A 72,089-nucleotide genomic window follows, 5' to 3' on the forward strand; every position below is an offset into this window, starting at 1 on the left:
TGACTTGAGGGTGTATCGTCACGATAGCTCAGAAGTCTCCTGTATTCTCGCTGTTCGTAATCTAATTTTTTATCTTAACCTTCTTTACATAAAATGTATGTAAATTTATGTACTTTACTTAAAAGTATACAATGGAAATGTATGCTTACATCTGTGTATCAACTACCGAGTGACTTCTCTTCTCCGGACTAAACAAGACATTATATTTCACCAAATTTACTTTTTGTAGTTACTTCTACTGTAAACGCCCAAAAAAAGGGAGAAACAATTGGTATCATAGACTTAACCGTGCCAGTTATAAATATACTAATATACAAAAGTGACATACAAACTCACCAATTAAGATTGAATAATGAAAAATATCAAACCAGCGAAACTAGCAGCTTTCCAGCACCAAAAACTAGATTATTGGAAACCGTCAAACCAAAGGTTTATCTGTGTGCAGACTTGAAAGAGAAATATTATCATTTTTATTTTTATTGCCAATCACACTTCCAGATACTCAATAAACCGTCAATCACATCGGTTTGACATTCTTCAATTTTATAAACGTGCTGACGTCGCCAATGTATTGGATAAGAATCTTTGAAGTTGTGTCCCCAGGCAAGTCTTACATTTTCAGATTAAGTACACGTACCGCAGTACCCCAGTTAAGTACATTTAACACGTTTTTCTTGATCTAACTTATTACATGGCGCTGTGTGCATGGTAGAATAATTTATGAAAGTTGTTAGTAGATAGATAGAAAGATAGGTAACATGCTTTATTTACACTAAAGAGAAGCATTACATAATATACGATATTTAAAGCATTTTACAGCATGGATGGTTATCCGTCTGCCGGAAATTGGCTGTTCTTTTTCAGGCGGGCAAAATATAAAAACGAAAAATAAACTATATAATAATAGTAATAATAGAAAACTATAAATAAAAACTAAATTATAAAAACTAGCGGATTTTAGGTACAATAAGTAAAACAATTATAACTCGGTATTGTATTCGTACCTATATTGCCAGGCATGACGTGCATAGTGTGCTAGACCTTTCGACTTCTCAATATCCACGATATTTAGCAGATGAAGCAACTGAGACCTGGAAAGCGATTTACACCCTAGATACAGGATACGGAGCTCTGACAGGGGCACTGGGCAACAATATGAAAGATATCTTCCTTAACTCTTAGGTTACAGCGCACAATTTCCGTCGTCTTCCTTTTTTGGCACATCTGAGTTTAAGTAGCCATAGAAGAGTCGGAAGTTTTATAGAACAACTAGCTTGAACGTTTAGGTTTAAAGTTGCCTTAGAATGGTCTAGGGCCTTAAAAAGAAGATAAGCTCGATGCTCGCAACTCTCACGATGTTGATCACATAGCCTGCACAAAGGTTCCACGGTATAATTGGTCCAACTCAAGAGGTTTTCTAAACAAAAAGAAAAACTGCAACCATATTGAAAAGCTAATGTATTCCATTGCCGAAACCAAGAACCGTTAGATTTAATAACCTCGAGAGCAGTAATTTTGGGGATTCGGGCAACAGGGGGAAAGTTGTTAGTAGCGTAACAATGTACGACAATTACGTATTTAGTTCCTAATCAGCAAAGTTACGAGCCTTTTAAAATTTGTCATTATTGTATTAACGAAAAATTAAACAATTTCAATCCAGTGATAAAAGAAATCTACATGTTTTTGGTGTTTCGACGACGAAATTATACGTTCTGCGATTGCTTTCCATACACCCGAGGCGGAGTCGTTGAGGGGTGACTAAAAATAAACTTTTGCAAATAGGGTGATCCAATTGGCAATGGCAATCCCTAAAAGCGAAATAGTGGAGAAAGTTAGCCCGGACTGTCGGATCAACAAGTGGTCCGCACTCAAGAGTTATTGAGTTATCTCTCTTTTCTTTCGCTGTCCCTCCCCGCTGGGAGAATCCTTAATGCACAACTTCCTCTTATACGTGACCCGATTTTTAAATAGGCCGGTTTTTTTTCCTACCGTACAAACTTCACGTCGTAACTTTATTTTTCGTCTTTTATGCAAAGCCCGGGCGAAATGGACTTGGGGTACCGCAGGTGTTCCAGCTCTAATTATAAACACGGTCATGGGACCCTCAGATATTTCTTTCAGATTTTCCCCGTTTAAAATTCCTGGTTTTAATGTGCTATAAAATCCAGTTAGTTTAGTTTAAACAAACAAAAAAAAAGAACTTTTAAGTCATACTTAGTAAACTAAGATGTATATTCCAATTATATGGTCAATTAGACCACTAAACATAAATGGATTAATATATACTAAGACATATAGTCATATTTTATTACCAATCCCATGAAATAAACAGCAGCTGAGTGATCTAAACTTAAAAGAAATCTGCTCTTTCCGATAATTTTCATATGTCAATCGACGAACTTAATTTTAGTCTGAAACGACGGATTTCTGGGTACGGTGGGTATACACGCACGTCTCCCTGCTTATAACCTTAAACACGAACACTCTGGAACAAGGTTTCGTCTTGAAGAAGAAAGTAAATTCAGTTGTTACTGCCAAGCTTTCGACCTATTTTAAGGTCATCGTCAAGGTTTATATTTCACATTATAAAAAACTCACTAGTTTTCGTGGTCTCTTGACCAATTAATATCTTTCAATTAATTAAGGTTTTTAGTTGAGATTAAAAAAGTCAGTGTCACGAGCGGGATTCGAACCCTGGATTACACGACATATGAAAAATGGCAAAAAAGGAGGGAAAATAAAAAATAAGTGGGGTTGAGATGGGAAGTTAGTGTCCGAGTGGCTCGAAGTCACGATAGCTCAAGTGGTAGAGCTGCGGCGTTTTGAGCCAAAGGTTGTGGGTTCGAATCCCGCTCGTGTCACTGGCTTTTTATCTCAACTAAAAACCTTAATTAATTGAATTATAAAAAACATATTTCTACAATTGATTTAATAATCAATATAACTATATAGAACTTACAAAACAATCTTAAATATGTCTATAAATTTGACATATTTAAGGTTTTACGAGTATCTCCAATTTGCTTAAAGACCGACTCAGTCCCAACTTTGCGAATGACTGTAAGAAACAAACAAAGAAAAGTAGATTAGATGTATTGGTCGGGGTGTAATATACCGCGCCTTTAAGAGCTATTGCATCCCCCGTTCTCTGCCGCAAAGCACACCGGTGAGCCCCATTTCATCAAGGAACTTTATTAGTAGGCCCGGTTTCAGTGGTTGAATCTCTTTTATGGTCACATCATACATCCCAAAGCATTTCTTCCTGCGGGCAAATGTAGCACCCCAGTTTGTAGTAGGTGTGTTGGTGTCTCCTCTGCCTCTTTGGAGAATCTGCATGTGCCGTCTTGGATTATTCCAATTTCTTTAAGGTCCATTTAGCTTGGAGTGTCCTGTTAAGAATCCTGTTAGGATTCGCAGTTTTTTTCCTGCTTCCTTTGACACATTCTGTAACTTCTTTCCTTCCGAAATTTGTAAGGAGATTCTTGGATTGTTTGTGTCCAATGAGGGAATTCCATTCTTCCTTCATTTTCTTTTTGTCCTTCTGAATTTGGTTCTCATTGATACGGGTTCCAAAGCCACAGAATGGCTCGGGTCTTATCAGCGGTATAGCAGCTCCTTTCCTTGCAAGGGTGTCCGCTTTCTCGTTGCCTTCTACTCCTGCGTGTGCTGGGACCCAGCAGAGGCTGATTTTGTTCTGCGTACTTAATACGTTTAATTTGGTTTTAACTATGATATTTGAATATAGTTTAACTAATGATATCTTTGAACTAATGATATTTGAGCTTAGTGCTTTGATGGCTGCTTGGCTATATGACATGATAGCTATATTCTTGTTTCAATTGGATTTTGTAAATAATTCATTGAATAGACATTTGTTGGTTTTTCTGTATAGCTTATTTCTAACGTTCCGGTAGTTTCATTTTTTAAGTTGTACCACTTTTAAGTTCAAATTTGTTTGAGTGATGGTTTTAAGTGATATAGATTCGGCTAGAATCATAGCATTGTTGGAAAATGGAAAAGTCATGCGTATGTGGCCAGGGTGCTTAAAATTCCCAGAACAACTGTCCGAAGGGTCTTTCATCTTCACCGAGATACTGGACGTTACTCAAGAAGGCATCAGGTCGCCATCGTGTCACATCTCAGAGAGATGATCGTTTTATTGTTTCGTCTGTACTCCGTAATCGACTGTTGAGATTAAGTACGACTTCAAAAAGCTAGAAATGTTAATGTCAGTTTACTTTCGGGCGAAGACTTTCAGAAGATGGATTACGTGCGAGAAGGCCTGCCACTGATCGAGAGAACTTCTGACAAAACACAGAACAGTTCAACATCAATTGGTCTGAGGAAGATTCGGTTAAAATCTTGTTTTCGGATGAGTTAAGGTTTTGTTTGAGGTCTTGGCGGCCGAGATGGGTACCTCTATGAAGTTAGACAACTTCCTTGCCCAACAACCAATTCGGTGCGGGCGTCCAAGGAAATGCCACCCCAAAACATAAATGACACACCGTAGAATGTCCCCTGAGGAACCATACAGCATGGGGCGTACCTTTCTCCTGAGCGTCTCCATATGAAATTACACTCATCTGAAGATTTGAGACCAACTCGCACCTCATCTGTGAAGAGAACACGTTACCATGTTTATGTTTCAATGTCCAGTTAACATGCTCCCGTGCGAATTGAAGCCTGGAAATTTTCTGACCTTTCGTAAAAAGAGATCCACTAGCTGGTTGCCGTGCCCTAAGGTAATTTTTATTCTTACTGTCCTGGAGGAAATCGCAATATTTCGGACTTGTATTATCAGATTTCTTATCGCGCTGTCCTGGCTTTCTAGTGTGAAGCCTTATTTCTTTGAAGCGCCGAAGAAACTTTCTTATTGTAGAGTGATTTACACTCAGTCTTCTGGCGACTTCGCGCTCGCTGTATTCTTACTGTAATAATGTTATCAACCACCGTCCTACTCACTCAAATGCCTGTCTAGAGCCATTAAAAAAGGTTTAATAATAATATCAAATGAAATCAACGAAGGAAAAGATTATCTGAAAGTGATCTTTCGGCGTAGCAGAGGGAGTGGAGGGCACAATGCCATTTTTGTGCAAATTTGATTATTCAGTGCAAAAGTAAACAAAGTAAGTAAACAAGGCATTATTTACTGTTCATTTTGGCTACGATAGCTTTCAATTGCCTGTAATTAATGTGAAAAGATAATGGATTTAATTGGAAACTAAATAAATTGAGTGGTGCGTTAAATTTATCCTTCAGTGTATTTTATAATTCATATCTCATACAAAAAAGATTTCATTAACTGTTTACCTTCCCGCATCGAGTTTACCAGAGATAAGACAATCAGTATAAAATCCGAGGTGCGAAATGTGGAGTTCGAGTTTAGCAAAATGCAGCGAGTTGCTATGAGCGTCTCTATCGGCCTCTTCTTGGCCATCCTCCTTAACGTCCTCGCCCCGCAGTCGGCGTTGGCAGCCTCCTGTGGACACAACAAGAGTCACAACGCTTTCTTCGGTACAAGACTTCCTCACCAGGACCAGTAAGTCCAGTATTATCAGCAGTACCAAACCCATTTCGTTAGTACTCACTTATGTTTGTTCGGTCAACAGGCTATTGTACATGGAACATGCTAGGGCAGGTGGGAGATGGTTGAGAGTGGTCACTTATCCCATGTCTTATCCGAATCCAGGCGACGTCCGAGGGATTATCAGTTACATAGAGGTATTAGATCAGTTCACCGACGGTACAGGCGGCTGCCCCTTTCTCAAATCCGGCGGAATTGGAAAGGATCACGTCTCCCTAGCACTCAAGTCTCAGAGAAGCTCAGGGCTCGACTTCGTCGTCAGGATTTTCGGTCATCCAATATGAAATCATCAATTTGCTTTTTTTGTTAACGTAAACCTTGAACGATTTCACGGAAGATCCTTGCTTTAAAATATCTCTAAATCTGTTTATATGAGAAAACGAATTTGATAATGTATGCTATGTACACAAGAAAAATAATAAGCTTTATTAATAATGTTATTATTTATATATTGAAAATATGGTCCATTTCAACATACTAAGTTTTTTTTTGTGTGCTTCGCTTTGTAAGTCTTTTCTGTTTCGGTTTTGGCGTTTCTACGAATGATTATAAAGGAAATTTCCTGAACTTCATTTTTTTCGCGTTTTTTATTCCTATTCGCATATCTTTATGTTTGACGAATAAATACAGATAAAATCTCCCACTTGTGTCTATAATTGGATTTTGTAAATAAATCTTTGAACAATCAATCTCTTCTCTGTTGGTTTTTCTGTAAAGTTTCTTTCTAACGTTCCTGTGGTTTTATTTCTTAAATTGTATCATTTTTAAGATTTCAACTTTGTTGTCAATTGAAGATTTAGGAGGTCAAGATAATGTGTCCAGGGTGCTTAACATTCCCAGAACGACTGTCCGGTCTTCCATCGCTGCCAAGATACTGGAAGTCATAGACATTCTACTGCTATTGACATCAAGTAGCCACTTCTTCAAGTCGGAAATGTTAACATCAGTTCACGCACTGTAACGCGAAGACTTTCAGAAGATGGATTAGGTGCGAGAAGGCCTGCCACTGGTCAAGAACTTCTGACAAGTCACAGAAAACCTCGCTGAAGTTTCGCAAGAAATCACCTCAATTGGTCTGAGTAAGATTGGACTAAAATCTTGTTTTTAGGATGAGGCAAGGTTTTGTTTGAGGTCTTCTGAAAAGCCGAGAGAGAGAGAGATAGATAGATAGATAGATAGAGAGATAAATAGAGAGAGAGAGAGAGAGACAGAGAGAGAGAGACAGAGAGAGAGAGAGAGACAGAGAGAGACAGAGAGAGAGAGAGAGAGAGAGAGAGAGAGATTGGAGAAGAACAAGAAACCGGTATATCCTCGAAAAATTTTCACTCCGGAGAAGTTATGGAATTGGTGGTGATATGGTTTGAGTAGACATTTCTAGGGAACGTCTTACAAACATGATCTTCATGTAGAGTTCTCTAACAGCTCCACGTATTGAAGATATGTATCAAAAGAAGTTGTTCCTATACACCACTAATTGGCGATGGGTTTATGTTTATGTTGTTTTGCATGACAATGCGGGACAACTTAAACCCTATCGAACACCTTTGGGACGAGTTGTCAAAACTGGTAAAAAGCCTCCCAGTGACGTCGAGAATGGCCTTGTTGGAGAAACATGAAAATATCCCACATCACAAGAGTCAAAATTTCATAAAATCGATGCCATGTCGAATCTTGTGGCGATCAACGCAAGACGGTAGAGAAATAAAAACAAGAGTAAAAGAACACTTGCCTAAATCGAGCAAATTTTCGGAATTTAAGGACCATCTAAAAAAACAACAACATAATTTCAATTCAAATTTAAATACAAGAGTGTTACATAGTTTCAACAAAGGGAAAGAACTAGATTGGTTTGAGAAATTTGAAATTAAAAAATGTAAATTTGATGGTGATAAATGCATTAATAATATAACAAATTTTGATCTACCTCCCATTTAAATATGTACATAAATAATATCAAACATCCAAATAATTAAACTAATTATTTTAATTGATATTATTTTTATAGTAATTTATAGTAATATTAAGTATTTATTGTTCTAATATTTATTTGTGTTATAATTTCCGTGTTTCGCACGTTCAAATTGAACGTCATTAAAAAAATCAGCTGATAATTGGAACATCCCGTTGGCGGAGATATCAGCGGGTTTATTTTGGCAATTTATGTTGAGAGACGTGGTTGTAGAAGTCCTTCAACCTGATGATGAGCTAAAAGGCTAAACACTTACTGTGAGTAGGAACTATCCTTTTAAAAAGTATTGAACACCACACTCACTCCGTCATTTATCATTTCTATCTTTTTATTTAATGTGTGGTGTTTAGTGACTGTTAGTTAATGATTATTTGGAGATCGTGAGATGCGGTCTGGTGTGACGTAGGTTTTAGAAAAATATTTTCTTTATCGTGCCAACGTTTCAAGCGTTATTAAGATTATCTTCAGGTCCTGGGATTTGTAAACATTGTTTGAATTATAAAAATACAAGTAGGATATGAAAAAAACGAATTTATACAATACTAAAAATTTTACATTCAATCAAAGTATTTGTACTCTCTCAAAGTGTTTGTTTTCTGTGGAGATGTGTCATTATTGTGTGTCGTGTTGAGAGTGCCAGTGAGATATAGATGTTTTATGTCTATATACGTTGGAGTTTGAAGGGTTGGAGAAGGAAGTCGGGATAGAAAGACATGATTATATGAGGAGTCGGCTTCTTGGAGGTGAAAGGAGCCGACAGTGGGAAAAAGTTGGTAATCGCTCGGCCTCATCGCATCACACAAAATATATAACATATAAAACAATCATCACATTCCACACATCAAACATTTCTACATCGTCTAATTCTTCAACAATTTGTCTTTCCTTTCCCTAATTACCCCAGTCTATATAATCCTGAAAGGATAATCAGGCCGAGCCATTACCCATTTCTTCCCATTGTCAGCTCCTTTCACCTCCAAGAAGCCCGACTCCTCAAATAAAAATGTCTTTCTATCCCAACTTCCTTCCCCACACCTTCAAAATCAAAAATATATAAACAAAAAATATTAATATCTCATTAAATTCACTAATTTCGTGGTCCGCTTGACCAGTTAATACATTACAATTAATGAAGGTTTTTAGTTGAGATGAAAAATGGCAAAAAGGAGGGAAAACTCATAAGGTAGGGTTGAGATAGGAAGTTGATGTCCGAGTGGATCGAGGACACGATAGCTCAGGTGGTAGAGCAGCGGCGTATCTAGCCGAAGATCGTGGGTTCGAATCCCGCTGGTGCCATTAACTTTTTTTCATCTCAACTAAAAACCTTAATTAATTGTAATGTATTAATTGGTCAAGCGGACCACGAAATTAGTGAATTTAATGAATTAAAATGAAGTACACTTCACTAAAGCTCTCCGTGGCCATTTCATTTGTCGTCGAGAATCCAAAACGATTACACGACATTTGAAAAATGGCAAAAAGGAGGGAAAACTCATAAGGTGGGGTTGAGGTATTAAGTTGATGTCCGAGTGGATCGAGGTCACGATAGCTCAAGTGGTAGAGCAGTGGCGTATCTAGCCGAACATCGTGGGTTCGAATCCCGCTCGTGCCATTAACTTTTTTCATCTCAACTAAAAACCTTAATTAATTGTAATTAATATCTCACTGGCACTCTCAACACGAGAGACAAGAATGACACATCTCCACAGAAAACAAATACTTTGAGTGAGTACAAATATTTTGAATCAAAAATTTTTAGCAATGTTGAAATTTCTTTTTTTTTCACATCCTGCATGAAGATGATCTCAATAAAGATCGAAACGTTGATACGACAAAGAAAATGTTTTTCTAAACCTACGTCACACCAGACCACATCTCACGATCTACAAATAACCTTTTATTTAATTTGGTAGAAGGTCAAATGATAACTGACTTTTCTTAACTGACTCTACTTTTGATGCGAACTGTTAAAATATAACAGGACACTTCTCAAAAATCGGAAACATTTTCGGGGGCAAAAAATGGATAAATTTAAATTCAAACAAAAATTTGTATTTAGGCGTCTCTAGAAGTGCTAAAACGAAACTTTATATTAATTTCACGAAAAAATTATGACCTAGTTTACTTAAAAAATGTTTAGTTTTTAAAACGTTTTTGGTTATTGATAAACGTTGATAGCTTTTATTATATTTTTATTGCAATTTAGATTTAAAAAATGTAAAATGATATATTCACATAGGTAATTTAATCAAGTAGAGAAAGACGAAATAATAATATTAAAAAACAGAAAATTTCAACTTTCAAATTTTTTTAGCGAAATCACCAAAAAAGTTTGGTCTAAATCCATGGCATTGGTCGTTTCCTTGTAAGACATTTTTTGCTCGAGGGTCGGAATGACCAACATGAAATAAACTCAATACTCACACAAAATAAATAATAAACTAAATATTTAAGTTCCTTAAGTGGTAAGATTACAGCAGGCTTAGGACTTATTTTTTTATTATTTGATGAGAAATCCACCGTTGCAAGGTTTGAGGGAGGGTTGGAATGCGTATTTGTAATCAGGTGCCGTGAGCCGGTCGGGAGGAGGACGGTGGCTAATTGCAAGGTCCGTAGTGCCGATAGCGTTGGGATCGATCTCGCAAACACAAGGGCCGTCGACTAATTCAGGGAGGGCGAGGGTCGTTAGGCGATGTCACAGGACACTGTAAGGGCGTAGGACAACGTTTGATGTATTTTTTTGTCAGGTAGGACGAGGGTGCGTGCGGGCGTGTATGCCAGGGAGTAAAGGGAATATTGAATGGGCTGGATCAAGCCGTCCCTAATCATCTAATCCCGGCTTTCGTTTGCTTTTCCACCGGACCGGCTTCATTAAATACCGGAAGTCACACAGTCCGCTCATAATTTACCCCCCGTCGCTCGTCTTTCCATCCTCGCCATCCTCACTCTCCCTTCAATTAGTCAAATGAGGGTAGTCCCGGAGTTTGGTCCAATAACGCCCTCTCTAATCGCCACGCTTCCTCCCTCGCTAGCCCTAATAAACCATCGCTCTTGTTTATTTCTCGCATTTTCACACGTTCAATGCCATTCCAGCCGGTTCATAGCAAGAATCACAAAAAGTTGAAAATCCGGTTGATACGCAAATTTTATCTTTCTCTCCCCCTCTCGACCCCTCAACATTTCTCTTTGTCTCTTGTTATTATTATTATTTTTTTTTTTTTCGTTTTGCGACATTATTCTACAAATGACGTCCCTTCGACAATCGTGGCGAAAAGTCCCGATCGATCTCTTCATCCCAACTCAAGTCTTCTTTTTCCTACATATTTTGTATATACTACTTCTCGCTGCCAAATTTAAACAATTAACAATTCTTTTATCCAAAATTAACAGGAAAATCAATACTTGTTCTGAGAACGTTTGGAATATAAAAATAAATAATATATGTAATATATATAATAAATAATATAAGGTTTGAAGAGACCTCTACTCATGACTTGATCATTATGAGTTTTTAGACCAAAATTGTTTAATATAAACCAAATTAGCCAGATCAGAATTTTTGAGTTTTAATAAAAACTAGTTCGTTGTGATGAGTTGGAAGAAAATACTCCAAATAACCGGAAAGGCATTTAGCGATATATTACAATTTAATGTGTTTGGGATCTGATTTCTGGGCAATTTCAATCCTTGTCAATTATTGACCCGAAACCAGGTCCCAAACACATTAATCGTCGTGGTCGATTTCTTCTTCATCAACATTAAAATTTAAATAACAATTTATTACCTGGTAGTAGATAAGTTAGGTCACTTTCCACCTTCATGGGGTCGTCGAACCCACCTCCACCATACACCACTGCCATCAATCACACCTCCACCACGCACCACATCCTCCACCACTCCATTTAACAAATAAAATTAGATAGATTAAAATTTAACAAACAATTTATTACCTGGTATTACATAAGAAAGGCCGGTTCTGGGCCCGCTAATGCCTGAAAACTTTCCACCTCCGCCTTACACCTTCTATCTTCATTGGTGAAACAGAACCTACCCTTCACCACAAACCACGTCCCACACGACCCCATTATAATAAAAAAATATTTTACAAAAAACTAGATAGATTCAAATTTAATTAAGAATTTAATATTTTGGTTGTATCGTAGATAAGAAAAACCGTTTGAGAGCCCGCCAACTCCTGACTCCGCCTTACACTTACCACCTCCATGGGTCTGAAATCGAACCCACCTCCACGACACACACCACCGCCGCCAGCACATCACACTTCCACCACATCCCCCACCATTCCATTGTAACAAAATAAAATAATAGAATATATAATTGTCCTGTTAACGAATCTTCTTTCCTTTGCTATGTTACTACTATTATTAACTCCTGCAATTCACTAGTGTTCGTGGNAAAATAAAATAAATAGTTAAAAATCGAATAAATAAATTAATGAATTGATTAATAAAAAATATCAAAAAAATAAAATTAAAATAAAAATAAAATGTTTGCTTTTTACATGTTGAATTTACGGTTTTCTCCTCGGATGCAAGCAGAAACATGTAAGATGTGGAAATTTCCAATAATTTTTCCAATTTTTCTTTCATACATTTGTATAATTTAAACGATGTTTATAAATCCCAGGCCCTGAAGATGATCTCGATAATGATCGAAACGTTGGCATGTTAAAGAAAATCTTTTCTTAACCTACCTCACACCAGACCGCATCTCACGATCTCTAAATAATAATTAATTAATGGTCACTAAATATCCACATCCATTATATTATTAATGCATTTATCTCCATGATCGATTGTACATGTTTTAAATTCAAATTAATCAAACCTATCAAGTTCCCTCCCTTGGCTGAAACTGTGTAAAACTGTTGTATTTAAATTTAAATTGAAATTGTGTTTTGTTTCTTTTAGATTTTTTAGAGGTTCGTACATTTCGAAAAGTGGTTCGATTTAGGCAAGTGTTATTCAACTGTCGTTTTAATTCCTCTATCGCTTTGCCGTATATATTTAATGTCGCAATCATTTAAATTAAGTTAGTAATTAAGTAGTAAATAAAGTATTAGTTTAAATTAAGTTAAAAAAAGTACCACTTTTTACCAGGTTGTCTACCTTGCCTTTAGGTTTTGAGAGGATGTTTCAAAGTGAACACGTACCTCTAAAAGCTACTCTAAAACTTTCTTGTTTAAGAATTTCACCTACTTTTTCGGATACTTCACCAACGTATGGCAAACGACGAAAACCTAATAATTTTTTTTTTTGGTGGGTTGGCTGAGTCCAATTGTTGCTTTTTTAAAGTTAATTTTGTATTCTTTTAACTATCAACCTATCAATAAATATTTCTTGATATCCATTGTTTTTAGCTAAGGTTTTCATAGTTTGTAATTCTTTTTTATAGTTAGCTGGCGTTAAAGGGAGTTTTAACATATGGTCTATGAGCCAAATGAAACCAGCAGTTTTTGTGTCCATGGGGTGAGAAGAATCCGCTGATATCATGGTGTCCGTAGTTATGGGTTTTCTATATACACTCGGCAAAAAAAGTCTGGAACACTTAATTAAGTTTTGCACTTATGCTCCCCTTAAAATAGGTTATTTCCCCATAATGAAACTACTCTTATTTTATACAACAAACATTAAACTTTTATTTTGACAAAATATAACAGTAATGCATGTCAACAATATTTAACTAAAAACGTAGGAAACAAAAAAAAATTTCCTTAATTCAAAAAAAGATTGGAAACACTTGTGTATACAAAGCGTACAACGCATTCCAAGAATAACAACTGATAGGGGAGAAAAAAAAACTGATTATACTCGCAATGGGCACGGGGACGAAGGTTATTGTGTTGCTGTTTGGTCCTTCCCCGAGGGAGAGGATCTTTTCCTTGTTTAGATAAATGAATGAATAATAAACAAAAGAATATTAAAAAAGAAACAATTCTTATATTGAGAAAATTTGGAGTGGCAAGGACTGGTGGCGAAGTTAGGTAGTGTTTTAGTGTGTCAAACGCTTTTTGGCACTCATGATTCCATGTCAAATCTACATCTTTTGTTTTTAATTTATGCAATGGTGAGGCGATTTGTGAATAATTTGGAATAAACTTAGCAAAAAACGCCTAAAAAGGAAAGTGTTTGCTTTAACATTTTTGGAGGGTGTAAGTTTTTTAAAGATTTTACTCTATCAGGATCGATCGTTATACCGCCGTGAGGCCGATAGAGACGCTCATAGCAACTCGCTGCATTTTGCTAAACTCGAACTCCACATTTCGCACCTCGGATTTTATACTGATTGTCTTATCTCTGGTAAACTCGATGCGGGAAGGTAAACAGTTAATGAAATCTTTTTTGTATGAGATATGAATTATAAAATACACTGAAGGATAAATTTAACGCACCACTCAATTTATTTAGTTTCCAATTAAATCCATTATCTTTTCACATTAATTACGGGCAATTGAAAGATTGATTAATTGAAAGTTAGAAAGAAGCTTTACAGAAAAACCTACAGAGATGGGATTGATTGTTCACAGATTGATTTACCAAATCCATTTATAGATACAAGTGGGAGATTATTTCTGTTTTATTTACCAAACAGAAGATAGGATAATAGGAACAAAAATAGGGAAAAAAGGAAGTTTCAGGAAATTTTCGTTATAACAATTCGTAGAAAGGCACGAAATCAAACAGAAAAGACTAAACAAGGCGATCCACAAAAAAAGACAAAATTAGTGTGTTGGGATGGACCATATTTTCAATATATAAATAATAACAGTATTAATGAAGTGTTTTATTTTCTTGTGTACATAGTATTTATTATGAAATTCATTTAAACGGCCATTCCAGCCGGTTCATAGCAAGAATCACAAAAAGTTGAAAATCCGGTTGATACGCAAATTTTATCTTTCTCTCCCCCTCTCGACCCCTCAACATTTCTCTNTTTTCTTGTGTACATAGTATTTATTATGAAATTCATTTAAACGACACAAAGCACGGACTGAAGATCATGTGCTGTCAAGGTATTGTATATTTGGCTCATATACAAATATTTAGAGATAGTTAAAGGAAAGTATCTTCGGTAAAATTCTTTAATATTTATATTAACTAAAAAGCAATTTGATATCTTAGTCATTGATTACCGAAAATCCTGATTACGAAGTCGAGTCCTTTGCCTCTCTGGGACACGAGTTCTAGAGAGACTTCATTGCTTCTAATTCCGCCTGATTTGATCAAAGCGCAGCCGCCTGTACCGTCGGTGAACTGATCTAATACCTCGATGTAACTGATCAACCCTCGGACGTCGCCTGGATTCGGATAAGATATCGGATAAGAGACCTCTCTGAACCATTTCCCACTCACCCTAGGATGTTCCATGTATAATAGCCTGTTGACCGAACAAACACAAGTGAGTACTAACGAAATGGGTTTGGTACTGCTGATAATACTGGACTTACTGGTCCTGGTGAGGAAGTCTTGTACCGAAGAAAGCGTTGTGACTCTTGTTGTGTCCACAGGAGACTGCCAACGCCGGCTGCGGGGCGAGGACGTTGAGGAGGATGGCCAAGAAGAGGCCGATAGAGACGCTCATAGCAACTCGCTGCATTTTGCTAAACTCGAACTCCACATTTCACACCTCGGTTTTTATACTGATTGTCTTATCTCTGATAAACTCGACGCGGGAAGGTGAACAGTTAATTAAAGCTTTTTGTTTGAGAAATGAATTATAAAATATAATAATTGGAGTGTGTTACTCAATGTTTAATTATTCTGAGTTTTTAATCAGCATAAGCAAAGCTTCGATTGTGTGCAGATATTAAAAGTTAATTAAAAACCTAAGACGTTTGTACCACTTTATTTTAAGTGAATAAAGCATAAGTAGATAACACAATGATTCAATGATTTAATTAATAAATGGAAGCTAGCGAGCGGGGAGTCGAATCAGTGTAAATCTGCGGATTGGTAATTTCGTTTCAAATTTTTGAAAGTGATTGTGACTGAAAATTGTGTTTAAAAAAATGGCGTCACGTCCTCATTTCACTCCGGTAAAACAACTACGGTTCACCTGGCACAATTGTAGAAAATGGCGCAATTTTGATGCAGTTTTATGAATTAGTAAAGAAAAAGTGTAAAGTTTTTACAGAAAAACACAGAAAATATTTTTTAATTTAAAATAAATGCTGTCCAATTCAAAGTGAACAAATAAGAGATATCACAAAATTTTATGTGTATCTACCTTTGGTATTCTTCCCATAATCAATTCGTTTTTGTTTCCTAGCAATAACTTCAGGATCAGTTTCTGCCACCTCTCTGCTATTTTAATTATTGTTTGGAGTTCCTCCCAAAGCTTGAAATCCTGATTTCTTTTTGTAAGTAAAAGTGTTGACCTTGGAATCTTACTGGTGCTCAGCATTAACATGTCATCATTGCATTCAGATTTATTATCCAAAATTGTAAAAAAAATAAAAATAAATTATTTGACTCGCCATTTGTTGGAGGTTCACCCTTGGAGTGACTGTTCATCAGGCATTCATTCGGGTCTATGTTGCCCGGGCTAACCAAGTTGAATTTCCCTAAATGGACAGTAAGAATTAAAATTAATTAAGGTTTTTAGTTGAGATAAAAAGTCAATGGCACGAGCGGGATTCGAACCCACGTTCTTCGGCTAGATACGCCGCTGCTCTACCACTTGAGCTATCGTGACCTCCATCCACTCGGACAATAACTTCCCATCTCAACCACACCTTTTGAGTTTTTCCCTCCTTTTTGCCATTTGAATTAATTAATGAATTAAAATGAAGTATACTTCACTAAAGCTCTCTGTGGCCATTTCACTTGTCGCCGAGAACACGACATTTGAAAAATGGCAAAAAGGAGGGAAAATTGAAAAGGTGCGGTTGAGATGGGAAGTTAGTGCCCGAGGGGATCGAAGTCACGATAGCTCAAGTGGTACAGTAGCGGCGTATCAAGCCGAAGATCGTGGGTTCGAATCCCGCTCGTGCCATTGACTTTTTTATCTCAACTGAAAACCTTAATTAATTGTAATATATTAATTGGTGAAGCGGACCACGAAATTAGTGAAAGTAAGAATTAAGTCAACCTGTACAAAATCTTGTCGGTTGTTTTATACTGAGACTTTCCCCGGTGTTGCTTTAAGGTGTTTTCCAAAGTTGGGTAGTTTGTCTGACTTCGGAACTGCGCTGTTTTTAACGTCGATCACTCCACGTTTAGCTGACTCTGCAATAAAGGCTCAGATAAAATTATTAAACTGTGTCTGGTTACACATGCCTCTTTTTGGTTTCTTCAACAATGTTTGCGAAACTTTTACGACACACTCATATAAGAAGTGATCGTAACCATAACACCACCACCGACAAAGTTTCTCTGGAGTGCAAATGTTGCGGGGGTATATCGCTCTCCGGTTCTTCTCCCAGGGTTTGGAGAAATTAATTAAAATTAATTAAAATTAACAAATTTGAGATGGCATAAAATTTTACTATGCTTCGTTTCAATGTAATATATTGTTCAGTCTTAACACCATTTTCGCTAGATATTGCAGTTCTGACCTCAGTATGCTTGTCAGTAAAACGGGCCTTAATCTGTATATCAGTCAGTTCACCTGAATCCTGAAGAACACCGGGGGGAGTGAATGTGACCCGGAATTAATTTATAATATAATAATATATTATAATTATATTTAATTATAATTGTAATATAATAATAAATATCATTATAATTAGGATTGAATATTAGGGGACCCTAGGTGAAGATCAAGTTTGTGCGACCTTCCACAGAAATGCCTGCCCAAACCACCGCCAAAGTTTCTCCGGAGTGAAAATGTTGCAAGGATATATCCCTGCTCTCCGTTTCTTCTCCAAACCCTATCTCGGCCGCCAGAAGACCTCAAAGAAAACCTTGACTCATCCGAAAGCAAGATTTTAACCCAATCTTGCTCAGACCAATTGATGTGATTTCTTGGGAAACTTAACGGAGCTGTTCTGTACCTTGTCAGAAGTTCTGGAAAGTGGTAGGCCTTCTCGCGCGTAATGCATATTGTGAAAATCTGTCTTATTTACCTCTAATCTTTTAAAACGAGCCAAATATTGTTGTAATGTAATCAATGGAGGATTGTCTAAGACAGGGGTGCTCAAACGGTCGATCGCGATCGACCAGTCGATCGCGAGTGCTTTTTGAGTAGATCTCGAGAAGAAAAAAATTTTTAATAAGTAGGTAGGTAACTAAACTACAAAAATGTATTACGTAATAAAATAACACTGCTTGCGGCAAAAGGTGGCTTTATCAAAGGAACGCGCGGCACTTGTCAAAGAAAAGCCGCGTTGTTTCTAGACTAGTAGACAGTACAGTCTAGTCNCTACCTAGGTAGGTAGGGTGTATCGTGTATGTACGACAACCCTGCATCACACACACTTGCAGCCTCTCAGAGTCGATCGTAAGTAGTCTAAAAATATTGAGGTAGATCGCCAGCAGTTCAAGTTTGAGCACCCCTGGTCTAAGAGATAATTAAAAATGTTAAGGTTGGCCACTTGTTTCATTTCAGTGTAGATAATTTTTACAGTTGTATCATGTTTAAACTTTTTTTTTTTTTCTGTTGCACCACGCCGTGCCCGACCTTTGTAATTATACTGATAACAGCTAACTGCTCGAAATATTGAAATGGCTCTTGAGTGCCTATCGCGGCAAGTTTTCTGTGCCGATTGCTCTTGAACGTGCAATGACTTCCCAAATTAGTCTATCTTGTTAAGATGTTCAATTAATTTGAAATGTTTGCGGTGTTGTATAAAACGCGGTGGTTTTGACGTGAATGTGTGTAGAAGCAGTTTTGCGGCTGGGCTACGTGGGGCGCGCTAATAAAATATGCGGAGGAGAATGTGGAAGCGGTGCTGGGAAAAGGGGATGATGATGATAGGTGATGCAGGGGATTGATTGTCGGCCGGCGGGCGATACGTCGTGAGGGCATTAGACGGTCCGGTGGGCCTTTTGTCGCGGGGCATTGTCCCCGGCAACAGTGCACATCTGCCAGTCAATACGTCATAACCTTTCAATTAGGCCCGTGACAACAAACCGGGTCGAGTTTTTTGCTTTGGCCGGCAGGAAAAACCAGATCGGAACGAATATCGGCACCGGCGGCGGGGGGACGGGAGGTTAATCCGGGCGGATTTACGTCCGCCCCGGCCCGTGGAGAGCGTCAGACATCAAGCTATTTATTTATACCGCTATATCAACCGAGGAGCCCCTATTTATTTGTGGCTTACGGCTAGCCTTCAAACCAGAGTTGATTTATGCCCTGCATCAAACGGACGGAGAAAATATGCTCCACCCATTCATTATTGGGTTAAACCCTGTATAGATTTTAAAATGGGGCTGAGGCACACCAGTTTACCAAGTTCTTCTCCATACTACTCTGAATAATTGAAATTATCGACCGTACTGACCAAAAAGGCTGAAAGCTCACTGCTCAATACATAAAGAAAAAAGTTTAATCAACTTGATTAACACGTCAACATAGAATTTGTTTCGAAAGATTATCAAAATAGACAAACAATGGAAGAACAAAAAAGGGTACAACTATTACACACAATTCAAACAAAAACTAATACTAATACGACTACCAATAAATTATAAGGTTTAAATATGAATCGGATTCAATAAGAACACGAATAAAAACCGGATACTAATGAAATATATAACAGAAGCCATCAAAACATCGTAACGAACCTGTTCCAACCCAAGAGTTCCAAAGGTTAACAATCAATAGTTAATGCAATCCACAATTCCTCAGCATGTGAATTGTCAATTCCTTTGGTTTAATGAAAAATATTTGAATTTTCACACAGGTTAGAATTAGTTAATTAGATAATTTCTTGTACATAACGGACTGGGCAAGGTTGTCTTCAACAATAAGGGATCCGGTTCGTCCTCCAGTGTAAATCCCACTGAAGGGAGCTCGAACTGGGGCATTTTACGCATCCCCTGTTTTCGGTAGACTCTTCGGCGCCTGCTATCACTGTACAGACATAAACACGACTCATCATATCATAAACAAACATAACAGCATTCCAATTGGTGATCTCTTCTAGGCGCTCGCTGCATGATATTCTCCTGAGTTGCTGGTTGGCTGTTGCTGCAAGTTATCTCCAAGGGGTATACAATGTGAGACCAACTTCCCACAAACGATTCGTAATTGTTAAAGGCCTTGCCAACTTTATTTAGGATCTGACGAGCACTATGGAACAGATTCCGTCTTGCAGTAATGGAATATTTCTGTCCTCCCTTAGCGCCCTATTGCGCTGAGATCCACTACCAGGCCTCCTGTTGGCGCTTGCAGTCTCTTGAAATCGGGTTAAATCCCGTTGGACCGCGCTCTGAGATACGCCAACTGCCTGTTGATGGTGACCTCGATGACTCATCCTTACAATAATACTGCAATCAGTTTTTGCAGTTAACTGGTGATCGAAACGCCATCTCTGCAACGCATCCCACATGTGCTCAATGGGATTGAGGTGGGTCTCATTGGGTGAAGGGGCAGATGGGAATTTCCCAGGTTTTGTAAACATTGATGAACAGCTATGCCTCTATGATGACTGACATTGTCATCCACAAATCGAAAAGCCAATGATATCCTTGGTTTGAGTGATGTATTCCTCGATAATTTCTTGGTCATAACGGACTGCGGTGAGGTTGTCTTCAACAAAATGGAGTCCACCTCGTCCTCCCGTGTAAATCCCAAACTTCACTGGAGGGAGCTCGAACTGGGGCATTGCACCCATCCCCTATTCGCGATAGACTCTTCGGCGCCTGCTAACACTATACTGACAGACACGCGACTCATCAGTAGACAAAACAGCATTCCAATTGGTGTTCTCTTCTAGGCGCTCGATGTACCATATTCTCAAGCTTACTGTAGCCTTGAGTGCCTGGCAAGCATTCTAAATCAGTAGACGGTTTGGCGAATTTCTGAAAGAATTTGCCACAGCTAACCGTCGGGTGTGAGATAAGCTACACTTCGCGGGCAGCAACATGCGAGTCCTATATGCGAGAATTACTGAACTACGGGCGCAAGTATGTTCCAAGTCTACTGCTTGCAATTGAGGTCGGACTCGTAGTGGTTCGTGGTGAGGCTCCTTGAGAGTAGCCCAGAGGGTACATAGTACCTTCTGGACGGTGGTTTGCATTCCACTTAAACAAAAACCGGTGCCGGCCCGTCTGTCGGAAGTGCCTACACTAGGGGTTTCGATAGAGCTGCCTTCTCTATCGATCGGGAGGAGCTTCGGCTGCGACGCTGGTCGGGCGGTCTGCCGACCCAGCCCTGCAGAAGGGACAAGCGGGGAAGAGCCTTTTTCAAGGCTCTACGTGAAAATCTACGGTATTGCACGCCCCACCGTAGACGGAAACGTGTCGCCTCCCTTCTTGAAAAACGACCCCGTGCTTGCACGGGGGACCGATATGGCCCTAGGGTCTTAAAAGATCCTCATGTCATTCTCAGGAGCTTGAGCAAGATTGGGAACGAATGTACCATATTCTCCTGAATTGCTGGTGGCTCAAGTTTGAAAAATACCTCAAAGTTTGGTTTTTAAGAAATAATGTATAGGTATGCCCCTAAACGTAATCCTAGAGGTTATCGAACTTCACGAAAAGTTCATTATTTATTAAGCTTTGCAATTCTAATATCCATAAAACCTCCTGATTATAGAAGACTAGTGGCGTATCAATTGTTGACATGAGACCAACTATTACGACTCAGGTGGTGATGGTAACTAGAACTATTTGGTTTCAAGTTTTATAAATTTCTTCACAATAAATTGAAGGATTTACAAGCGTTAGATGTTAAAATCGCACATCCCTACCATTTTTCTTCATTGCACCTATAGTTACTCGTGTGGATAAATTTTTTCTAAATTTATCAGATGTCCTGAGATCTTAATGAAGCGCTGAATATGCTTACTAATAATTTTCAGCTCCGATCCATTTGAGAATCCAAACATTTTGGATAGGGAAGGAACGCGAAACCGGTAGACCGTTCAGATGCTCACAACACTCACCATTTTGGCACATTGTACAATAACGACTTCTTAATCAAATTGTTATGTTTCTCTCCAGAAATATATACGTCCACACCCTTAATACTACTTTGACGGGAGCTTTAAAATTAGGAGAAACAGCTTTCAAAAATAAAAAAAATTATAAACTAAACATCTTAAATAGAAAAAAATAGATATCGTACACTTAGTTGCTCTTGAAAATAGACTTGTAAAACTTAACGTATTTGAATTTTTCCATTTGTCGAAAGTTTAAATGTACATGTACGTTACACTATTTCATATTTTTACATAAAAATTGACGTTTATTGTATTTCGTTTTGCGAACATGACCATTCTTTGTTACGTTACCATGTCTTAAAAAAGTGAACTGGTCTATCTGTCTAAATCTACATAAAGGCAAAAGAATACTCTTCACGTCTTTTATAATTCTGTACAGTAGTTTACAAGTGTTGTAGAGTAAAAAAAAATTAACCAGTCACAAAAGGTATTATTAATGGAAAAGCAAACAAAAAAGAAACGATGAGATCATGGAGTTTAATCAAAAGTAGAACTATTGTTTCTAATCGAAAATAATTGCGTAATGGTTTGTCCATTGCGACATTGTTTTAATTGTTGGAAAAGGCGTTAAAATCAACCCAATCGATAAAATCATCGAACTACAAACGTTATACCTTATAATAAAACAAATATAAGCATAAATGTACATGTCTGTAAAATGATGTAAATAGGGAATGAACATTTAAATATGACGAGGTTTCGGCATCTTTTGTGCCATAAACATACTAATTTTTCTAATAAGAATTTTTTAAATAATATTTTTATCGCAAAACAAAATTGTATAAATTAAGTTGACTACTTGTTAGAAGCTACAACCACGTAGCACGTGTATTTAAAGCAAGATAAGTTTAGATAATAATAATAATTTAATTATCCAAATAATCATTAAGTAACGGTCACTAAACACCACACAGATAATAATAATATTCATGTCGAAAGTTTAGTAGATGACAAACAGCTGAGATGTTTTTACTTCTTTTCCGTCTTTCATGCACATGTTTGCAGCCATTCGAGGGTCTCGATCTGTTACAGACTCTCAGCTTTTATATGAAAACTAAGTCGCTTTTATGCTGCGCTAGCCTCTCGTTAGACGTCATGTTGTCAACTACAGAAAATATATAAAACAAACAATACATAGTACATCATCACAACATAGAAATCTGGTTACATTCACTCCTCCAGAATATTTGACCTGACGGACGGCGGGGTTAAGCAACCCCTTCCTTTCGCGCTAATAATTTACTTCCATTTCTATAAAGATAAGTTTAGAAGAATTAAAATAATGATTAATTGAACATGGCAGAAATTGTACAGAAATGCTTTAACAAATAAAAAATTAACAACACAATAAATCCATTTTGGAAAACAAAACGTATACAATAATATCTAGGATTGACTATTCTTTTATAAAATTGCATTGCTGAATAAATAGGATGATTAGCTATGAAACCAAGATAAGAGTTGTTAAAGATATATATGGCAATTAAAATTTGGCTTTTGCCTGAATTTTGGCCCTGAGAATTTCAATAAATGCATCCGCTTATAGCATAAATGAATGGGGTTCACATTTTATTTTCCTTTGACATTTTTTAAAATCACTTCATTCGATGAAGTCATAAAACAATTAACAGGCAAATCCAGAAGTATATAATTTTCAGAATGATTAACTGAACTGTAACCAGAGCATCTAGTTTCTCAGTTTTTCTTTTATTATTTGGAGATAGTGAGATGTGGTCTGGTGTGACATAGGTTTTAGAAAAACATTTTTTTAAACATTACTGTGAATTTGATTAATGATAGCGTAACTGCGATTGAGTTTACATGTGTTTGTTCTGTTGATGCTGTGCTTATCCCTGTTGATGTAAAACATTTCTAAAAAGTTACGTTTATGTTTGTTTTGTTCTGTGCGTAATATTTTTATATTGTTAAGTCCAAATTGTGTCGATTGTTCAAAACGATGGGTAGCCAATGCTGTAGGATTTTCTTTGGGTTTTTTGCAATCATAGATAAATCTAATCTAAAACTCAAACTAAAAATTTAAACAATGTTTATAAATTCCAGGCCCTGAAGATGATCTCAATAAAGATCGAAACGTTGGCACGATAAAGAAAATGTTTTTCTAAAACCTACATCACACCAGACCGCATCTCACGATTTCCAAATAACCATTAACTGTCTCTCAACACCACAACATCTTTGCATCACATTTTACATTATGCAGAGATACATTAATATTAGATTTAGTGACAAAATTGTGTATATTTATCGTATGCATGACCTCCACATTCTAGTTTCTTAATACAGTTTTTTATATTTTTTTGTGTGTCGTAATATCCGTTTACTTATGTTTGTACGTTTGATTTATTCCAGGTAGTGGAAGTCCTCCCGGCCTTGTGGGCGGCATCCAGGATGTGGTGATCCCGTCTGGTATCACGCGCCTTCCTCTTCACCCTCTGCTGCACCCTTTCCCGTTGGCGGCGCAGGGTTCGGCGTTCAAGCCACCGGCCGCACCCCCGCACTCGCCGCCCCCGTCGCCGTCCCCGGACTCGCCGAAGGAGCCGGGAAAAATCACCAAGACCAAACCCAGCAACAGCAAGACCCAGGTGTGGAGGCCCTACTAACACAGGACCATCGAAACCGCTAAACGACCAAATCCCACGACTTTCTTGTGATCAGTATTATTTATTCTGTACAGAAAAATCAGAGTTTATATATAAAGTATGTAAATTTATTATATTTGTAAATACGTACAAAGATTTGTATTATAAAAATGTACATAATTATAGAGATTATTGTAGTTATAAGTGTAAAAAAAAAAAAAAAACACGTGTGTGCTTTCGAAATAATTTAAGCACTGAAATCTAGCAGGTTCCCTCTCACACGTCATGATCTAGTTTCTGTGAACTTTTTAAATGAATGTGCCCTTTTCACTATCGCAATGTTATGATCTTTTGTAAAATTATGATTTTTTACAATTGTGTAATACAATATTTTGTTTTCCAGCACTTCATTTAGAATTTTATGAGATTTTATAAATTATATTGAATGAACTGTTTTAAATACAATATAATACATTTTTAGTATACTACGTGCGTTATTGACATACCTGTTGCAGTATTTCCTCTCCTTACATGACGTCTCACGGTCATCTTGATGTATAAATATCGAATTGTTAGAAATTCAAAAGTAGAAAAGTAAATTTTCATTATAAATTTGTCAATAGTTGATTACAGTTGAAAATATGTTCATCAAACTTACTACATACTTATTTCTTACTTGTAAAGCCGTTTGGTCATCTTTTGGGACTGTTTTGTTGCATATGCCACCATCTTCAGCGGTGCTTTTTGTCTATTTTCAAGTTTTTTCAATTATTTTAATTTTCCTTCTACAATTTTGTTCAAGTTTTGTTTGTTTTTGGAAGGTTTAGTCTGCTCAGGTCATTTTGTTTTTTTATGTGTATTATTTTAATAAAGTGTTCAGTGTTTTGATTGGTATCTTGATAATAAGTTTCTTTTGTGTTTGACATTTCAAGTATGTCAATTTTCCGTTTTTTCTTACGTCAAGAAGAAATCTTTTTTTTCTTTCAATATTTTAATTTCCCTTCTACAAAAAATATGAAAATCGGTAAAACTGTTGTGAAACTTGGTTGGGATTAGCCACATTTTCAACATAAAGTAGTAATAACAACATTAACGAACTGTTTTATTCTTTTATGGACGGCTTACATACACAAAGCATTACATGAAGTCCATCTGCTGTCAACGTATAGTATATTTTGCTAATATATAGAGATTTAGGGTAGTAAAAGGAAGATTTTCCGTGAAATCGTCGAAGGTTAATTCATTCAAAAAATATTAATTTTAAGAAGGCTGCTTGGGTTTACCGTATATACTGACGACGAACTCCATCCCTAAGCTCTTCTGAGTTCTGAAGTGTAGAGTGACATTATCGTACCCAACTCCGCCTTCTATGAGGAAGACGCAGCCGCCTTTGCCGTCGGCCGTCCGATCGGACGCTTCGATGTAAGTTATGTTGCCTCGGATGTCGCCTTGTTCAGGATAAACGAACGGATATGTGGTCGATTTCTTTTGTCTCGGACCCACCTTGATGTTTTCGCTGCGCAAGAGCTGTTGCCTGTGGGACGACCGAACGGAAATGAGTACATACAAAATTAGTTTTATATTGCTGAGAATGTCAGACTTACGTATTGTCGTCCGGTTGTTTTGTACCGAAGACAGCATTATGTTGATCATTCTTTCTACAGCGGCGGGTGGTCGACGCTGACTGCTGGGCGGAGATATTAAGAAGGATGGCCAAGAAAAGGCCGAAAGAAACGCTCATAGCAACACGCCGCATTTTCCTACCATCGAACAACTCCACACCTCGGTTTTTATACCTATTGACTAAGTAATGATGAAACACGGCCCGGGAAGGTACACAATCAATGAAAGGTTTTTTTGTTTGCTGTATGAATTATTCATCGAGTATGTCAATTCAATGAACCTTCAACTATTCTGAGTTTAAACAGGAAAAAATTTCTGATACGTGCAGCTTTTAATAACTTTTAATTCACAGCCTAATACGTTTGTACTATATTATTTAGAATATAAATACAACCATATGACATACATCGATTGGAGTATTTTCATAGATGAGGTGTCAGGAAGGAGAGAAATTAGTAGAAATTTATAGATTGGTAATTGCGTTTTAAATTTGTACATCGATTGTGTCTGAAAAACGTTCTTACACGTTTACGTTCTCATTTCACGCCAGTATGAACTATGGTTTCTATCACCCTCATGTGGAAAATGGCCCAAATAGAAAGAAAAACATTGCTAAATTTTTACACAAAAATGTAAAAAAAAATTGTTTTAATTTAAAAGAAATGCTGTACGATTGTGACTCGAAATTGATTGTGACTGAATATTGTGTTTACAAAAATGACGAAAAATGATGATATATGATAATGAAAAACTTTTTTTTTATCCTGGTTGTGGCCTGGGATTTGTAAACATCGTTTAAAGTGTTATCGATATTGAATTTCATTAATGATATTAGCGTAGCTCCGACTGAGTTTGCATGTGTCTGTTCTGTAATTGATGATGTGTTTTATCTCTGTTGATGTAAACTATTTCTAAAAAGTTACGTTTATGTTTGTTTTGTTCGGTGTGTAATACGAATGGAATTTATTAGCGGGAAAGGAATGGGTTGCTTAACCCCGCCCTAAGACAGGTCGAATGGTTTCTATGTTTGTCATGATGTACATATGTGTATTGTTTGTTGTATATATTTTCTGTAGTTGACAACCTGAGGTCTAACGGGAGGCTAACACTTCATAAAAGCGACTTAGTTTTCATATAAAAGCAAACCCTCAAATGGCCGCAACATGTGCATGAAAGACGGAAAAGAAGTATAAACATCTCAGCTGTTTGTGATCCACTAAACTTTCGACATGAATATTATTATTATCTGTGTGGTGTTTAGTGACCGTTACTTAATGATTATTTGGATAATTAAATAATTCTTATTATCTAAACTTATCTTGCTTTAAATAAACAAACATATATAAATGTGGTAACGTGCTACGAGGTTGTAGAGTCTAATAAGTGGTCAAGTTAATTTTATACAATTTTGTTTTGCGATAAAAATGTTATTAAAAAAATTCTTATTAGAAAAATTAGTATGTTTATGGCACAAAATATGCCGGAAACGTCGTCATATTTAAATGTTCATTCCCTTTTTACATCAATTTGCACACAAGTACATTTATGCTTATCTTTGTTTTATTGTAGGCTATAACTTTGATTGTTCGATGATTTTATCGATAGGGGTGACATTTAAACTTGGAAATAGTTCTACTTTTGATTAAACTCCATCATCTTATCGTTTTTTGTTTGTTTTTCCATTAATAGTACATTTTGTGAACTCGTTAGTTTGTTTTACATTACTACACTTGTAAACTACTGTACAGAATTATAAAAGACGTGAAGAGTATCCTTTTGCCTTTATGAAGATTTAGATAGATAGATCAGATCAATTTTTTAAGACATGGTATCGTAACAAAGAATGGTCATGTTTGCAAAATGAAATACAACAAACGTTAATTTTTATGTAAAAATATGAAATAGTGTAACGTACATGTACACTTAAATTTTCAATAAATGGAAAATGGTCTTAAGTCAGAATAATGTGATCACTTATATTAGTGCGTGTAGTAAAATTTGGGGAGACATAGTTGATGAAATCAAAGGTGATAAACTGAAACTTATGTAGAATTGAAAAGAACATGATCAAGAGGAGCCACGTACAACCAGATACAGTTGAAATCTTTTATATGAAACAATGAGAGGTCAGCTAACCGTGGAGTGAACGATGTTAATAACAGAGGAGTTCCAAAGTCCTACAGTAAAAACTACCCAAATTTGGAGTACAATTGTATTCGCAATTAAGAGCAACATCGGAGAAAGTCTCTGTAAAAACAATCGACAAGATTTTCTACAGGTTGACTTAATTCTTACTGTCCATTTAGGGAAATTCAACTGGGTTAGCCCGGGCAACATAGATCCGACTGAATGCCTGATGAGCAGTCACTCCAAGGGTGAAGCTCCAACGGCGAGTCAAATAATTTACTTTTTTTTTTTCCAATTTTGGATAATAAATCTGAATGCAATGATGACATGTTAATGCTGAGCACCAGTAAAGTTCCAAGGTCAACACTTACTTACAAAAAGAAATCAGGATTCAAGCTTTGGGAGGAACTCCAAACAATAATTAAAAAGGGAGAGGGTTGGCAGAAACTGATCCTGAAGTTATTGCTAGGAAAAGAAATAAATTGATTATGCAAAGAATACCAAGGTTATGAGACACACATAAAAGTTTATGATATCTCGTATTTGTCCATTTTTAGTGAGACAGCAGTTATTTTAAATTAAAAAATATTATCGTTGTTCTGTGTTTTTCTGCAATTTTCACTTTTTCTATACTAATTGATAAAATTGCATCAAAATTGCGCCATTTTGTACAATTGTGCCAGGTAAACCGTAGCTGTTTTACCGGAGTGAAATGAGGACGTGACGCCATTTTTTTAAACACAATTTTCAGTCACAATCAATTTGAAAAATTTGAAACGAAATTACCAATCCGCAGATTTACACTGATTCGACTCCCCGCTCGCTAGCTTCCATTTATTAATTAAATCATTGAATCATTGTGTTATCTACTTCTGCTTTATTCACTTAAAATAAAGTGGTACAAACGTCTTAGGTTTTTAATTAACTTTTAATATCTGCACACAATCGAAGCTTTGCTTAAAAAGCTTAAAAACTCAGAATAATTAAACATTGAGTAACACACTCATATTATTACATTTTATAATTCATTTCTCAAACAAAAAGCTTTAATTAACTGTTCACCTTCCCGCGTCGAGTTTATCAGAGATAATACAATTAGTATAAAAACCGAGGTGCGAAATGTGGTGTTCGAGTTTAGCAAAATGCAGCGAGTTGCTATGAGCGTCTCTATCGGCCTCTTCTTGGCCATCCTCCTCAACGTCCTCGCCCCGCAGCCGGCGTTGGCAGCCTCCTGTGGACACAACAAGAGTCACAACGCTTTCTTCGGTGAAAGGCTTCATAGTCATGTGTATGTCGATATTGTAAGCAGTACCAAACCCATTTCGTTAGTACTCACTTGTGTTTGTTCGTTTAACAGGCTATTATACGAGGAACATCCTAGGGTGAGTGGGAAATGGTTGAGAGTGGTCTCTTATACGGTGTCTTATCCGATTCCAGGCGACGTCCGAGGGACTATCCATTACATAGAGGCATTAGATCAGTTCACCGACGGTACAGGCGGCTGCGCTATGATCTCATCCGGCGGAATTGGAATGGGTCACGCCTCTCTAGAACTCGAGTCCCAGAGAGACAAAGGAATCGACTTCGTCATCAGGATTTTCGGTGATTCATATTGAACACATCAAATTGCTTTTTAGTTAACATAAATATTAAACAATTTAACCGAAGATCTTTTCCTTTAACTATCTCTAAATCTTTGTATATGGGCCAAATATACAATACCTTGACAACAGATGATCTTCATTCCGTGTTTTGTGTCGTTTAAATGAATTTCATAATAAATACTATGTACACAAGAAAATAAAACACTTCATTAATACTGTTATTATTTATATATTGAAAATATGGTCTATCCCAACACACTAATTTTGTCTTTTTTTGTGGATAGCCTTGTTTAGTCTTTTCTGTTTGATTTCGTGCCTTTCTCCGAATTGTTATAAAGAAAATTTCCTGAAACTTCCTTTTTTCCCTATTTTTGTTTCTATTATCCTATCTTCCGTTTGGTAGATAAAACATAAATAATCTCCCCCTTGTACCTATAAATGGATTTGGTAAATCAATCTTTGAACAATCAATCCCTTCTCTGTGGGGTTTTCCGTAAAGCCTTTTTCTAACTTTCAATTGATTAATCTTTATGTTAAGTATTGGTTGAAGTGAAAAAGTTCGTGTCACGAGCAAGATTCGAACCCACGACCTTCGGCTCAATACGCTGTAGCTTTAGCCACTTCGGTTATCTTGACTTCTTCCTAACGTTCGAACCGTGGACTAGCGCTCCAACAATTGCTGAAATCTAGCCGGGAATTCGGCCGAAAAAACACTTTCTCGTAACTTGTTCCTCACCGTTTCAGGAGTAACTGGTATACTATAGTCACGTGACAATTTCTCAGCAATTGTTGGAGAGCTGGTCCAAGGTTTGTCGTGGGAGTTTTTGAAATTTCATATTTGTGCAGCTGATTCATGTTTGGTGGCTGCCAGCTACGTGGTCTGCTGGGTAGACCACCTAATTCATTATATCTTTTTATAATTTTTGCAACCGTACCTGCATTTTTCTTAAGTCCTGCCATTGTCCCGTAAGGGCTTACCTTGGTTTCTTAAGGAAACAATAATTTCGCGAATGGGCATTGGTACTTCCATCATGATATCTAATCACAGACTGCAAAGGATTTCTAATCATATGACCTTCGTCCCCGTGCCTATTGCGAGTATAATCATTTGGTAGGTTTTTTTTTCCAATCTTTTTTTGAATTAAGGATATTTCTTTTGTTTATTACATTTTTAGTTAACTAATGTTGACATGCATTACTGTTATGTTTTGTCAAAATAAAAGTTTAATGTTTGTTGTATAAAATAAGAGTAGTTTCATTATGGGGAAATAACGTATTTTAAGGGGAGCATAAGTGCAAAACTTAATTAAGTGTTTCCAGACATTTTTTGCTCAGTGTATATAGAAAGCCCATAACTACGGACACCATGATACCAGCGGATTCTTCTCACCCCATGGACACAAAAACTGCTGGTTTCATTTGGCTCATAGACCATATGTTAAAACTTATACGAGGAACATCCTAGGGTGAGTGGGAACTGGTTGAGAGTGGTCACTTATCCGATTTCTTATCCGAATCCAGGCGACGTCCGAGGGACTATTGGTTACATCGAGGTATTAGATCAGTTCACCGACGGTGCAGACCATACTCAGAGCCCCATGCTCAAATCCGGCGAAATTGGAACGGATCACGTCTCTCTAGAACTCGAGTCCCAGAGGGGCTCAGGGTTGGATTTCGTCATCAGGATTTTCGGGAATAAAATATCAAGTTAAGTTGTTTTTTTAGTTATATATAAACCTTATACAATGTCACCGAAGATCCTTTAACTATCTCTAAACCTTTATATATATTGCCAAAATATACTATACATTGATAGCAGATGAACTTCACTTAATGCTTTGTATTGTTTAAACGAATTTGATAATGTATGCTATGTACACAAGAAAATGAAAAACTTTATTAATATTGTTATTTGTATATCAAAACATGTGTTGATGCCAACACGCTAAGTTTTTTTGGGGTTCGCCTTGTGTAGTTTTTTATTTTTTCTTGTCTTTCCACGATTTGTTATAACAGCAATTACCTGAAACTTCCTTTTTTCCATATTTTTTACTTCCTATTCTCCAATCTTTTGTTTGGTAAATAAATCAGATATAAACCTGCAACATTTGTTCGGTGGTGGTGTCATGGTTTGGGCAGGCATTTCTGCGGAACGTCGCACAAACTTCATCTTCATCTAGGGTGCTTTAATATTCAACTAATTATAATAATATGTATTATTGTACTATAAGCATAATTAAATAAAATAATAATAAAAATATAGGGGCGTCGGTGGCCGCAACGGTTTAGGCGTTGACACGACGCTCATCACCATCGTAAGATTAAGGTACCGGGTTCGAATCCTGGCTGATAAACAGATTGAGGTCCGTTTTGCTTGATGTCAGAACTGCAATATTAAGCAAAAGTGGTGTTAAGACAGAAGAAAATATTACATTGAAACGAAGTTTAGTAAAATTTTATGCCATCTCAAATTTGTTAATTTTTCAATCGTACAGCATTTCTTGTAAATTAAAACAATTTTTTTAAAACTTTTTGTGTAAAACTTTAGCGATATTTTTTCTTTCTGTTTGGGCCGTTTTCCATAAGTGGGTGATACAACCCATAGTTTTATACTGGCGTGAAATGAGGACGTGAAGTTATTTTTTGTAAGAATGTTTTTCAGACACAATCGATGTACAAATTTAAAACGCAATTACCAATCTATACATTTCTACTAATTTCCCTCCTTCCTGATACCTCACCTATGAAACTACTACAATCAATGTATGTCATACGGTTGTATTTATACTCTAAAAAAATTAGTACAAACATATTAGGCTGTGAAATAAAGGTTATTAAAAGATGCACATATCAGAAATTTTTGTGTGTTTAAACTCAAAATAGTTGAAGGGTTGATTGAGTTGACATACTCGATGAATAATTCATACAGCAAACAAAAAACTTTTCATTGATCGTGTACCTTCCCGGGCCAAGTTTCGTCATTAATTAGGCAATAAGTATAAAAACCGAGGTGTGGAGTTGTTCGACGGTAGGAAAATACGGCGTGTTGCTATGAGCGTTTCTTTCGGCCTTTTCTTGGCCATCCTTCTTAATATCTCCGCCCAGCAGTCAGCGTCGACCACCCGCCGCTGTAGAAAGAATGATAAACACGATGCTCTCTTCGCATCAAACATCACCGACCGAAAGTAAGTCCGACATTCTCAGCAATATAAAACTAATTTCGTATGTACTCATTTCCGTTTGTTCGTCCAACAGGGAACGGCTGTTGCGCTGGGAACACGTGACGGTGAATGGGGTAGAAAACAAATCGGCCACCTATCCGGTCATTTATCCTGAAAAAGAAGACCACCCAGCCACCCTAACTCACATCCAAGTGGATGATTACATGCCCGAAGGAAAAGGCGGCTGCGTCTTCCTCATATCCGGCGGAGTTCAGTCCGATAAAGTCACTCTACACTTAAGAATTCAGAAAGGCTCAGGGATGAACTTCACCGTCGTTATATTTGGTATACCCAAGAGAGCTCGTTCAAATAAACAGAAAAAAAGGCGTTCGGGCAGTTCATCTGTTTTTCTATGAATTAACCTTCGACGATTTCACTGAAAATCTTCGTTTTACTATCTACATCATATCTGGTTAAAATATACTATACCTTGACAGCAGATGGACTTCATGTAATGCTTTGTAATATGTAAGCCGTCCATAAAAGAATAAAACAGTTCGTTAATGTTGTTATTATTAATTTACGTTGAAAATGTGGCTAATCCCAACCCAGTCTCACAACAGTTTTACCGATTTTCATATTATTTGTACAAGGGGAAATGAAAATGTTGAAAAAATTGTTCAGTAATAAAGATTTCTTCATGAGGTAAGAAAAAACGGAAAATTGACGTACTTGAAATGTTAAACAGAAAACATTCCACAGGAAGAAACTTATTATGAAGATACAAATCAAAACACTAAACACTTTATTAAAATAGTACACATAAAACAGCACAATGACCTGAACAGACTAAACCTTCCAAAAAAAAAAAAAAAAAAAAAAAACTTGAAAATAGACAAAAAGCATCGCTGAAGATGGTGGCATATGCAACAAAACAGTCCCAAAAGATGACCAAACGGCTTTACAAGTAAGAAATAAGTATGTAGTAAGTTTGATGAACATATTTTCANTAAAGAAAATGTTTTTCTGAAACCTACATCACACCCGACCGCATCTCACGATATCTGAATAACTATCGATTATCGGTCACTAATCTCTACACATAAAAAATAAAAAACTGTGTACTAAGAAACTCGAAAGTGTAGGTCATGCACACGATAAATATACACAATTTTGTTACTAAATGTAATATTCATGTATCTCTGCATAATGTAAAATGTTTTTCTAAAACCAACGTCACACCAGACCGCATCTCGCTATCTACATATAATCATAAATTGTGATGTTTGGAACCTGCTAATGCTTCCACAATGGTCAAAACAAACAAGAAATTAATATTTTATTTCTCAACAATAACTTTTAGCCCAACTGTAACCAACTGACTTGAGTAATTTCGCATGAATTTGTTTCAAGCCTATTTAGGAATGTGTCCATCCAGTTCGAGTGCAGTTTATTAGAAGAAGCAGTCTTTCCTCTACGTTACCTTTATATTCTGTTGGTAACAGATGCATTACATTGAAAATTCCCTTTGAGCTACTCGAGGAGATGAATTTGCTTTTATGAAAATACTTTTGTTTTTTATTGTTACTTTTACATTGGCTATTTGAGATAATTCGTTTGCTTATCATGGCCAAATAAGATTTGATTTGGAATTTGTTGGTATCCCCAGTTATGTATTTCTGCTCTGTAACTCCTTAATTATATCCGTGATGCTACCCAACTTTTTCTCGATACACTTATCTTTCTCCATTGTTAATTTGGATTTGAAAAAAAGAAGCAAAGTGCCCATTTTCTTTTGTAACCTAGACAACACCATGTTTATAACTCCAACGCACCAAAAACATCACGGAAGACGTAAACAACTGAAGGAACAAATGGAAAAAAATGGACGAAAAACTGTTCTCTGGCTAGAGACGTTCATTCTTCGGATCCGGATTCAGGCAAACATAAACATAGCATGAAATGAACTCTAAAGGTCTGGGAAATTGCAATGAAATCTACAATGGAATATAAAATTTTTAAGATTTCCTCTATTGGTCTGCGGAATGACGAACTTGTAAGTTGGCTGTTTCCAAACATCTTGGTCAGCCTACTTTTGGCTGGTTTGTTTACATGCTTCATCTAGTTTATATTCTTGATGACAGGCAAGGAAGGTGGAGAAATTCTGAAACGCCAAGACAGCGGTGACGAACAGACGAACAAAATCGCACGACCAAACTAATATTATTATGTTTTAGTTGTTTTTGATAAATTTGGTTTCTGACACGCGCTTCGGGTTCTTATTGGTAGATTTTACTATCGAATAGAACAACTCGACCAAAAAAACCAGTAGGAGAAAACACTGAAAAATCTTCAGTGAAAATGGTGAGAAGCCGAAACATACCTTATAGACCAAAATAGTGAGGACATACCATAATCACTCAACAATCTACCTATACATATGCAGGCTCGTTGAAAACAATTTTCTGTTATTTAAAGCAAAACTGTGAATTTTTAATTGCAAGTATATTTTAAAAATTGATCAAGAATACGTAATGTCATGGAAAGATGTAATAATATAATTTTTCGTTTGATAAAGGACAAGTGAAATGCTGAAGAAAGAAGCCTTTGGATCAGAACAGATGAATAACTTTAAGTCTTACCACATTTTTTTTGGAACCTGTTTCCAAAATAATAAAAAAAACTAAAAATCCACTTAGTAAAATATTTGACAAAACTATTGATGTACAAAAATAGAGAAAGACGAAATAATGAAAGCGTTATAATAATCAGAAATGATGTACAAATGTAATAAAATATCTTAAAGTATACTTAGAAGAGCCTTAGCTCCCTGGCACGTACGGTGGTCTGATCAAGTCCGAGACTTGGCCAATGTTTAAGTACAAGGCCAGAAGAAAAAGAAAAAATGATTGTAAAATTTTAAACGCTTCTGGCGTCAACCATCAGGACGATGTGGGCATAAAGGATCAAAAACTACAAAACTGCATATTCATTACCCCGCTGGCTTCACGAGGAAATCTCCGATATCTTTACAGAGTATAATGTTTGTTCAATTTTCTTAATTTGCGGAAGTAAAGAGAAAAGTTTAAAATCGCGAAAGTTGTGACAAGTACAGCAATAAGGAGTAGCAGGTAATCATTCGACAAAGAGGTGTAATTTCAGACGGTTGTTGTAACAGGAGGGACAATAAACGAGGAAGTGACGGATGGTTTGATGTAACCTGTGGCTGAGAGGATTCCCCTAATAATAAAGGGGAAGAAGAACGAGGGCGAGCATTATAAAGACAGAGCGGATCTAAGTGGCAGCTGAGCCGATTAAGGCAACTCCTTGAAAGCCGGCCTCCTCCTGTTTACAACCACCCCCGTCCTTCTTGATTCCACCCTTACTTCATTCCACCCCTACCTGGTCTATTATCAGCCTCTCCGGGACATCTGCTGGATTAGCAGATTTTTTTTGACCGGACAAAAGGCCTGACCAAAAATGTCAAAACGGCGCTTTTAAAAGCCATCACGCCCCGGGATAAGATTTACGGCCATTTCTAAGTCTATTTATCGGGGGAAAAAACATCTTTTAAACCGTTCTTTTCCTTTTACACTTTATACTTTTAGATGTTTTTGTGGATACGGCAACATTTTTTCTTATTGTTAAACCTTAACAAAGCCTTATTCCTCAACGGAAGAGGGAGTACATTCATGATTTGAAGTAGGATCTTTCTGACGAAGACTCAAGACATGTGAGGCAATAACAGGTCTTTCACTCAATGAGCCAAGTTGCGCAGTGGCAAATGGTATTTTAATAATCAATGATCATTTGGAGGTCATGAGATGCGGTCTGGTGTGACGTAGGTTTTAGAAAAACATTTTCTTTATCATGCCAACGTTTCGATCATTATTGAAATCATCTTCAGAGCTTGGGATTTATAAACATTGTTCGAATTATATAAATGCATGTAGGATGTGAAAAAAATGAATTTATGCAATAATGGGGATGTAATACCTATGTAAGTTGCGGGACAATTTAAATAATTGATTTTGTAAATTAAGTCAAATTTATTTGTTACTGGTGTGGGATCTTTAATTTTGGAAAAAATGTGTATAGTTTTTGAAAAAACATTCTCAACACGACAGACAAGAATGACACATCTATACGGAAAACAAACACAGTGAGTACAACAAATACTTTGTTTAAATTCATTTTTTTTATCTAAAGTTTTGTAGCATTGCATAAATTCATTTTTTTTAATCTAAAATTTTCTAGCATTGTATAAATTCATTTTTTCCCACATCCTACATATATTTCTAAAATTTAAACAAGGTCTCTGACGATGATCTCAATAAAGATCGAATCGTTGGCACGATAAAGAAAATGTTTTTCTAAAATCTACGTCACACCAGACCGCATCTCACGACTTCAGAATAATCATCAAGTAACGGTCACTAAACACCATGCATTTGTCGTAAAGTAACCGATAAAGATTTTCACTATTAGTTAATCTTCCTGCTGTCATAAAGGCACGAAAATCATTTATAAATTCACTTCTTGCATGAAAAACCCGGTATCACAGCATAAGTGAGACCTGATACGTCCATTCTTGCTTTCCGGTCAGACGGGTTTAGCATTTCCAAAGGAGGCGGACCAGTATGGCTTAAAAAAACCGGAAGGATTTCAGGATTTCGCAATTCGCTTCCAGAAGAAGTACGTGATACGTTTAATACGACCAAAGATGACGATTAATCAAAAAACAGAAAAAAAAAGTTTATCACCCCACGATCTCATAATTAGTTGTGTTCGGTGATTAACACACTTTTTTTTATTAAAAATTCAAAAGCATATGCGATTCTGCAATACGAATCTGTCGTATTTTATAGCGTCTTTTGGAATCTGTCAGTAACGATGGCTCTAAAGAAGCCTACATTAGGATTAGTTTGAATTCGATGGTATTCTGGACGTAAAGTTCAAGACTAGACTACAAAGCACAAGTTATTAAGTAAGTAATTTTCAGATGCTAGAGATCCACCTAAAAAATGTAGGAGCAGTCGTAAGATTTTCACATTTTAAATTCACCTCAATTTGTATTAGCACCAAAAAAAGTGAGGAGGAGAGATGAATTGTCCTACCTCATTCAAAATTCTGTTTTTTTTTTTTTTGTATTTTGTGTATTTTCTTATTATATAATACATCGTGACTAGAGTATATCGATACTTCATGGTACCTTTGCCACTATTCTTTTCAACAGTAACTATGAGTACATTGTTACTTATCTTTCGACTTCTAATCATATTGACGACAAACTGATACCACCAAACCACCTTATCCAGTCGGCTCACTAAATCCTGTATTTTGTGTATTTTCCTACTTTATATTACAACCTGACTAGAGCGTATCGACATTTCACGGTGACTACGCAACTCTTTTTTTAACACTAGCTATGATTACAATGTTACTTATCTTTCGACTTCTAATCATATTGACCACAAACTTTATACCACCAAACCACCTTATCCTGTAAGTGATCGAGGAGCAAATACACAGTCGGAACGCCTGAGTACAAAATGTTTCATTTGCTTTTACCGGTCTGTAGGGTGGTGCTCTAGTTTGCTCATGCTCGAAACGGCAATACTAAGCAACATGATTATAAACAACCAAGGTTCCATTTGCAAATAGTTGTTACTCTGAGAGAGAAGATCTTACGTACACAATGTTTTACTTTCCTTTCACATTGATGTACTCTTATGACTAGAGGGGGTATCAAATTACACAAACCCGGCCAAGGTTTGGGTTAGGGTAAAATATTGCTTTAAATCGGTATCGAACCCCTCTTCCCACTTCTGAACATGGGGATCTGCGAGATTACCGAGTGAGCCTTAGTTCGGTCATGAGGGAGAGGGTGGAGTATGATTCAAATCGGAGGCTGCAGCCAGATAAGGGTATGGCGGTATTGATCATGGCCGTCTGTCTGCATGACTCATATGACTCCCTATTATTCCACCCCTAGACCGAGACTAGGCCGGCCATTATTTGGAGGGCGTGCGGGGTTTCAGTCTTACCTTTTGGTGGCGAGGGGATCGGCGCGGCAGCCGGCGGGGGCGGCAGCTTGCAAAGATCGAGAGGCGGCCTCCGCAGGTAGTCGGCCGTCGTCCAGTAGCTGCTCAAATAAGCTGCGTCCAGCCAGTGGGGGGGAAGCAGTGAAAAACCGCCGAAACCAACAGCTCCTTGGGTACCTCCCATATAATGAAAATCTGTAACAAAAGCACGATAAATTAATATATTAAAATGTAATTAATCATATTAAATATAGGCGAGTAATGATAAATTGATCATGCCAAGGTTCTACGAACTCCAACGTTCTGGTTTATTAAATTCACGAGTTTTCGTGGTCCGATTGACCAAATAATATCTTTCAATTAACTAATCATTATGTACGGTTTTGGTTGAGATAAAAAAAGTCAGTGTTACGAGCGGGATTCGAACCCACGACCTTCGCTAAATATGCCGCTGGTTTACCGCTTGAACTATCGTGACTCCCATCCACTCGGACACCAACTTCTCATCTCAACCCAACCTTTTGAATTTTCCCTCCTTTTTGCCATTTTTCAAATGTCGTGTAATTTATTTGATTCTATCAACCAATACCTTACATAATAATAAATTGAAAGTTCTGGTTTATGTTAGCAACAATGGTTACATATTTTATAACCATTTAATTAAGATTAGGTTTAATTATTAGTTATTATAAAACTGTAATAAAATTTTATTTACAAGTCGAAGTAAATTGCAGTATGTGCAATAGTATGTTGCACCAATTGCAGTTTAATGTTCATCTTTTTTAGACTAAGGGTTGGAACAAAATAACCTACAATACAAACATTGAAAAACATATTTTATTGTTGTCACGGTCAAAACAGCCTAACATAATTTGGAATAAAATTTCTGAAAGTCTTTTTCTTATGCGTTTGATATTTAACACATACAGATAATTAAAAAAAAAACACAATGATTTCCGTAAGGGTGACAATGAAAAAAGCTCCCTGCGTGGGAGGATTGAGCAACGTCGAATTCGGTGATTCACAAGATTAAGGATTAGCCAGGAGCAGCTGTTGGTAATTCAGCGGTGGTATTAGAGGCCACGTCCTCTCCTCCTCGATTCCCTTTTGTGCTGCAAATCTGCAGACAAAAGCACCCCTCGTTCACAAAAGGGGCAACCGTCCTCTCCCTTTACCAAGCACCCCGATCCCTTTTGACGACTCCCCTTTTATTACTTTATTTAGGTTTGTGGGACTCACGAGGTTTGTATTTAGGGTTTTTTCTTGAAAGCTCGTCCATTTTACTTGAGATCATCGAAAGCAGGATGTACAAAATAACGTCGTTCAAGAATAAGACTATAACAAAAATAAAACAGTAGAAGAAATGTGAAGAAATAAAATTTGCCCCTCCCATTACGACTATTATCGTTTAGTTCAACCCCCTCAGTGCTTATGCAGCTGCATAAACGTGTAAATCATAATCGTAACAATGTACATGTTTTGCCGATTTCACAAGCATGTACATATCTGAATGTGAATCGATTTATCATATTAAAATAGAAGAGAATAAGTTTATTACCATTAAATTACCAAGTGTTTACATAGGAGTTTCAGCTTCCGCCATGACCTCATGATTAGTATATGATATTTGACAACTTAAATTAAGGGAAATTACTCTTTATTTCTCGATTCTGGCTTTCTAACTTAAAATATATTATTTACCCCTACTAAACCTGTAGTGACCGTTCACGGCATAGTCCCCTATGACCTTGCAGAATACATCATCGCTAATATAACACAGGGAAAAACTTTTCAAACCTTCTTCACTATCCAATCCTCGGCATATCGGTGGAAATGTGAAGGATGCAGGTGTATTACCATTAATTGTATATAGCAAGTGTTTACAAGGGATTTTCTGCTTATGCTAATACCTCCTGACTGGTATATATGCTTCTTGTTTCAGAATTCTAGCGTAATAACAAAATACACTGATGGCCAAACACACCACCCTTTAATTTTAATGTATTTAGTTTTATTAATATTTTGGATACGAAAAAGTGGTTTGGTTTTTCACCTGTGGCATGGAATCATGTGTTAAAATTCTTTGCATTCCTTGGAAAAGATTTCTGATAAAATCCTAAGGAATTATTTCCCATTCATCAAGAATAGCTGTTTCTAACTCTTTTAGGGTGTTACGACTTCGTTTTCGCCGTTGTACTCGTTGCTTAAGTTGGTACAAAATGTGTTCGATTAGGATCAAACTTGGGTCGAGGTGGTCATATCAAGCACTCAATTCTAACTGCATTCAGGTAATCAAAATACGTGCTGTATGGGACTTGGTTCTGGAATCCTCACCGATGTGGGGGTAACTGATACTAAAGTCCTTCGATTGTGACTTGCACTTCCACTCTGTGAAATTAGAGACCTTCTTCGCATAACACCAATTCGGTACGGGCGTCCAAGGAAATGCCAGCCCAGAACATCCATGATCCACTATGGAATGCCTGCTGAGGAACAATACAACATGGGGTATACCTTTTTCCAGAATCTCCATGTGAAATTACGCCCATCTTAAGAAATGATGCCACTTCTCCCTCATCTATAAAGAGAACTGGTCCCCAATCTTCCAATGACCAGTTAACATGCTCCCGTGCGAATTGAAGCCTTGAAGGTCTTCTGGCGGCCGAGATGGGGTTTGGAGAACAAACGGCGAGCAGGGGCAGCCAACCTCATTCAGGTAGTCATACACAATACGTGTTCTTTGAGGCCTGGCACAATCCTGCACTAGCAAGTATCTCACTGATGTGGGGGGTAACTGGTACTACATGTTCTTCGATTATGTCTTGCAAGTACCTCTATGAAGTTAGACAACGTCCTTGCCCAACAACCAATTCGGTGCGGGCGTCCAAGGAAATGCCACCCCAAAACATAAATGACACTCATGCAGCATATAGGGCAGCATGGGGCGTACTGTTCTCCTGAGCGTCTCCTTATGAAATTACACCCATCTGAAGATTTGAGGCAACTCGCACCTCATCTGTGAAGAGAACGCGTTACCAATCTTTCAATGCCTGTAATGCTCCCGTGCGAATTGAAGCCTGAAAATTTTCTGACCTTTTGTAAGAAGAGGTCCACTAGCTGGTTGCCGTGCCCTAAGGTTATATTCATTCTTACAGTCCTGGAGGAAATCGAAATATTTCGGATTTGTACTATCAAATTTCTTAACTATTTCCTGTAATGGTGCGGTTTCGTAGAGCCTGATGATGGATGAACCTATCGTCTCTCTGATTTGCAGACCTATGTCGACCCTTGTAGTGTGAATCCCTGTTACTTTGAAGCGCCGAAGAAACTTTCTTATTGTAGAGTGATTTACACTCAGCCCCTGGCAACTTCGCGCTGTATCACTCTTCTAATAATGTTACGACCCTGACAAGGTCATACTCACTCAAATTTCAAAATCAAAAAAGGGATTTTTAGGCGTAACAGAATGAAAGGGCGTAATGCTGCGTTTTGTGCAAATGGGATTAATCAAAACAAGGAAATAACGGAAGTAAACAAAGCATTATTTATTGTTTATTTTGACTATGATAGCTCCTAATTGTAAACTTGCACTAGTGTAGAAAGATAATTTTAAAGTAGATTTAATTTTAAACTAAATAAATTGAGTGGTGCGTCATCAGTGCATATATTTAACTTTTCTAGGCCTGTAGTGATCGTACATTTCATAGTCCTGTATGACCCTGCAGAGTACATCAACGCTATCTTAACGCAGAGAAAAACTGCCTAATTATTCTTCATTATCCGAAACTTAAGCATCGTCTGAAATCTGAAGATCGGATATCGTAGTTTAACGTAGGTAGAAGGTAGATAGAAGGACTTTTTCTGCATAATCTGCAGGCGATATTGGACATGGTAGTGGAACTCAATGATGGACATACGTATAGAAATTTTAATTGCTTAATTTACCATTTTAACATCACTGTAGTGTAACGTGGAGGACTTATAACTGGTTATAAACGGAAACTTTATATTTTATTGCCAAAGTGTTTTCACATTAAGCCAATTAAGCCCTCCAATATTATTTTGACAGGGGGGAGAGAAGAGTACGTGAGGAGTGAAAGCGGGAGGGGTCGGGGTTTGTTTTCAACGTGAAGCGTTATTTGTCGTCGCCGCTGAAAATGCACCAACTGTACACAGGGTAGCAAAGTAATTTCGCCCGATTCCATAAACACGCGGAGATTTTCCCAATCGCCAAATGCCCATCCGGTTTGAAACAAATTGGAACAAATATTTAGGTTTTGAGTTTGGCCCCCGTCCCCGGCCGCGGTGGAAAAGGGGATTCCTGAGTTTTTCCAAACCGGGGTCCGACTCGGTTACAAAGGAAAATCACTCATGTAGAATGCAAATGAGCCGTATGAAACGTACCGGCCGCGCCTTATTTGAATACCGGACATTTTATTGCTTTCGTAATAACTTTTGTAATGATTCTGCGGTCCTCCTCCACAAAACAAGTCCTCCCTTAAAAACCTCACATTTACAGAACAGACCTGATTTACTTTATAACATCTTACGTGTCAAAACTCAATGTTTAACTGTTAAAGAAACTGCCAAACAGACTTTTTCCAACACGATTCAATATAACACGCGTTCTTTAATTTTTTTAAATTTTTTTTTTAAATTACAATCTGTAATTATTATTTAGCGGATACATGAACTTATGTACAATTATTTACAATGAGGGGAGAAAATAATCAATGTTGTCCTCCCTCTTCACTTTGTTTATGTTTTTTTTACAGTTTACTCGGAAAGGAGGTCGCGGGGCAATTTCCTCTTAAGACGCCTTATGGGGTTGTAGGGATGGGTTCTATCGGACAGACCTTGGGCAAGACTATTTGGATAGTGGGAGAGTTTTTTGTGAAATTTGGTAAATTTTTGGGGAATAAATTTTTGGATATAAGGAATTTGAAGGTCGTTGTTGAGAGTAGCATTTGAGACATAATAAGGAGCATTTACAATGGATCTGAGGACTTTAGATTGAAAGGATTGGAGACGTTGGATATTGGAAGGTTTAGTGGTTCCTCACAGTTCCAAATCGGTTGTATTAGTGTTTTGTAAATTGTAAGTTTGTTTTTTGTCGATAGTTTAGACTGTCGTCCTATAAGTTTGTACAGTAGACCATACCGTCGGTTTAGGTTTTGTCGAGTCGTGTATGTTGATTCCACGTTAGTCGATAGGCTAGGTGGAACCCAAGGTAGCGACCGCAGTCGGATTTGGGGATAGGAATTGTTGTAGTATATCGTGAGGGGTTTGCTTCGGAGTGTAAATGTGACATGGACGCTCTTGCTTTCGTTTCCTTCATTTTCCATTGTCTACACCAATCTGCTATACATGAGATATGTTCCTACAGATCTTCCGAAGCAACCGCAGGATCGGAATTGGAGGATAATACAGCCATATCATCGGCGAAAGATGCAAGTAGGGTGGTAGGTTTAGTGAGAATATCTGCAGTATAAAGGATGTAGAGTATTGGTCCGAGCACACTGCCCTGCGGTACTCCCGCAGCCAGAAAGCAGTATTCGGAGTAATCTGACCATTGTCGGACCCGAAAGAACCGCTCTGTTAGATAAGAGCGGAGGATTAGGTAAAGAGTATTTGGAAGGACACGCTTTAATTTGTACAGGAGTCACTTTAATTGTGGCAATAGCCGTTTAAGGATAATTTTTTCAATTACTTTGACATGATGAGAGGTGAACTAATTGGTCGATAAGATGAGGATTTTTGTGCGGGTTTGCCAGGTTTCAGGAAGAGGATAATGTTAAAATATTTCCAAAGTAAGGGAAAATGGGTAGTGCGGAGTATACAATTGTAGAGGTATGTGAGGAATATAATGCCTTTTTAGGGAGTTGTTGGAGAATTTGGGATGTCATCAGGTCATAACCAGGAGCTTTGCAGTTCGGTAAACGAGACAGGATATACTTGACCTCGGCGGAAGTGACGGTTTTCAGGTTTTCAGGACTGTCATACATTTTTTTCACCATTTACTCTTTTTATTATTAGAAAATGGCTCTTTGGCTATATACTGCAATAATAAGATCCAAAGTAACCAATGGATTACAAACCTGGTTGGCCAAAACTCTAAAAAACAACCTACCCAAACATTAGGCAGCATACAAACACCTATGTATCAGGGGAAATGAAAACAACGCCCTCAACTGCGCTAGAAATTCTCAATCTACCACCATTGAAAATATTTATATAAAGAGAATAAAGGCAAAGTTTAGACCCCAGAAACAATCAAACTGGCCGGGAACTAAACACTGATTACATGATCCGTGAAACGCTCTTTTCAACATCCTAACGTCTCAACGCACTACCTAACAGCCTGATAATATCAGATCACAAATAAATTTTTGGTAACGAAAAAGCAAGCACACTGGCCTGAAGAAGATCTGCAGGAGCGTTTATAGGCCCTGAATCTATTCTTCTATAAAAATCAAACAGAATCTTCCATCACAGAATGGATCGAAAAAGACAAAAAGAGAATTGGATAATCTAGGGGCGCAAGACGCAGTAAACTTATTCTGAAACAACCCTCACGAACACGATCTTCAGATCACTGTCGTCTGAGAATACACAACATGGGCATATTCAATAACGATCACATCTGCAGGTTATGCAATGAGGAGGAAGAAACAGCCACAAAAATCCTCGCATGCGAACAAACCGCTCAATGGATTACAAAGAAAACTCAGGGAATGGAACTGTACTAACGACAGTCAATGACCTAGAAGAAGGACAAGTTGATTGGAATGGACTAAGGCACTAGGAAAGTACAATAAGCCAGAACGTTTGCAGTGCTTGGGGAACAGAAACCCCCACTTATTTCTTCGTCTCCTTTCGTCATCATCTATTTATTCTCGTGTTCCATAAGATCGTTAACACACCCAATGTGATGCCCCCACCTAAGAACGTCAGTCGTTCCCACGTTTATCAATTTAGTTATGGAAACATATTTTCTTCTAATTACTACTCAAATTATTGATCACCCAAAATGAAATAAAGCATAACTTTTTCATTATTTTATATTTTTCTACCATTTATTGTGTATACATGATAGTGAATTTTCCGAAGCACCATAGGACAAACAACGAACAACTTGCTTAAATGAAATCTGGCACCATTTTCATAAAATTTTTTGACAAAAGAGGTGTTCCAAAACTGAACTTAAAGCCGCAACGCAGTAGCCCAATCGGCAATTCTAGATGGTCGTTTGTTTTGTTGTAGTGGCATGATATCATTAGGACACGTTGTACAACTAAGAAATTTTATTTGGTTGATTGAAAAAAAGAAAACGCGACGATTTGACATATACCACAACTATGGGCATGGGTAGCGAAAGGTAAGGGAGATGATGAGGCGGGTAGTCCCAGACGGGGGGAGCTGATGGCCGAACTTTCCAGTGAGGCCGAAGACTCCCTCTTAGAAAGGGGCTAACCTTACGCCCACATCTAGGCGACCTACCCTAAGGGTACCATGAGCAAGTCATGAGACCTCTCAGGGTGTCACAGATAAATATGCAGCATAGCAAAACCGCCACTGCCGAAATCGGTAGTGACATGGCGAAGCTGCAAACAATGATTTATCTAATACAGGAACCCTATACATATAGGGGACAAGTAATTGGTTTAAAGAATAATAGCTTTGAACTGTTTCAGGACCTAAGACAGGACAAGCCAAGAGCGTGTGTTGTGGCTCACAAGGAACTAAAACCAATTCTCATAACTAGGTTTTGTTCTAGGGATATCATAACGATCTCTATTGATTTCAGGAGAAGGGGTAGTCGACATAACCTCTACATAGCGAGTGCCTACCTACCCCACGATGAGGACTGTCCAACCGAGATAGTCAGGGAACTCACAACATATTGTGAGGATAATAATATAGGACTTATACTGGGCTGTGATGTAAATGCACATAACATAGCATGGGGCAGCTCAGATAATAATACAAGAGGTGATACATTCCTGGAATTTACAGTGAGTAAAAATCTATCAATCCTGAATGTAGGCAATACTCCCACATTTATAACAAAAAATAGAAGGGAGGTCTTGGATATCTCACTAGCCACCATGCCTTGTGCCAATTGGGTAAAGGGGTGGAAGGTGACACCAGGTAAGATCTCTTCAGATCATTGTTTAATAGATTTTTGGATCTCAGGTGAAGTTGAAAAAATAAGGTTTAGGAATCCAAAACAGACAAATTGGGATTCCTACATCAATAATATTAATAATAATATTACAGGTACACCTGCTCCTACCAATATAACAGAGCTGGAGCAGGCTGCTAACAAAATCATACAGGTCATTAACTCTGCATATACGGAGGCATGCCCTGAAAAAATACTACGCCAGAATCGACATCATTGGTGGAACAGAGCTCTGGCTAGTGCGAGGAAAAGGGTCAGAGTCTTACACAAGAAAGCCCTGCAGGAGAACTCTGAACTGTCTTGGAGAGAATATCTCTCCAAGAAAAAAGAATACAAAAAAGAGTTGAGGAAAACCAAACGAAAGGCCTGGAGGGAATATTGTCTGAAGACAGAGAATATTAAGGAAAGTGCTCGAATTTTTAAACTTTTGGAAAAGGATTATATTAATCCACTAGGTCTATTGCAGGACGAAAACGGGGTGTACTGCACAACAAGCGAGGAGACACTGAACCTAATGGCAAGGGCCCACTTCCCAAGTTCAGGCTCCTCCGACACCCAAACCATGAATAATACACCTATGCCGAATTGGAGGAAGGCATATGAAGTGATCTCTTGGGACGCATACAAATGGGCGGTATGGTCCTTCAAGAAGTTCAAGGCTGCAGGGATGGATGGAATATTTCCTGCCCTCTTACAACAGGATACACCTGGTTTATCCAGTGCTGTATGGGATCTCTTAAGGAGTAGTCTGGCGTTGGGGTACATACCAAAACGCTGGAAGGAAACAAGGGTAATTTTCTTACCCAAACCAGGTAAGGTCTCTTATCAATTACCTAAATCATACAGACCTATAAGTATATCTTCTATTTTCATTAAAATAATAGAGAAAATTTTAGATAAATATATTAGACATGACTGTGGTATCAATACCTTGATACATCCTAATCAGCATGCCTATTTACCAGGAAGATCAGTGGAAACTGCTCTGCATACACTTGTAGGAAGGATTGAAAAATCATTATACAATAATGAGTACACCTTAGGATGCTTCTTTGATATCCAAGGAGCGTTTGATAATGCAGATACCTCATGCATTATAGCAGCACTAAATAAATATAACATTCACCAACACCTCATAGGATGGGTGAAAACATACCTAGAGGGTCGGATGGTAAATATGTGCTTAGGTAACAGTACTCTGAGAATCAGGGTCACTGGAGGCTGTCCACAAGGAGGATGTTTATCTCCTCTATTGTGGTTAATCACAGTAAACAGCTTATTAGAGCTTCTGAATAACTCAGGCTTTTATAGCCAATTATATTCAGACGATGGTACCATAGTGATCACGGGTAAGGACCCTCTGACTCTATCACTACTGATGAAGGAGGCGATGGGGTTGCTAACCGGATGGTGTAGCGACAAAGGTCTTTTGATAAATCCTGCTAAACTGGAACTGATAATGTTCAGCAGGAGAAGATCAATAGGTAATTTTAAAAACCCAAAATGTCAGGGCATTGAATTAAAATTAAAGGATACAATCAAGTTCCTAGGGATAACGCTAGATAGGAAACTTGATTGGAAAGGCCACATTAAAAACATACATAGGAAAGGCACTATATCCATGGTGCAGTGTAGGAGAATCGTTGGTAGAACATGGGGTATTAAACCATGGGTGGCCAAATGGATATACACCGCGATCATACTACCAAGATTTCTATTTGCAGCCCTAGTTTGGTGGAATGGGCTAGAAAACAAAGGGGCTATTAACAAGCTAAGGTCATTCCAAAGACTAGGTTGTATGATGATGACGGGAGCTTTTCCCACTACACCAACCCTAGCTTTGGAAGTGATAACAAACACCACACCTCTACACATTGAGGTCAAGGTTAAAGCACTAACCAGCTGCTATAGATTAATTAGTGAAGGCAGCTGGAACCATAAGGGAAATAATATAGGACACTCGAAAATTTTACATTTATTGAGTAAGGTCAACAACCAACTACTGGGTGTAAGCGATAAAAAGGTGAAAACACCTTTAGGGAAAAAATACTTTCAGGTAGTCACTCCCTGTGACTATAACTATAGGTCTGATGATGACCATCGTAGTCTAGATTGCTACACCGATGGCTCACTCATTAAGGATAAGGGAAGTGGTGCTGGAATACACATACCTAAATTAGGGATCAGCATCTCCTATCCTCTTGGTAATAACACCTCGGTCTTTCAGGCAGAGGTCTGGGCCATTAATGTCTGCTGTAGAACACTGATGGATAACAAGATTAAGGGAAAAGATATTAAAATTTTTTCCGACAGTCAGGCCAGTCTAAAATCATTACAAAAAGAACTATCAACATCTAGACTGGTAGAGGAAACCGTTGAACTCATTAATAGGACTATCACCAGGTATGAGAATAGGGTAACCCTCGTATGGATACCTGCTCATAAGGGGCACTATGGCAATGAGGAGGCGGACAGCCTGGCCAAGGAAGGTTCAAATACTGAGTTCGTCGGACCACAACCGGTATTACCCCACTCTTTAAGCACAGCAAAAGAGAGTATAGGTAGCTGGGGCATGAAACAATTCCTAAAGGAATGGAATATGTCCCCAGGATGCAGACAATCGAAGGAGTTTCTGAAGGAAATCAAACCTAAAGAATCGAAATGGCTATTCTCTAACTCTAGGAGGGGAATAAGGAGGCTGATAGGTATCCTAACGGGCCATTGCCCCTTGAGAAGACACCTCTTCATAATGGGTACTCTACCAGACCCCTTCTGCCGCTTCTGCGAAACAAAAGAAGAAACGGCCCGACACTACCTCGCAGAATGCGATAGGTATGCTAGGGAAAGATTTAATACTTTCGAAGGAGAGGACATAACCAAAACACTCCCCAGGATAAAATGGTCCACAATCCTGGGGTTTGTGAATAGGTCCAATAGGTTTATACAGGACTCGTGAGCCGACCAGGTCCCGGACCTTCTAGGGATGGGGTACGGGCCTACTCAGGCTTTTAACCCCTCGGGTCCTGGTCGCCCGCCCCTGGTGTAATATATATATATGGGCATGGGTAGATAGAAGTGACTTGATATTCATTTAAGCAGATGGTGGTTTTTCTAAATTGCACTACCCTGTATATTGCCGAAAGCAATGGTTTAGAGCTACATTGTATCTATTGAATATTTCAATATAAAACCGCCCGATCAACTTGATCCTTGTTATACTTTGAAATTAAATTCAGGCCAAAGAGATACGCGAGAAAAGACACGATTCCTTTCACACTGTGGAGTGAGAGAGTGATCGATAATTGTTTAACTTAATCCTTAAGGGCTCATTAATAAATAATTGCCGTAGGAAGGAGAATAATAATAAAAATAAGATTTTGATGATTCTTGGGAGTACATTGCTGAGGATCATACGCATCCAGAAACAGAATCACCTATGCCAGGGTGAATAAATCACAAATGCAATTCCTTAACAACTGAAACAGACGGCATAAACAACAAGACCTGCGATTAAACATAGTTAGCCGAACGAAATTACCCAGCCAGCCCGTTAATTGGGCCTGGGTGCTATATTGAGATTATATATAGCTAATGATACCACGTTAATTTACGACAGTTGCAGGCATCGGTTCGGTTTGGGTTTACTGAGATGCCAGGTCCGACGTTAAACCGGAGCAACTAAACAAACCAGGGGAAAGAGACCGAGTTTACACTCCCGGCCGGCGAATAGCCACCGACTTCCTCTCAGACAATTATTTACCCTTTTTGTTCCATTTATAAACCTATAAAGTTACAGTCGTTAAATTGATTTACAGCCCGCCTTCGATACGTCAAATTAGGACCCGTCTTAATTATAAACCAGTACAGGCCGTTACATTCGACTCGATGTTACAATCGTTTCAGTTTTCAACTTTTCAACTGTTCCGTTTTTCAAGGTAGATTTTTTAAAAAGAAAAAATGATTCGTCCTTGTTGAAACTAAAATGTTTCAACTTTAACACAGGTTGTCTCTGTATGTAACATCATTCTAAGTTTTTGACGATGTAAAGACAGACCAATCCCGAAAAATTCACGTTGAAAGATTCATGATTGATCATGTGAAAAGAACATTCAACAATAGAAAAATATGATAAATGCAACTGCATAAAAAAAGACAGATTTTGTTTTTCTTGTCTCCAGGTCGCATAGTAAGCGTAGGTTGTTTCATTTAACTGGAGTTTATCTCAATGCACGATATTATGACATATAAATAATCAATAGAAGCATATACCAGCAGTTGAATGGTCCAACAGTAACAAGTAACAGCCGTTACACAGCCCTTTGGACGGATATGTGGTAATTGATGAGCGGTCTCTAACAAAACTTTTTTTTAAATCAATACTTAAAGCGTCTATATTTGAAATTTGAACTAATTATATCTCACATTATCAAGCGTATATTTTAATACCTATAGTTGTGCTATTGTTACATAATTGGGGTTATTGGTGAGTGTATAAATTTTATAAAATTCTAGTCATATCAAAACATCACAGCGGTGATATCACTAGGACCGACTATCACTCATTCAACCAAAATCCTCCAAAATGCGTGTAATAAGATAAACGAATGGACAAAAAAATGGAAAATCAAGCTAAATCAGTTCATCTAATCTTTACAAACAAAAAAGTGGACCATCGCTCAGAATCGATACCATACAGCGATACAGCTAAATATCTGGGAATGACCTTAGATGCCAAGCTGAGATGGAAAGAACACGTGAAGAAAAAAAAGGATAGAAATAGGTTTAAGGTATAGACAACAGTACTGGTTGACAGGACGTGGCTCCAACCTTGCTATACAAAAAATATTATTATATAAACAAGTCATAAAGCCTATGTGGACATATGGTATTCAACTAGGGGTTGTGCCTAACACAGCAATATCATAATCATACAAACACTCCAAAATAAAATCTTACGTAACATGGTCAATGCATCTTGTACATAAGGAATAATGTCTTAAATAGGGATCTTAACATCCCTGAGGTCACGGCAGAAATACAAAGATGTGCCGCCAAACACCAGGCTCGTCTCGGCCAGCACGAGAATGTGGAAGCGACCAAACTCTTACATAACCGAAACATGGTCAGAAGATAACATAAGATACAGAAAAGAACAAAGCCATATGATCTTTGTAGTTAAAAATGGATAGTGAATAGTGAAATGTAAATCTTATTGTACCAATGGGTTTATAAGAATGTAAACATTTATTTAATCTATAATATTATTGAAAAATTAATGGTTGGTCTAATAAGACCAGTTTTAATAAATAAATTTAATTAATAAAAAAATATCAAAACATCGTTAAAAAGAGATTAATATCGCTGAAGTAAATTAAAATTGCAGGTAAATCGGTCCTCGATATGAGAAAATGGTTGAGAGTGGAGTGCACAGGGCGACCATCAATGGACGAAGTTTTACAGTGTCTAGGTGGGTAGGATTATCCGAATGATGGATATTGTTCAGGTATTTAACTCTTCCTTAGTATACCCACGTTTAAAGGTTGAAGCTTCTAGTATTCAGACAAAAGATAGGATTTCAGTACTAAATAAAAGGTTGAGAGGAGGATAAGGGTGAGCTTGTCAAGGCAGGATGCGATACCTTGTCAAAGGACACGCTAAGTTCTATCAATTTTCCAAGACACGTCATGCCTGAACTGCAGTAACTTTTTTAGCCGCCAAAACGTCACTATTTATTCTGTGATCTCAGTACCATCCTGCTTACTGACAGTTCGTTCAGTCCTGTAATAAATGGAAGATTTCGCGATGGTCCATCGAAAACGGGACCATTTATTTCAACTTTCATCCATTGTTAATTCGATTGCCAAAAGGCAAAATGTTAGTGTTATTTTGTTACCCATGCCACATACTTGCAACAACACATCACTAAAGACAACACAAATGGACAAAATGGACGAAAAACTGTGCTGTGGCTCCACACGTTCAGTCTAGTCATCGTTCTTTTCATTTTTCCGAACTGGATTCAGTCAAACTAACATAAACAGAGCATAAAATCGGTCCTAATGAAAGCTCCAATGTATTATAAAATTGGTGAGATTCCCTCTACTGTTACGCGGAGTGATGAACATGTAGTTTGGTCGTTTCCAATCGTTTTGGTCTATCTATCTTCCCAGTTGGTGTGGTTAAATGCCTACTTCTCCTTGCTGAGAAGCACTGGAAGGGACGAAAACCAAATTCGGCAGAGGTCATAACAGCGAGTATTGAGGAAATCATCAGAAAAGACCAAACTACGGAATAACTTTTGCTCTAGTGGGATATTAGAGATAGTAAAGTGGTTCAGACTGAAACCAATTACAAGAATGAAGAAGAAAGAAAACTTCAGGAAAGGTTATTCAGAAATCGTGAGATGCGGTCTGGTGTGATGTAGATTTCAGAAAAACATTTTCTTTATCGTGCCAACGTTTCGATCTTTATTGAGATCATCTTCAGGGCTCAAAGTGTTTGTCTTCTGGGTAATTGTGCCATTCTTGCGTGTCTTGTTGAGAGTGCCTTGAGAAGTCGTGTTGGGCATTCTCAACAAGACACGCAAGAATGGCACAATTACACAGAAGACAAACACTTTGAGCCCTGAAGATGATCTCAATAAAGATTGAAACGTTGGCACGATAAGGAAAATATTTTTCTGAAACCTACATCACACCAGACCGCATCTCACGATTTCTGAATAATTATCGATTAACGGTCACTAATCACCACACATTTCAGGAATGATATTGAAAAAAAGGAGAAATGGTTGAAAAACTGTGCTCTGCAAACTTTAAAAAACGAAGCATAAAACGGGCTTTAAGCTTTTGTACTTTTCTTGTAACTTTTACTTTGGTGATTTCCGACCATTCGGGTCGGCTTATCTAATATTTCTTTTGGCATCTTCAGTGGTGTGTTTGTGCTCTGAAACTCCCTGCTTATTTCCTTGATCCTATCCATGTTTTGGTCAATACACCTATCTTTTTTCATTGTTGGATACAAAAAACAAAATGTTAAGTTTTCTTTTGTCACCTTGGCATACAGCTTTCAGGCAATGTAAAATGTGATGTTTCGTTTTTAATCCAGGAAACGTGCTAATCCTTTCACAAGAGCCCAGAACAAACAAGGAATAAAATTTTTACTTCTCAACAATAACTTTTACACCAAAAGTAACCAAATGACTTGAATTTGTTTCAAGCATTTCTGGGACTGGGTTGATCCAGTTTGAGTGCAGTTCGATTAGAAGAAGCAGTCTTTCCTCTGAGTGATCTTTATATTCTGACATACCACTTCGATAACAGTTGCATTATTGAAAATTCCCTTTGAGGTGCTCGAGGAGATGAATTTACTTCGATGAAAATACCTTCTTTTTGTTACTTTTACATTGGCTATTTCAGACCTTTCTTTAGCAGGTTTGCTTAGCATGGTCATTAAGAAGCTTGTTGGTATTTCTTGATATTCTCAGTTGTGTATTTGTGCTCTGTAACTCCTTATTTACACTGATGATATCCAACTTTTTTTTCCAACTATCTCCATTGTTAATTTGGATTTAAAAAAAAGCAAAATGTTAATTTTCTTTTATAACCTTGGCTATACATCTTTTGTAACACCAACGAACGAAAGTCATCACGAAAGACGAAAACAAATGGAGGAACAAATAGAAAAAATGGACCAAAACCTGTACTGCGGCTACACAGTTAGGTCATCTACTTAAGTTTATTCTTCCGATCTGGATTCAGGCATAACATAAACAGAGCGTGAAATCGGTCCTAAAGGCGCTCAAAACAGCGAGAATAGGGGAACCAAATTTATCATAAACGACCAAACTACTAACTTTAGCTTCACATGCTCAAATTATGTGAAGAACGTGATGACCTGTTTGATAGTAGAGATGTACGGTTCGAAATCAGATTGTTATTCAATAATGAAAAGCAAGAAAAATTCAGAATTGCATAATATTACAAGGAAGAACAGTTTTTTGGTTCAGCCTAAAATTTTGGTTCAATTGTAAGAGGAAACTAATAGTGGTCTATATTTGTCCGTTGGTCGGTTGTAGATACTTATCGGCTTTTAATTTATGAATAAATGGTAGAGCGAATGTTTAAAATAGAAATTAAACAAAGTACACTTTGTGTTAAAAAGGTAGGAGGAACGGTTGATATCGGGCCAACTGAGCCGCAAAGAGTAAACATTTGTCTCAGAACTTTACTTACTTGACTTTGATCTCGGCTCCCTCGGGCCGTCGACGGTGACTTTAATGGCCTTCGTGTAGACGGCGATTTGGTGCGGACTCGAACCGATGACGATCGTCAGTGAGAAGCTCTTCCCTGTGGGCAGACGGACAAAGTTAAAATAGATATCTGAGCACCGGCTATTTTAGGAGGCGGTAAATCTAAGCCTAATGGAAACTCTTCACATGCGATACCACTTCATCTCACTTTTACAAATTTACAAAAACACTCTCACACGTGAATAGGAAATGTGAATACACGAGATAAATAGAACTAGAATAACATCATCCTATCAAGGGATCAGACAAAACACACCTTTTTATAATGACTAAAATTGTAAACTCTAAACACAATTTTTGAATAATAAAATTGAATTTCATTTAGAATGGATATAAATAAGACAAACAAAAAACTTTTATTGGTGGAACAGTAAAAAAGTTTGTTGTTGTCATGGTGTTATATGATTGTTCTATTATTCATCTCTTTTTAATTCATGCAAAAAGGTCGAAAATGTACAAAATCCTAGTTCGTTTCGTTTAATTCCGAACGACTGTACTTAGTCACAGTATAAGCAAATGTTTACTCAAATGGTTGAGACGATATCTATCAATATTTGTTCAATTTAAAATTACATTAATATTTTTCTACTTTTTTCAAAAATAAACATAATTTTTTACTCGTGACTCAATAATAAATTTGAATTTGAAAAAATATCACCTATTTATCAACAGACGTTCTATTTGAGTGAGTGAAAAAATGAGTCAAAAAGTAGCAAAATAGAAAATAAATGACTATATTTTAAATCATATATCAGAGGATATTTCTCAGATGGTCAATTAATCTTAAATGGGTTCACAATTGTTTTGTCAATTTTTCCTCATCTTAAACCAATCCCAAATTACGAAAAATGTGTGGTTTTTATAGTGACCGGTTGTTTAATAATCGTTGGATCGTGAGGAACGGCCCTTTATGCCCTGAAGATGATCCGAATAATGGTCGAAACGTCGGAAAAACGTGTTTTTCTAAACCTCCTCATTCTTGGCCTTATCTCACGAACCCAACAAGTATTAAAAAATATAACATTTCTAGCTCGTAAAAGATGCGGTTGGTCAAATGGTGCAGACGAATTTTGAAAAGGTTGATGAAAATTCTATGACGGAATTTGACTCCAAAAGATAAGCCGGAAAGTTAGTGTAAATTGATTTTTTCCTCAATTAAAACACAAATACAATAAAAATTATAGTTCTGTTATAGTTCTGTTTAAATAAACTAGGATTTCACATATTAAAATCCTTTTGTAGTCGTGTCTGTTGTACAGGTAAGTTTTAAAAGGAAATAACTTTTAATAAATCATCAATCAAAAGTCAATCAATGGTTATATTAAAATTTGATAGTGAAATAAATTATCAGTCGAAAATCTCTCAATGTTAGAGGGTACGTCGGCTTTCAAGTGCCAGGAATAAAATTTCGCGTAAAAAGTATATTGACGAAGGAAAATAAATTTAGACTAGGACGTCAGGTACCTAAAAATGTGTTGTTTTCGTCTAAACAATACAACTAGCCTGTTAAATATATCCTTTGGACAAAAACAAAGTTTCTAAAAAGTAAGTAAAAGAAATTCCTGCTTACTTGTACGGACATGTGTAGTGCAAAAGTTACAGAAGCAAAATTTTGAAAAACTATCAAAACGAAATAAATGTTAACAAAAGTAATAAAATATTTAACGGGATTAACTCGAATTATACGAGTCTGTGTGATTAATACAATTTCAACAAGCCATAATTATGAAAAACTAAGCGGGTCTTGTTTAGGCGTGGTTTTCTCTTTAGCAAAGTTTGTTTTAAAAAAAATAGCTTCCTTTTGGATCTAGGGTCAAAATCAAATGATCGGGGTCAATCATGGCGATTACCATGCTTGTTCTGAAAATGATCGTTTGACCGCTGTCGATTCGTTCACGATCATGCTGATGGTTTGAATACATGATTACATCGAAAAATTATCTTGTTCCTTCATGGTTTGGAAGATGAATTTCGCATAATCAATGAGGTGAATTTAACAGGAAATTAAATATTTTATTTGGCGCTGGCGGAGAACAAAATAGAGGCCAAGTTTTATGTAAGACATTCTTCGGGATTAGTTCATGAAAGTTAGTTGACAGTTCAGATTTGTTAAATTTATCGAAATTTAGGATTATGCTCAGAACAGCCCTCGTGAGCGACTACAAGTTAAACTATTCACATCACGGACGCAGTCCGTGTATAGCTTTCGGGTCAAACGGCACGTCGAGTCACACTGAAGATGGCGAGAGGCGCGCCAGCAAGGACAAAACAGCGAAAGTCAGAACAAAAAAGGAACGACCAACCTACAGGTTGACCACCCCGCAGACCTCAAGAGGAAATTTCAAAATTTTTAAAGTTTGAGCCTCAATATATATTGTTGTTTAGGTTCAAAAGCTTTTAGGTCCGGAAGATTTCCGATTTTCAAAATCTGCTGGAACTAATAGCTTTTTTAACAAAATTTTTAAAGTTTGAGCCTCAATATATATTGTTGTTTAGGTTCAAAAGCTTTTAGGTCCGGAAGATTTCCGATTTTCAAAATCTGCTGGAACTAAAAGCTTTTTTAATAAACCTAAACAATAATATATAGAGGAAATTTTATTTCTTATTCAACTTAATGTGATAATTAGTCGATTCCCAGTGATACTGATTGAAAGCCCGCAGAAGGAAGAACTTTTACAGAAATTTTGAATTTATTGTATGAACACTGGTCTGTATATCCTCGCTTATTTTTGTTGGCTTAGACGCGTTTCGGCTGTTCGTCATCTTCAGTGTTTGGGTGATATTTGTTATACGGCGAAATGGCGAAACACGTCTGAACCAACAAATATTAGCGATTATAGGAGGACCAGGATGAAAGGATCGCGCAGACCTCAGGAGGAAATTTAACAATTTTGGATTTGTTAAAAATTTACTCACGTGGGATAAGAATTTAACTAATAAAAAATGGGACGAAAAAAATTAATAAAACCGTTGTCCGTGGGGGAGTTGAAAATATGCTAAAATCTGAACAAGAACAACCGAAGAACTTCTGCGTCCTTTACAAACAAAGTTTGGTGCGGGACGATGCCTCTGTTTCAAAAGTTCCGTTTCACCGCTTTTTTGGGCACCGTCATACCAAGTGCAAAGAGGAGGCGATGGAAATATCCGTATTTAGGCCGAAAGAAAGTTGCAATGGGGGGAACTTGTGACATTGTGGCCAGCCATATGCGTTTCACCTTCACACTAGGGGTCATCGCCTAACGGAAACTTCCCCTTTGTAACTTCACAGATTGTCCAACTGATGCCGATTAGAAGAAAACTTCGAGACGGCCTATCATCGAATCGAACTCACCCCTTCCGCTCCTTCCGACGAACCTAAGATCGTTGAACTTGGCCACCTGGTTTTTCATGACTGCCGTGCAGTTCCGCAGTTCTGCGCAGTAGTTCTCGTCGTTGCCCGCCCTGACAGTGACGACCGTCCCGTCGTTGACATCGTCGAGGGCGATGACTTTGAACGCGGCCGGCAGCGACTTGTTGGACCTCCAATGGTTCGGGAGGGCGGAACAGAGGATGCTCGGGCTGCCGGTCTGGATCAGTTCGCCGTGGTGTTCGCTCAGCGCGGAGCAGACGCCGCCGTACATGTCGCCCCACATCGCGCTATCGCTCCCGGCCGGAAGACGCATGAACCGACCCACTTTCCTCCTTGGAAACCACTCAAACTTGACACGGACGTCTTCCGCCGCTGAAGAATAAGCGTAGGTCACACTCGACAGGCAGAGCCTCGGAGCTCGACTGGTGGAAAAAGCCGACTCCTACGCTGCCTTTTTTCCATCCCCACTCCTCTGCGGGCGTTTTTCCGTCGATATTCTTTGGGGGGGGCCGTGTTTTTTTGTCGGGCGGGCTGGGATTGGAGGGTGGCCACGAAGCGGTCGTGTTCTGTGGCCAACCCTTGGCAAACCCCTCCCACTGCCACACAGGGGTGGGGGCCGCCGACCTACCCTCATAATTGACACGTCTCCCACCCGCTTCTTCCTCCCCGCCGACCTCTTCTTCCATCGTCCGACCTTCTTCCATTCCCCACCCCCCGCCCGGCTATTCGCCCTTCGCCCTTCGCCCTTACCCCGACTCTTATAAACAGCGTATTAATGCTCTTTATTTCTCGCACCTCATCAAATTTTACTCTAATTGCTTTACAACTTGCTCTCCCCCATTTTATTGCCGGCCCCTTTGTCTTTCTCCTTCCTTACACTAACCGTCTTGTTTGTCATCGGATTCCTTTAGTAGTTCAGCCACTTTTAACGTTCTCTAAGAGGCTCTTCCACCCTTCATGTACTAAATTAAATAATTCCATTGTTACTTTGTTCCTTTTATCGACCGACTTGCATATTCTACGACCTAGTGGACGCACTATCCCCTGACCCCTCATCAAATGAAATTCAATCGCTTTTTGTTTGTAATTTTACGTACCCTTAGAGTCTTATGATTTTTGTTTCATTCATTCGTGGTTTGATTTTTTAAAATAATTACATGATATAATTTATTATGAACAGAGTTAGTTATCGAGCTGTATGTCCACTGATTTTTAGGGGATCAGGGCCCAATTGAAAACTATTACTATATCTCTGCCAAACTTTCGACTATCAGGGCTCTACAGAGCGATAATATACATAATTTCTTAAATTCACTAATTTCGTGGCCCGCTTGACCAATTAATTCATGACAATTAATTAAGGTTTTTAGTTGAGATGAATGATTGATGAACTCTTGATTTTCCAAGAGAATTTGTTATTTGAATATGTTAGAAGTCAAAATTATGATTAACATTATGTATATTTTACAATTAATTAAGGATTTTAGTTGAGATGAAAAAAAGTTAATGGAACGAGAGGGATTCAAACCCACGACCTTTGGCTAGATACGCCGCTGCTCTACCACCTGAGCTACCGTGACCTCGATCCACTCGGTCATCAACTCCCCTTCAACTTCGGTCGTGGGTTCGAATCCCTCTCGTGCCATTAACTTTTTTTCATCTCAACTAAAATCCTTAATTAATTGTAAAATATACATAATGTTAATCATAATTTTGGCTTCTAACATATTCATATAACAAATTCTCTTGGAAAATAGGCTTATGGATACACTGTCCGAGAAACTGAACAAAAGCGGTAAGTTATGGCATATAAACATAACAAGACAAAAGCATTAATAAGACAACGGCATCACAAATGATAAGATAAAAACATTAACAAAATCAAACTGATAAATAATAAACTAATTTTAATAATCCATATACGTTTATCGGTCATAATTGACCATATTAATTATTCCAATCAATGTTCTATTTATCTAAGATCTTGATTGAGATGAAAAAGGTAGTGTTGGGTTCGAATCCCGCTCGTGAAAATAACTTTTTCATCTCAACCAAAAATCTTAAGTAAAAAGACTAATTAATTGCACTAATTATAGTTGATGACTAGAGGAGTTTCAGCTTTACCTAGTCACTTTTCTTACTTCTATTATTTATCTACGAATGTCTGCGTGTGTGTGTGTTCATTTGTGAATTATTTTTCAACCACCATCGAAATAATAATCACCTATTCCGGCGGCATGATGATTCACGTTTCGTTGCACCACCATCATACCCATTGGCAAAACAAATAGTAATCTACTCTTACAAAATATTCTTTTATTAAAACACTATTACAGCATTCGACTGTATTTTTGAAAGTATTTTCTATCAAGCAAAACAATGACATATTATAAAATTGATTGAAAGAATTAATTTGGTCAATCAAACCACTTAACATAATGGATTATATAAAATTAAGTAGAAATAGCCGAAAAAACTGTCTTTTTGCAAAAACGTTTTTAAAAAAACTTTTAGAGTCAAGAAAGTAACACATTTGCTTATAATAAATGTTCAATTAATCCTGCCATATCATTATTAGTCAATATAATGCATTTTTCGATGTTAAACTTTGGCAGAAGATTTGGAGGTACTCAGAAAGGAGTACGTGGTGCCAAGAATTTAGTTTAAGTGAAAAGATGGGAGGCCCAGAAAGAAGCCCTGAGGAATCCTCGCTTTTGCCATACATAAGACAATTTAGCACTGAGGTGGAGAAACCAAGAGAAAAGGGACTCTCAAATCTCAAATCTTTTGACCGAACTATTTTGTGATGCTAGTCTTGAAGTTGACCCATGACAAGCTTCTGCAGTTTGTATAAGCAACTTAGAAAAGCCAGGCAATCAGTTAACTCGGTTTGATGGAAAATAGCCAGATCGATAATGATTTTATAATCATTGAAAGGCCTGGAACTGCATTATCAAAACACAAACACAGTAACGATCCTGACTTTGATTTTGAGAATGTTAAGATTATGTGTGGTGTTTAGTGACGGTTAGTCAATGATTATTCGGAGATCGTGAGATGCAGTCTGGTGTGACGTAGGTTTTATAAAAACATTTTCTTTATCATGCCAACATTTCGATCTTTATTAACTTTATTGAGATCATCTTCAGGGCCTGGGATTTATAAACATTGTTTAAATTTTACAAATGTAGGATGTGAAAAAATGAATTTATACAACGCTAGAAATTTCAGATTAGAAAAATTATAAATAAATAAATTAAAAAAAATAAAATAATTTCTAGCGTTGTATAAATTCATTTTTTCATGTATTTGTAAAACTTAAACAATGTTAATAAATCCCTGGCCCTGAAGATGATCTCAATAAAGATCGAAACGTTGGCACGATAAAGAAAATGTTTTTCTAAAACCTACGTCACACCAGACCGCATCTCACGATCTCCGATAATCGTTAAGATTATGACTACTGAGCAAAATATGAAAAATATTAAAAGAAATGATGCACGTTCATCAATATACCAAGACTTGTAATTAAAAAAACCTATGATCTATGATGACCTATGATGTGATTTATAGCGGAATTTAAATAAAGATAAGCCCTCTTCGAAACAAATCAGAACAATCCACATTAAATTTTAAATAATGAGAACAAAATATAAACAGTCATTTATGTATTTCTTCACGTACAAAAACCAGTCTGTTATGAAATATTAGTATTAGTGAGAAATATAGGTAAATCCGTTGTGGCAGTGTGTTTAACCTCCCACAAAAGGAAAACCTCAAATAAGTCTAGTCATCGCCATGTGATATATAAGTACCTGTTAAGTGTAGTTGTTTTATTATTGATATTTTATAGTTAATTTTCTTAATTATATTGTTCAAAACTAATGTTCTTTGAAGATGGAGTTTTGTTATTATTTGACAAGCTGTTTAATTTAACATTTTGACTAAGTTTATTAGACACTGACTTTTTTATCTCAACTAAAAACCTTAATTAATTGAAATATATTAATTGTTCAAGCGGACCACGAAAACCAGTGAATTTAATAAGTTCATTAGATTTCGTGATTTGATTGATCAAATAACTTCTTTCAAATAATTAATCTTTATGTAAGGTATGATTTAATATAAAAAAGTCCGTGTCACGAGCGGGATTCGAACCGACGATCTTCGTCTAAATACGCCAATGCTCTACCACTTGAGCTATCGTGACTTCGATCCTCTCGGATTTTGGCTAAGTTCGTGTAAGTTATCAAACATCTGTGATACACCTATATATATGTACGAAAAATAATAAAAATGTTTCTGTATTCTCTGAAGAAGACGAATTATATCGTCGAAAGTTCGGCGTTGGTGCAAAAATAAGGAATTCTTTCTGACCTTAACCCTAATCCTAAGTAACTATTAAAAAGGTTGGTGATTGCATAGAAGATCCTATAATAAAAAAAGCTCAATGTGCAAAAAAAATTTGGCAACTAGATGACGTTTTGATAATCACAAAATTTTCTAACTTAAATATGTATTTTTAATTGAATAAATAAAGGTTAAATCTGTGAGTAGAGCACTCATTTTCAAAAAGCGAATCTACATACTCACTACACCTTCAATTTCTACGATTGTTTAGAGCAACTTTAAATAGTTTTGATAGATCGAAACCTATTGATCAATTTTTGTCTGAATTTTCCTGCTCCTCAATCTCAATCAAACAGGTTGAACATGACATTCCTGAGAGCAATAAATTAGATGCAAAGCGGGAAAAGGCGAGTTTAAGAAGGCTGCCTGTCTGTCCTGGGCCGCATGGCAAACGTTTACAGGCAGGCGAATGGGCTTGCTTCAGGCTAACATTTCCTGTACTTAAAAGGAGACAAGATAATGGGCCAGTTCGAGCCGACGGACCAATTGACCCGGCAATTACACTTTAGCAGGCAACAATCAACAAATCCACCCTCTGACAATTAAAACGACAACTAAGCCGTTTATTATCCATCCCCCTAGAATCGACGTACTCTTCTGGGCTCCGTTTGCGGTCTGGCTCGACGAAAAGTTAGGTTCTAATCGAGCGCCGCCTTTCTCCAGCATACTGCCGAAAAATCTCTTTTTAACTTCACTTTGAATCTCAAAGAATTCACATTTAGGAAATAACACAATAGCATGGCGTATTGCTACATTTTCTCTTGAGTCTGCGGGGGTATTGAACTTGTAGTGTGGTTCTTAGTGAACCTTTGTTCCATAATTTTTTGAAGTCATGAGGAGCGTTCAAGAATGAGGTACGAAGGATTGGATGCGCTGGATGATGGACGGCATGGCAAAACTCCACAATTCTACACAGTATATCCAAAGTGGTCTCAGTAAAGTCTAGTATGAGGTTTCTTGTATAAGGTATAATAATTTGTTGGGGATGATGAGCGGTCAGGAATGAAGTATTTTAGAAAAACACCTTTTTTTCATTTTTTGCCGACGTTTCGAGCTTTATTCGGGTCATCTTCAGGACTTGGGTAAATTAGAAAACATATGTTGATTGGAAAAAATACAATTAAGAGGTTAACATAAATTTTGAACCTAATATTTCATACTCACATATTCTAGTGGTGTCGTATTGGTTTTGTGTGAAAATGTTGTCAATCTTGAATTTGTATTTTGCTGTTTTTATATGATTTGATCAGGGTGGGGAACGCGATAAATCTGAGAAATTTTCTTTCATCATAGGCCGTTTAATTAACGCAAGACAAATCGAGAATGGAGATTTTAAGAAGAAAAAAGAAGACATACTGGTGAAAATGAGAGGCCAAAAACAAGCCAGATCTGCATGACCGGTAACAACCAAAAAGTTAAACTTTCAGAATGATCGTAAATAACCAAACTGTTTTTTTTTTTTAAAGTGTGTGGTGATTAGTGACCGTTAATGGATAATTATTCAGAAATCGTGAGATGCGGTCTGGTGTGATGTAGGTTTCAGGAAAACATTTTCTTTATCGTGCCAACGTTTCGATCATTATTGAGATCATCTTCAGAGCCTGGGATTTACAAACATTTTTTACATTTAACAAATACGTTTAGGATGTGGAAAAGTGAATTTATACAATGCAAAATATATTTTTTTATATTCAATCAAAGTATTTTTACTCACTCAATGTGTTTGTCTTCTGTGTAATTGTATCATTCTTGCGTGTCGTGTTGAGAGTGCCAGTGAGATTTTGCTGTTTTATGTTTATATACGTTTGGTTTTGAAGAGGTGGGGAAGGTAGTCGGTATATAAAAGACAATTTCGTGTAAGACGTCGGCTTCTTTGAAATAAAAAAAACATATATAAACATAAAACATCAAAATCTCACTGGCACTCTCAACACGACACGCAAAGATGGCACAATTACACAGAAGAAGAACACTTTGAGTGAGTAGAAATACTTTGTTTGAATATAAAATATATTTTCCATTGTATAAATTCACATTTCCACATCCTAAATGTATTTGTTAAATGTAAACAATGTTTGTAAATCCCAGGCCCTGAAGATGATCTCAATAAAGGTCGAAACGTTAGCACGATAAAGAAAATGTTTTTCTCAAACCTATATCACACCAGACCGCATCTCACGATTTCTGAATAATTATTTTTTTTAAAGTTTTAAGATCAAAGTCCTTTGGTCAGCGCCAGATCTTTCTTAGCTTAGCTTTCTTTTTTTATCTTTCTCACGTTTTAAACCTACTAATTTCTTTTTACTCTTTCCAGTCAAGTTATGATGATTTTATAATATACAAGTAACAACCCCTCTCTTTAAACTATTTATTATCAATAATACATCCATGAAACTAAAGATTTTTAATGTTACTATAAATATGTTTAAGCATTCGTTATATTTGTAACCTAAGCTGTGATTCTAGAATTTACGACGAATACTATAATTTATCCGTTTTAAAAATTGATGAGTTGTTCAAATACAACATTTGGACTATTTTCAATTTTAAAATAACAATACAAAAACCATTATACCAATTTGGTATTTTTTCTAATTTTAAGGAAAAAAACTACTTTTACACGTCCTCAAATTACTACAGTTACTGCTGTTATTACTCATTCTTTCCTAAATCTATAAAACTTTACAATAATTCACCCAATGTTATGTTATCATGTAAATCTAAACATATGAATAAACAGTTTTTCTATCATAAGATCATGTTGAATCATATTCTATACAACATCAATAATATTTAAAAATATATATAGACAGTATAAAATTCATATTTCTATTATGCATGTTTTGTATTTTAAATTATGTAAACTTTATTTGTATGTGCGAATGCTTGTTAAATGTAAGAAAAGTCCCTGAGGCCTAATTTTGCGAGCTTTTTTAAATAAAATGTTCAATTCAATTCTTTTCGTCATCTTGTTCAGGTTGTACCTCAGTCAGTCGTGGAAAAAATAACAAATAACGCAGAAACGAGATGAAAACCATGATAGTCTGGTTAGCATTCACACTACTTCAGAGTACTTTATACTCCACGGGTAATTGGGGCCCCTCCATTTACCAGACTTCGTTTATGACGTTAGTTTCACGTTAGTTATGTGGTTTAGCATAAACGTTAGTTTATGATCGACTTTTTTAAATAAAGCAAAGTATTGAATTTGATCAACTAGAGTCTAAGGTATAGATACGGTAGGAAACAAAAGATAAGTGACCTGGCACCAAACAAGATCCGGTTTCTGTCATTTTACCTGAATCCTGATCGATAGTATAAACTGAGTTTATAACACTATAGTTAAACTGAGTGGGTGGAATGATAGCCGAGTTGTGTGATGTTGTGAGGTGTAAAGTGAAGTTTTAAAGAATGTGTGTTTTTTAGCGACCGGTTGTTCAATAATTTGTTGAAGTTGTGAGGAGCGGTTTGAAATGAAATATTTTAGAAAAACACCTATTTTGATCCTTACTCAGGTGATCTTCAGGGCATGGGTGAATTACAACACATACATTGATTGGAAAAATTCAGTACATATGTAAATATATAAATTTTGAAACAAATATTTCATACTAACGCAAAGAGTGGCCCTATTCTTGTGGTTTCATATTTGTTTCGTGTGAAATTGTTGCGAAACATAAATAAAATCAATAATTAAAAATATGCTAGACTATAAGGCAAAAAAAAACTTAAATTTCTATTTTGCTTTTCTTATGATCAGGGTGGAACGCGGTAAATATGGGAAATTTTCTTTGATCATAGGCGGTTTTAATCTAAGTCAAGAACGGGGATGTTCTGGATTAGATGTGATTCGAGTTTATCCCGTATTGAAAAGGAAGTTAATTATTATGGACGATAACGAAGGAAAGGGAAATGGAAAAAATTAAGTATAATAGTTTATATGTTTTATGATCTCGCCGTAGCTACGCATGAGTTTGCATGTATCTGTTCTGTAATTAATGCTATATAACAGAGCCACACAGAGCATAAATTACAGAACAGATACATGCCCAGTTTATTTGTCACCTTGCCTGAAGATAGATAAAACAAACGATTGACTTAACTGAGGGTACAGTATTATATTTCAACCAGTGGTTTCATTTTCTCCTTCAATTGTGTTTGGCTCAATATCGTCGGGGGAAAGATGTGTGGCAGAAAATTATTTTGCAATTTAGTACCTGCTTAAATTTTGGAGGAGGAGAAAAATGAAAATCAGTGCGAATAAGGAGAAAATAAGAACCACCAAGGAGTGGGTAGAGAGGTGCATGGTGGTCACGTAGGTAGCTGGTGTCCGATAATTTTGGATTTCCTATCATCGCTGTTCTATCAGATGCGTTTTGGCTTCTCGTCGTCTTCAGCGGTGGAGCTGATAGGTATCCTCACGGGCCACTGCCCACTGAGAAGACACCTCTCCGTAATGGGTATTTTACAAGATCCGTTTTGCCCTTTTTGCGAAATAAAAGAAGAAACGGCAAGGCACTACCTCGCAGAGTGTGATAGGTATGCTAGGTCTAGATTGGAAACTTTTGAAGGAGAAGACATCACCAAATCACTCCCCGAGATTAAATGGTCCAAAATATTGGGGTTTTTGAACAGGTCCAAGAGGTTTATGCACGACACGTGAGCCGACCAATTCCCAGACCTTTTAGGGATGGAATACGAGTCTACCCAGGCATTTAACCCCTCGGGTCTTGGTCGCCCACCCTTCATAATATATATATATATATATATATATNTATATATCAGTGGTGGAGCATTTACTTCAGTTGATTTTACTCACATGGAAACTGATAGCGGTTATTGGAACCTGTACAGAGATAACAGTTTTAATGAAAACCAAATTTACATGCCCGTTGTTGAACAATTGAATATGACTATTTGGATAATCTAATGAGATTTTTTCAATAATGAAAAACCTTGGATTAGAGAAAGCTTAGCGGGTCTATTTATTTCGCAGCAGGATCGAACTAGGGATTTCCAGAAGCCATCATGAAATTGATACAACAAAGGTCAAAATCGGGGACTTTTTCTCTTATATGAAAATCAGTGGAGTTCAAACGGCAATTACTCATTCAATAATGAAGGCAATTAACGGGTTCGGAGGGGGGCAAATCCGTATTTACGGTCTGGTTCGAAAATAATATAAAATCCCAGTTTAGCCGGGATGATCCTCGGGCGGATCGGATTTAAGAGAGGAGCCCGGAACCCGATCACGATTACGTTTGATGCGGGCACAAATACGAGAATAACCAGTAATGGTTTCCAATGAAGGCCCCTCGAATGGATTATTAGGAATAATGATAGAACCACATATGCAGCTGGCGGATTAATTTCCACCATTCGTTATAATACACCACTCCTCGCCGTTTAAAACGGCCCGTCGGGTTTTAAAGCTAAATTTGTAGAAAATAAATGAAAATTGTCGACAGGATTATCAAAAGTGTCTTTCAGAAATACAAATTAGTACAAATATTTTCAAATATAGAGCAAAACAAGTAGTAAGATTTTTTATGTATAATTTTGATCAAAATTATTTTTTAAATCCATTTACCTTTTAGTAGTCAATTGAACAAGTTACTTCTTTTAATTAATTATACTTTCTATGTAAGGTCTTGGTTGAGATAAAAAAGTCAGGATCACGAGCGGGTTTCGAACCCACGACCTTCGGCTAAATACGCCGCTACTCTACCACTTGAGCTATCATCATTCGATCCGCTTCGTGGGTTCGAATCTCTCGTGACACTGTTTTTTTAATATTTTTTGGTGGTATACACGAACGTTATCTTCTTCTACAGATGGATAGATCTATTGGACAGTATTAAAGAAGAAGGAAAGTTAATGAATAAACATGTTTATCCACTATACTGAAAGGATCTTGCCAATTAATTAGTTCAATATTTATGAAAGGTATTGTCTAGATACTCTAGATGGTCTAGATAAAAAAGACAGCATCACAAGCGGGATTCGAACCCTCGACCCGCTCGGACAAACTTCCCATCTCAACCTCACCTCTAGAATTTTCCCTCCTTTTTGCTATTTTTCAAATGTCGTGTAATTAAGAAAAACATTTACTTTATCGTGCCAACGTTTCGATCTTTTTTAAATTAATTATTCTTTGTATGTAAGGTCTTGATTGAAATATAAAATCTAGTGTCACGAGCGGGATTCGAACTCGTGTCTGAGAGGATCGAAGTCAAGATAGCTCAAGTGGTAGAGTAGCGGCGTATTTAACCGAAGGTCGTGGGTTCGAATCCCGCTCATGACACTGACCTTTATATCTCGACCAATACATTTCGTATATATTAATTAATTGAAAAATGTTAATTGATCAATCGGACCACGAACTGTAATGGATTTAGTTCAATAATATTAAACGCTAATTAATTAATAATGTAATGTCCAAGTTGCCATAACTTTTAGAATTGCGGTCCATCTTCTTTGTATAAAATAAATAATTATAATTTTAAAATAAACCATGATAGCACTGAAAATAGATGTTGAAAAAGAAGTGACACAAAAATTTCCTACTATGTTTTTATCATGAATTTACAAAATAAACTTTATGTTTAAAAAATTAGTGTAATTTAAGCTGATGTAAAAAAAATAATTTAACAATTATTTTCTTAAAAGATAAAGCATCGGCTTTTTTTTTAACAAACATGCTAGTGTCTGCAGCCGTACAGAGTTTACAACAAAATTGCCTACCCAGGAAAGTTACAAGCAGGAATAAGTTAAATCATTAAATTAAAAAATAAAACTCGTCGCTTACATCATAAACATAGGACGAACCAACGAAAGACAGCTAAATAAAATACTAAACAGAGAGAGGAAACTACTTAACGGATGGAGAAACAAAAATTGGACCAATTACTTTCCTGTCAAAGCCAACAATTCTCTCTTACACGTTGTAAAACACAATAAATAAATAAAAACAAGTCGCCCCATACTATTGAAATTTATTGGTATTGCGCAGGTCTCAGACAAGGGTAAAGCAAACACTATGTATTTCGAATCTGTGTACCAAATGACCGTCGATTAAAGATCCGAATTCGTGACCAAACGTGTACAAAGGACAATTACAAAATATTTCCCCAAAACCCTGTGATTCACCTCACTGTGAACCATCTTGGGAGACCACACCAAAAACATACTGGTATCGGTCCTTCTTTATATGGAAACTTCTTTTGAAACCATCTGACAGTAGGGAATAGTGTGCTGGCTGATAAGGTATAAATTCCCGGCCTTCTTTCTCCTACTTAAATAAAAGATCCTTCCGAGTGTCCATAAATGGAGCCAAACCCCCAACCCGTTTACCATAGCAGCCGGATTGCACAGGGATCCATGTTGGGGTCCTTGCTTTTTACACTCTTCCTCAACGATATGCTCAAAATAATCATGTCAATTAGCAATTTGCATAGGGCTAGTGGTCTTGGATAACAAAGGCAAACGCAAAAGGACAAAACGAGGAATTTATAAAATAAGTCGTTTTTGTGACAGATTAAACATAACCGGATGATGGTTAAAAATTAAATTCGCCAGAAAATCGATACTCTAAATATTTATACGAACCACCACAAACCAAAACTGCGAGGATAGCAGACCAAAATGATTGGAAACGACCAAACCCGAAGGTCATCACCCCAACCTCGCGAGGAAATATGATTTCTTTTATTGTTTCGATAAAGGATTTCTTATTATTATTAGTTATAACAGTTTTTTAATTTTAGTACGGATGTTTAGTAATCAGTATACATACAATCGTGATGGGAGGTTGATTGATTCCTTGGGAAAAGTAAACGAACTGTAGACATGAAAATTAAGATATTTATTTTATTTATTGCTATCTGTACATAATATACATTGAGCAAATATTTAGTTATAAACAAATCTGACAGACCTGTCAGACCAGGAGGCAAGAAACCAACTTTTATTTAATTGGGGGGGGGGGAGTTAAAGTTAATTCGGTGGGTTAGATAGAAGGTCACGAGGCCATCGTCGTATTAAACGGCGTGGAGGATTGTAAGGGTGAGATGTTGAGGAAAGAGTTAGGGTGGAGGGAGAATTTAGAGTGAAAAGTGAAGAAGCGTGTTCGGATAAGATCTTTCACGAAAGGGATGTTAAGATCTTTATGGATCGTTTGATTGGTGACATAGAAGGGAGCATTGAGGATACTGCGGAGAACTTTAGATTGAAAAGACTGAATTCGTTGGATATTGGATGATTTGGCCGAGTTTTGTAAGCGGTTAGTTTGATATGTATGTTTAGTTTTAATTTTGGTCCAAGCAGGTGTCTGAGTAGTCCATACTTATGTTAAGTTCTTGCCGTTTTAATCGTGTAAGTGGGTTCCAAGTAAGTCTACTTTCTAAGTAAAGCCCAAGGTAGACTTGGTTCAATGGTGGTAGAAAATGACATGAAAATAATAATTCATACAAATAAGTGAATGTATATTGACATTGTTCATAACTGTGCACCATTGAATGCGCAAAAATTTCTGTATTTTATGCCAAAACGTACTGAAGACAACCTACAGTGCTTATATAGTAATTAACATATTTATTTAGAAATCGTGAGATGCGGTCTGGTGTGATGTAGGTTTCAGAAAAACATTTTCTTTATCGTGCCAACGTTTCGATCTTTATTCAGATCATCTTCAGGGCCTGGGATTTACAAACATTGTTTACATATTACAATTACATTTTGGATGTGGAAAAGTAAATTTATACAATGCAAAATATATTTTATACATTGAATCAAAGTATTTCTACTCACTCAAAGTGTTTGTCTTCTGTGTAATTGTGCCATCCTTGCGTGTCGTGTTGAAAGTGCCAGTGAGATTTTGCTATTTTGTGTTTATATACGTTTGATTGAATGTATAAAATATATTTTGCATTGTATAAATTCACTTTTCCACATCCAAAATGTAATTGTAATATGTAAACTATGTTTGTAAATCCC

At 37.0% G+C, this 72,089-nt stretch overlaps 6 protein-coding genes across 6 annotated transcripts; 3 read left to right on the top strand and 3 right to left on the bottom strand.

Annotated features, from left to right (window-relative positions):
• Positions 1–5,348: 5,348 nt before the first annotated feature.
• LOC106670295 (probable salivary secreted peptide) lies at positions 5,349–6,024 on the top strand. The gene is made up of 2 exons (XM_014400485.2): positions 5,349–5,539; positions 5,610–6,024. Exons 1-2 carry the CDS (start codon positions 5,391–5,393, stop codon positions 5,866–5,868), a joined length of 408 nt encoding a protein of 135 aa, XP_014255971.1. The 5' UTR covers positions 5,349–5,390; the 3' UTR covers positions 5,869–6,024.
• An 8,483-nt stretch (positions 6,025–14,507) lies between these two features.
• On the bottom strand, positions 14,508–15,256 carry LOC106670278 (probable salivary secreted peptide). Its single transcript, XM_014400462.1, has 2 exons — positions 15,022–15,256; positions 14,508–14,951 (listed from the first exon to the last, which is right to left on the bottom strand). The coding sequence occupies exons 1-2, from the start codon at positions 15,168–15,170 to the stop codon at positions 14,696–14,698; spliced, it is 405 nt and encodes a 134-aa protein (XP_014255948.1). The 5' UTR covers positions 15,171–15,256; the 3' UTR covers positions 14,508–14,695.
• A 6,895-nt stretch (positions 15,257–22,151) lies between these two features.
• LOC106670221 (segmentation protein Runt-like) lies at positions 22,152–59,112 on the bottom strand. Its single transcript, XM_014400340.2, has 4 exons — positions 58,668–59,112; positions 55,260–55,373; positions 38,844–39,035; positions 22,152–22,786 (listed from the first exon to the last, which is right to left on the bottom strand). The coding sequence occupies exons 1-4, from the start codon at positions 58,996–58,998 to the stop codon at positions 22,725–22,727; spliced, it is 699 nt and encodes a 232-aa protein (XP_014255826.2). The 5' UTR covers positions 58,999–59,112; the 3' UTR covers positions 22,152–22,724.
• Positions 25,357–26,269, bottom strand: LOC106670300. The gene is made up of 2 exons (XM_014400493.1): positions 25,886–26,269; positions 25,357–25,815 (listed from the first exon to the last, which is right to left on the bottom strand). The coding sequence occupies exons 1-2, from the start codon at positions 26,035–26,037 to the stop codon at positions 25,542–25,544; spliced, it is 426 nt and encodes a 141-aa protein (XP_014255979.1). The 5' UTR covers positions 26,038–26,269; the 3' UTR covers positions 25,357–25,541.
• Positions 29,136–29,856, top strand: LOC106670234 (probable salivary secreted peptide). Its single transcript, XM_014400373.2, has 2 exons — positions 29,136–29,319; positions 29,389–29,856. The coding sequence occupies exons 1-2, from the start codon at positions 29,174–29,176 to the stop codon at positions 29,645–29,647; spliced, it is 405 nt and encodes a 134-aa protein (XP_014255859.1). The 5' UTR covers positions 29,136–29,173; the 3' UTR covers positions 29,648–29,856.
• Positions 32,640–33,360, top strand: LOC106670236. Its single transcript, XM_014400379.2, has 2 exons — positions 32,640–32,820; positions 32,891–33,360. The coding sequence occupies exons 1-2, from the start codon at positions 32,687–32,689 to the stop codon at positions 33,210–33,212; spliced, it is 456 nt and encodes a 151-aa protein (XP_014255865.1). The 5' UTR covers positions 32,640–32,686; the 3' UTR covers positions 33,213–33,360.
• Positions 59,113–72,089: the final 12,977 nt, after the last annotated feature.

Source organism: Cimex lectularius, unplaced genomic scaffold, assembly GCF_000648675.2.
Source record: "Cimex lectularius strain Harlan isolate CLEC.00 unplaced genomic scaffold, Clec_2.1 scaffold94, whole genome shotgun sequence".
Lineage (NCBI taxonomy): Eukaryota > Metazoa > Arthropoda > Insecta > Hemiptera > Cimicidae > Cimex > Cimex lectularius.

Bases quoted from the DNA above. Each gene is read 5' to 3' on its own strand.
- LOC106670295 (XM_014400485.2), top strand. From the start codon at position 5,391: ATGCAGCGAGTTGCTATGAGCGTCTCTATCGGCCTCTTCTTGGCCATC. The intron at 5,540-5,609 runs GTAAGTCCAGTA...TTCGGTCAACAG, and splicing joins AGACTTCCTCACCAGGACCA to GCTATTGTACATGGAACATG.
- LOC106670278 (XM_014400462.1), bottom strand. From the start codon at position 15,170: ATGCAGCGAGTTGCTATGAGCGTCTCTATCGGCCTCTTCTTGGCCATC. The intron at 14,952-15,021 runs GTAAGTCCAGTA...TTCGGTCAACAG, and splicing joins AGACTTCCTCACCAGGACCA to GCTATTATACATGGAACATC.
- LOC106670300 (XM_014400493.1), bottom strand. From the start codon at position 26,037: ATGCGGCGTGTTGCTATGAGCGTTTCTTTCGGCCTTTTCTTGGCCATC. The intron at 25,816-25,885 runs GTAAGTCTGACA...GTCGTCCCACAG, and splicing joins AAACAACCGGACGACAATAC to GCAACAGCTCTTGCGCAGCG.
- LOC106670234 (XM_014400373.2), top strand. From the start codon at position 29,174: ATGCAGCGAGTTGCTATGAGCGTCTCTATCGGCCTCTTCTTGGCCATC. The intron at 29,320-29,388 runs GTATGTCGATAT...TTCGTTTAACAG, and splicing joins GAAAGGCTTCATAGTCATGT to GCTATTATACGAGGAACATC.
- LOC106670236 (XM_014400379.2), top strand. From the start codon at position 32,687: ATGAGCGTTTCTTTCGGCCTTTTCTTGGCCATCCTTCTTAATATCTCC. The intron at 32,821-32,890 runs GTAAGTCCGACA...TTCGTCCAACAG, and splicing joins TCAAACATCACCGACCGAAA to GGAACGGCTGTTGCGCTGGG.
- LOC106670221 (XM_014400340.2), bottom strand. From the start codon at position 58,998: ATGCGTCTTCCGGCCGGGAGCGATAGCGCGATGTGGGGCGACATGTAC. The intron at 55,374-58,667 runs GTGAGTTCGATT...GTCTGCCCACAG, and splicing joins CGTCGGAAGGAGCGGAAGGG to GGAAGAGCTTCTCACTGACG. The intron at 39,036-55,259 runs GTAAGTAAAGTT...CTTTTGTTACAG, and splicing joins GGAGCCGAGATCAAAGTCAA to ATTTTCATTATATGGGAGGT.